This window comes from Xenopus laevis, chromosome 4S (genome assembly GCF_017654675.1).
Source record: "Xenopus laevis strain J_2021 chromosome 4S, Xenopus_laevis_v10.1, whole genome shotgun sequence".
NCBI lineage: Eukaryota > Metazoa > Chordata > Amphibia > Anura > Pipidae > Xenopus > Xenopus laevis.
Window position 1 is genome coordinate 122,865,087 of NC_054378.1, and position 60,884 is coordinate 122,925,970.

The 60,884-nt window shown below is 40.8% G+C and overlaps 1 protein-coding gene across 1 annotated transcript; it reads right to left on the minus strand.

Moving 5' to 3' along the window:
• Positions 1 to 19,320: 19,320 nt before the first annotated feature.
• LOC108715924 (monocarboxylate transporter 2) lies at positions 19,321 to 42,124 on the minus strand. Its single transcript, XM_041561774.1, has 5 exons — positions 41,958 to 42,124; positions 36,744 to 36,988; positions 28,276 to 28,419; positions 23,203 to 24,063; positions 19,321 to 20,536 (listed from the first exon to the last, which is right to left on the minus strand). The coding sequence occupies exons 2-5, from the start codon at positions 36,958 to 36,960 to the stop codon at positions 20,262 to 20,264; spliced, it is 1,497 nt and encodes a 498-aa protein (XP_041417708.1). The 5' UTR covers positions 36,961 to 36,988; positions 41,958 to 42,124; the 3' UTR covers positions 19,321 to 20,261.
• Positions 42,125 to 60,884: the final 18,760 nt, after the last annotated feature.

Consider the following 60,884-nt stretch of genomic DNA (forward strand, 5'->3'; position numbering starts at 1 on the left):
GAGAGAAAAGAACAAATACTATTACTACCTATTATCACATATAAAAGTCACTTCACAAATCTTTCTCCTCTACTCATCAATAATAGCCAGTGATGGGTGAATTTGTCCATTTCGCTTCGCCGAAAAATGTGCAAATTTCCTGGGAAATTCGCAAAACGGCGAAAATTGACGAAACACGGACTTTGACATCCGCGTCAATTTGGACGCTCGCATTAAAGTCGATGGGCGTCTGAATAATGCTGCAGTTTTGACGCAAGCGACTATTCCGATGTGTGTCCAAACTATTTTGATGCTGGCGAATTTCTGCCACAGTTTCGTGAATTTATTCGCCGGCGGCGAAACGCGGAAATTCGCCATGAATTTGCGCCTGGTGAATTTATTCGCCCACCGCTAATAATAGCTTTAAAATTGGGAAATCGATTATTTCAAATGACACTAATTAGTCCACCTCATTGATAAGTGCTTACAATTACATTCTATAACTAAAGCTGTTCACACTGCTGACTAATGACTGTGGGGCAAGTCATGGATCCAATCACATCATCAAGTTCGCGGATGATACAACCGTAGTGGGTCTCATCAGCAAGAACAACGAGTCAGCGTACAGACAAGAGGTGAAATGGCTAATGGACTGATGCAAAGTCAACAATCTGTCTATGAATACAAACAAAACAAAGGAAATAGTTGTTGACTTCAGGAGAACACGCGTGGATCGTTCTCCAACTGAACATTGACGGATCTCCGGTGGAAATTGTCAAGAGCACCGAATTCCTTGGGGTAAATCTGGCGGAGAACCTCTCCTGGTCCCTTAACACCAGCTCTATAGTGAAGAAAACACAGCAGCGTCTCTACTTTCTGTGGAAACTAAAAAAAGCCCACCTTCCACCACCCATTCTCACTATCTTCTACACAGGCCCGGATTTGTGGAAAGGCCACCTAGGCCCGGGCCTAGGGCGGCAGGATTTTAGGGGGGCGGCATGCTGCCCGACCACACCCACATTGGTTCAAAAACACTGGGGATGCACTGGAGATATAGTCATTTTTTAAATTTCCCATGCGCCAATCCCCATTGTTCCTGTCCCCCTGGAGGGGAGAGGGGCGACAAACAGCAGTGTGCCTAGGGGTGCCCACTATGTAAATCCGGCCCTGCTTCTACAGAGGGTCTATTGAAAGCATTTTATGGAGCTGTATCACTACCTGGTATGGCAACTGCTCTGTATCAGATCACAAGATCCTGCAGAAGGGGGTGAGGACAGCGGAAAAGATCATTGGGGTCTCGCTTCCCGCCATTATGGATATTTATATATATGTCTCCAGAAGGCTACCAGCATTGTCAGGGATCTCACCCACCCTGCACATGATCTCTTTACCCTCCGGTAAAAGATACCGCAGTATTCGAGCGCTGACTTCCAGAATGCGAAACAGTTTATTTCCACAAGCCGTCAGGCATCTCAACTCCCAAGGACTGAACTGAATATATTCATACGGAACTGAAATGTCCACTTTGCCCAGCATGACCCTGTACTAGAGTTGTTGTATAACACCGGGGGGTTCTGGAGGAACATCATTTCAATTCTACTATGTACTGTATTTACTGTATATGGCTGAAATGACAATAAAATCCACTTGACTTGACTAAAGTGCAGCGCAATGATACAGATTCATTCCTTGAGGTAATTAATAATTCTAATTAAAAACAATCACTTGATTCAATTTCTTCCAGGATATGATTGGTACATATTCATATACAGTGAATCTAAAGTACAAAACAGCCAATTCATTTAAGAATTCATCAATTGAATAAACAGTACAAAAATGATCTACGGTGCTGTGCAGTAAATAGTGATTCAAATGGATTCCCAAATGAATTCTAATAAAGAGGTAAAAGAGGAGTTGATAAACCAGGAATTCTTGGAATGAATTATAAAGCCACTTGTTCAGGTTCATGAAGGAGAACAGAGAAAATGATTTAAAGAACGGCGGAGTTGTCCCAAAACTGCTGCCTAATGGTTTGTATCTTTCATCTGCTCAATAAACATGTAGTAGTAGTAGGTAGTAGTAGTAGTAGTGGTAGAAGTAGTAGTAGTGGTACAATATATTCTGGTTCACTAATTCATAGGAACAAGTTCAGTAATTGCTGTTGTTCTTAAAGCGGCCATGCATGCCGAATGGTCACGTACAATGCAGTTGGGGATATAGACACCCAAGTGCCCCAAGCGCGTCTTTCGAGTTTTTGCAAATGGCTCGCAAATGAGATGGGTGTTTGCGTGAGTGCGCTCATTGGGGGTAATTTATAAAGTTCGCGCAGCGCATATTTATTTGCAAATGGTTGTATCGCCCATGTTTTTCCTGAATGCTAAAAAAAAAAAAATTGTACTGCTGTGTCCGTCTTTCTGTTTTTTGCGAATTCGCATTGAGAATATATTTTCACAAATGAGACGGGTGTTTGCGTGAGTGCGCCCACTGTGCGAAGTTGCTTTGACAGTAACATAAATTCGCAATTTGTTAAAGTCTTTTGAGCATATTTTCTCCACCACCGTTGTGATTTTTGACATATTTAAAAAGCTCTTTTTGATATTCGCATTGTGAAAAAAAAATTGCAATTCTGTTTGCACACTCAGCTTTATAAATATAACCATGCGCAGGGCAAATATATTCACTTTGCAAACCAATCTGCCCAAAACTGTTTTGCGAATATTTTTTCGGCCACCAAAGTTGTGGCGTAACTCAGACGCAGAGTATTCGCAATTTGTATTTTTCGCCATATTTAAAAAGCTCTTGTGGACATTTGCAGTGCGAAAAAAAAATTGCAATTCTGTTTGCACATTAAGTACACCACTCTTATCCAGCTTTATTAATATAACCATGTGCAGGGCAAATATTTTGGCTGTGGGAATCATTCTGCCCTGCACGAAGTTTATAAATGAGCCCCTCAGTTTCCCCAAGAGACCTGCTTATCTTAAATTGTTACAAATGTATTTAAGTGCGCATGCCGCGTATTCTGGTTTCTTTGCCAAAAGCCAATTAGGCTAGAAACTTTGTATCTTTTTCTGGCTGTTCAGTGCAGGAGATCAAAGAGAAAGTCGGGACATTTCAGTAACAATCCGGGACTGCGGGTTGAGCTGTCAAAATTGGGACTGTCCCGTGAAAAACGGCAAAGTTGGGAGGTATGTATAAAGTATAACAGGCCCTTTTGCGGATTCAGAGGTGCCATGGTGACACCGAGCCTTAATAAAGCCCTAGGGCAGCAGCTTAAGGGCCGTATTTACCATATAGGCACTCGAGGGTCTGTGTCTAGAGCAGCAGCTTTAAGGGGGTGGCCCAGTGGCTGGACTACTGCCCGGATGCACGTTCCGACAGTAATCTAATGTGAAAATTGTGTCCAGAGGGTGGGGGTCCAGCTGGCCAGCCCGCACCCAGGAGTGCTTGTTACAATATTGGGGTGGTCCTCGTGTGCCTATATGGTAAATAAATGTTGCCAAAAAATCTTGCTGCAAATAAATATAGTGACAGGTTGGGGTGCTGGGTATCTGCAAGCTCACACTCAGCTGGAATTGACATAATGTGCGTGTATATCACTTCTGCACATAAACAGTATTCTACACTTCTATGGGGTGCACTGAGGTGCCTAGAGAGGCTCCAGATCAAAATACAACACTGGCCTTCTGGCCCCCTGGATACTTGTGGCTAAATCTGGCAGTGGTTCTGAGAGGGAGGGTGGGGTTATTTAGTTCCTCTGAAATTGGTGCATGTGCAATACAGCAAGTGTGAGCAAGCACTGATCACCATGGGAATATAGCAGGCTAATGCCAAATGGAGGCCTAAATAAACCCTTGATTTTTATTGAGGATTTTAACACAATAGGGGGGCTATGGGAGATGGTCAGCAAGTGAGTCACTGCAACTCAAAGTCTGACTGCATCCTAAGCCAGTGTTAAGCTCCCCATAGACGCAACGATTCTTCTTGCTGAACGACCAATTTTAGCGAAGTCCGAACAATCCGAAATTATCGCGCGGTTAGTGAGATTCGAACGATCGACCATCTTACGATTTTTCGCCCGACATTGATCGGCCAGGTTAAAAAATCTTTGTCGGTCCCAGTGCAAATTATCTATGTTTGCAGGGCCAAGCAGGCAGCTCCCCTTTGTTTTCCTGGCAAATTGGTCTTTTTAGTTGATGGTCAATTCGTACGATCGTTCTGAGAAGATCGTGGTCTCACGATGAGGATCTGATCTTTTAAAAATCTCAACATCTATGGCCAGCTTTACTTTCAGAAAAGCAGGGTGATGTGGGGGAGAACGTATATAAGGCTAATTCCCAATACACCACATGGTTTGAAAAATGGGAAAAGAGGTTGCAACTGGAGCACAAAGACCTGCAGCTCATTTCACCAATACAGTGCTGTGATGTATTAACGAGGGGCAGGGAGGGGGAGGCATGTAGGGTTCTTGAGGGCGCTCTGTGCACTATGTGCCGTTTTTTTGCTTTGATATTCAATGCAGAGAGCTGCAACCCAAGTGTGCCCCCATATATGATCCCTTATATTTACCTTTTCTGGCCTAAACGGGGCTCAAATCAAATCTATGGTTCTTTAAAAACCTATAGACTCAAGCCCATTCTAAAACCCAAATCCATTATAAACATAAAAATGATTTGCAAATGGATATAGAGCATTGGTGCTGGCCCTTTAACAGTTCTGCTGTAATATGGTGCATTTTCTCATTGAAGGTATTTTCTCTTTTATTCAGAATGCGGATGGTATTCTCCACGAATGGAAACCTGGGTCCCAGTGTGATTTATAAAATAGTTATTTAAGCTGTTTCAATCAATGCCTCCCATTGGCCACAGCTGCTTACGGAAGGCAAGAAAATCAGTATATTGACCCAGAAAAAAACAGCTTTTTGAGGCTGCAAGGGCTTCATTTTTTTACTTGGCGCAGCAGTTTTATCTGGGGTCACTGTATGGAGTCCTGCGGTGTGTTACACACAATGTGTGCCTTGAATCAGTGCTGTCACCGCGGGAGGTGGGTTATAGCAAGGCAGATATTTCTCGTTAATATTATAAGTATGTTCTGATTTCTGCTTTAACTCCTACAAGTAATGTTGTTCCCAGAGCTGCACTTAACATGCACAATTCTATTAGAAGTGTCTAAAGCATCACTCACCCAGTATCAGCCAATGAAGACGTCTTGTTCTCTCTCATATTATGTAGCCTCCAAAAGTTGGGTGGGGTGGTGTCATGATGAGGATGACAATATTTAGGTGACAGGGTTATAGTAGATTATAGGGCTCATTCAGAAACACAAGTGCGGTGTGCAAGGTGCAATTTTGGACCCATTTTGGATGGACAGATCCACCAGCACAACCACAGCAGTGTCCTCAGATCCAAGTATGTTTAATGAATGTTGTTAATATGCGCAACCACTGCGTCCATTTTTGCAAGATCACAACTGCAGCTGTGGTGGTAAAGGAGCCCTTATGTCCTCAGTATAATATGCCCTAGGAATGTTAGAAGAAGCAGAAGACAGGGTACCTTCATTTTTTTCAAAAGTGCAGAGCGATTAATGAATCACCTTTAATTATACCTTTCACGGACCAATTGCACTGCATAGCCAATGATTAAGTGTCCTTGGGGGGCACAAAACTGTCAGGCTTTTATCCTTTATACATAATGTAAATAAAGACTTTTTTGTACTACTTCAAAAAAGACTCCTGGATTCTACTGACTCATTGACTTTTGGTGTTCTAGAGTGGTGCCTGCCCGCTATTCAAGTTTTCTGTGTGTTGCTCCCCTTTTCTGAAAGTCTGGGGCATGAGCACCCGGACCCAGTGTCGGACTGGCCCACAGGGATACCAGGAAAACTCCCGGTGGGCCCAGGTGTCAGTGGGCCTCATGCTGCTAAACTTTTGGCCAATTTCATGGTCATTCCCTATTTCTATGAGAACAAAGAGGCTAAATAGATGGAATAATAGATTATAGTATGTAAAGAAAAGAGACTAGGAGAATAGAGGTTGATTGAGGAGATGAAGAATATTAGTACTGAGAGTGGCCCCTGGTCTAAGATTTTTGGGTGGGCCCCTGATGTCCCAGTCAGACACTGCCCATCGTGGAAAGCTGTAAGCTTGTCCTTTTACTCATAATATCCAGGTTTCCAATGGTTTTCATTCAATTGCACTGCATACTCAAGGTTAGTGATGAGCAAAATTTTTCGCAGAGTTTTGCCGCAAAAATGCTGCGCCCATAGACTCCAAGGGGTGAAAAAGGGTAAAAAAAAATTGTGGTGCAACAAAAAAAAACCAAAAAGCAAAACAGGTCAGATTCGCCCATCACTACTCAAGGTGAAGCTTTATCAGGGTCTGTGAAACACCAGAAATGTTCTCATCCCTCTAGTTCATGCCCCTTTTTAAACAGAACATAGTTGACTTTATTAGCTACTGAATGACACTGCCTAAAGTTACACAGTCTGTTATCCCCAAACTCCCCCAAATCGTTCTCAATTAAGAAGGCCCCAAAATAATTGGTTTAAGTGTGTGACTAGCATTTATTTTGTTATATTTAGCACTTCTTCATCTTTATTTGTGGTGGGGCCCAGACCATAACAGACACCATTATTTCTATAAGGGTCAGGGCACAAACAGTGTCGGACTGGGACACCAGGGGCCCACCCAAAAACCTTAGACCAGGGACCCACTCTCAGTAGTAATATTCTTCATCTCCTCAATCAACCTCTATTCTCCTAGTCTGTTCTCTTTATACTATAATCAATTATTCCATCTATTTAGCCTCTTTGTTCTCACAGAAATAGGGAATGGCCCTGAAATAGGCCAAAAGTTTAGCAGCATGAGGGGCCACTGATACCTGGGCCCACCGGGAGTTTTCCTGGTATCCCAGTGGGTCAGTCCGACACTGGGCACAAAGGGAGATTCGGGGAGATTCATCGGAGTGATTCGTTTTCCGAAGTCGCCCAAAGTTTCCTCGTCCGGCAACTTCGGGAAAACAAATCGCTCCGAGTGCCATCCCACCGGTGATTTCGATTTTAGCCGTCAGGGAGGCAGTTTGGGAAGATTAGTCGCCCCAAAGAATCTGCCTGTGTGCCCTGACCATAAACAGGACTGGCAATCCAATTATCCTTAAGCTGTTGTTGAACTACAATCCCCAACTTCAATACTTCAAGGACAGTTGAACGGCCTCTAGTTGGGCAGCAGTGAATCAAAATGTAACTTTCTCCATCTTGTCTCTTGAGTTTCTAGGTTAAAATATTACATGTAGGGTTGATATTTCTATTGATGAACAGATGGAACTGGATATAGAACTTGCTGTTTATTGCGGTTACAGAACTATCCTATTAAAAAGGTGCCTGCCCTACTGTTTCTTTATAAGCTGCTCATAGTGTTTTCACCCACTCCCCCATAAGCTTCATTCAGACTTAATATTGCCCACCGTTTAAATGCATTAAAAGGGGTAGTTTACTATGTGAAAGGCTGAGTGCAAAAAAGGGTGCAACCTACCACCTTTTTGCACTTTGCACCCTGCCCTGCATGCTGCCTCTGTACTCAAAACCCAAAAGACTTGAGTCTATCCCCTTATGAATATTGGCCGGCTGCTTCTGCCTGCATTTTAGCCCTCACTTTGTACCAGGTCTAGTAAATAGTGATGGGTGAATCTGTGGCGTTTCGCCCAAAAATTCGCAAATTTACCGAAAAATTTGCGAAACGCATTGAAGTCAATGGGTGTCAAAATAATGTTGACGCGCAACAATTTTGTCCAAATGCAGTAAAGTCAACGGGCGTCCAAATAATTTTGACGTGCGACAATTTTTATGCGCGACTATTCTGAGACGCAACAATTTTGTCGCAGTGGATTTTTTGCTGTGAATTTTCTCCGCAGATTTATTTGCTGGCGGCGAAATGTAGAAATGTGTCGCAAATCCATGCCTGCCGAATTTATTCACCCACAATCACTACTAACTATAGCAACTTTCAAACAGATGACCTGTAAATGCTACGATTTCATTGGTTGTTATGAATCACTAGACATGGTGCGCACTGCGCCTTTTTCAGGACGTTACCCTAAACATTACTTTGCTGCAGCCAATAATCATTGGCTTATTGATTTTCTAGAGACTTAGCAAAGATAATTTGCAAATTGAACTACTGAACTAAGTCCCCAGATATTGTGGTTATTATATCATGCAGTATTAGAGGGTTCTGTTTTTAATTGGAATGTTAATTTAAATCTGTACGGCACGCATCTGTTTAATATAGACAACGGATTCTACATGACGGATGAAATAGATTTTATAGGAAACGGCACAAACCGTACTGGGCTCTCAAGGCCCTTGAGTTATTGTTGGATGATTACATTCTTGCCCTGCTTGTGAAACCACATGATGATAATCAAATTGTTGGCACAAAATTAAAAGCCGAACACTGAAAGACTGTCATTATTCTTCATCTTGAGCTCTGACTGTTCCTCTGAGGATCTTCTGTGGTTAAATTCAATATGCTTTCGCACTGATTCCTTCCCCCCCCCCAACCCTAGTCCTCAGCAACTGCTAAAGAGCCAGTTTATACAAAACTGAATTACAATGAGTGTCGCACGTTTCTGAGTATCTGAGCACGAGACGATGAGTATTGACATATTGATCAAGAATACATCTGAAACACATGTAGAAGTGGTCCCTTTAGGATTCCACTGGTCATTCTTTAATAAATCTAGTGGAGAGTGAGGACCAGTAGGGTCTGTGCCCAACATCTGCAAGCCTACCAGTTTTCTGCATCTGGGCCAACAATATGCCAAATATGAGATACAGGTCTTAAAGGGCATGTAAAGTCTAAAATAGAATAAGGCTAGAAATGCTGTATTTTGTATACTAAACATAAACTTACTGCACCACAAGCCTAATCAAACAAATAATTTATTCTTTCAAAGTTGGCTACAGGAGGTCTCCATCTTGTAACTTTGTTATACATCTTTGCAAGACTAAGACTGTGCACATGCTCAGTGTGATCTGGGCTGCTTAGGGATCATCATCAACAAAGCTGCTTGAGTTCTGCATGGCTGGGAAGTAAGACGGGGCTCCCCCTGCTGTTCATAAGTATGATTGTTTCCCTGCAGAGCAGTTAGGGACCGTCTGACAATTCCTATCCACAGCAGTAAATGAAGGGAGAATTTCACTGCATACAGTCAGGTTTCTTATAAAAACGGTACACATTTTTTAATTAAAGTATATTGGAGATAGGTTTCTTTTTCATTAAAGAAAGTATGGGATTTTATTTTTGACTTTAAATGCCCTTTAAAGCTCATGTGGTTGGAGATGTAAATAAGCTACACAAGTGGTGGAAATAAAAACTAGGACAGTCAACAGTAAGAGATTTGGGGCTGTTGGGAGCTTTAAACAAACGTTATAAAGCAGTATGGCATGGACAGTTTTTTAGTCTATAGTCAATAGCCTGCAACAAATCTCCTCTTTCCTTTTGAGACAACTTCTGGTGACTTCGGAAGACCAAAGAGACACATGGGTTTTACCACTGGCGATTTAGTGTCGGTGCCTCTTAGAGTCCACCAATCACAATCAATTAAATTGATAGCTCTATTGGAGAAGAACCAGGGGCGTAACTATAGAGGAAGCAGACCCTGTGGCTGTAGGGGGGCCCAGGAGGTATAGGAGCCCCACGTGGCCCTAATTCATATACAATTTCAATAAATATTGGTAAAATAGGTCAACCTCTAAACATTTTGGGGGCCTGAAAAATAAGTTGCTGTGGGGCCCAGTAATTTCTAGTTACACTACTGGGAAGAACCTTCATCCTCGTCTATTTAGAAATCAAGCTTGAAAGTAATTACTGTATATACAGTATCATATATTAGGAATTTATATTTGTATTGTTCTGTCTTAGTTTTGTTTAAGGCATCAATGTACATATAAAAACAGGGTTGGACTGGGCTGGCGGGACACCAGGAAAAAACCCGGTGGGCCAAAGCCCTCATGGGCCCTGCTGGCCCAGACCCGACCTCCACAGCCAGCATCTCCTGTGTTTCCTGACCTCCCCCGCTGGTGATCGCATGAAGAAATGATGTGTAGGTTCATGGCTGGGGAAGGTAGGGGAAAGAGGGAGATTTGTGGCGGGGGGATTTGCAATGGTGGCGGGGTCCAATGGGATTTTCAGGTGGTCTGGGGGTCTGTGGAGGGGGCCCTGATGTGGCAGCCTCGGTGGGCCCAGACCCCTGCAATCTGATGCTGAGTAAAAAAGTTCTACCTCGACAGCTGTTAGGACCCAGCTACCCCAGATATGTTACCAGGCCAGGTTCCTATATTGCCTGCAAAGATGAAAGGCATCTGGATTATGACTTCAGGTTTTGTATCTACTGGTAGAAGATATGAGACAGGAAGGCTTCTTCTAAGAAAGCTTCAAATGTTACTGGAAAGTCTGAGACTTTTAGTTGTTGCAAAACTGTACGTATTACCCTAGTAGGGGACCCCAATGCACTGAAAGGAAGACCCAGGCCACAATAATTATTTACTTTCTTGTATATCCCTATTTATGCAATAGGGCAGGTCGGTATAAATTGTGGACTACAAAGGTGCTGCTGGAATCAAAAAAGTCCGAAGACCTCTGCTGTAAAGTGTTGGAGTTGGAGAAACTACACAAAGACCTACAAACAAGTCCCGACTAATGTGTTTCAACTATCAAAGTACCATAGGAAGAACAAGGTCCCTCTTGTAGCTGTTCAAGCAGAGTAACGTTAAAGTGCACATAAGGAATAATATACTAAATTGAGGACTGTTATTAAGTTCCCCCTATTTAATTATTGCAACTGGACTGTTGCGTTCCTAACAAAAAGGTCTCATGATGACTATAAAACAATAAAAAAATTGTATCAAATTCCTTACAGCACTACTCTGCTTTACTCTTAATTGGAAAGAATGCAGGGCCCCATCATTTTATCCTAAAATACATTCATATGAAAAAGTTTGGGAACCCCTCTGAGCCTACATAATAATTTATTCCACTTTCAACAAAAAAGATAACAGTGGTATGTCTGTCATTACCCATGAACATCTGAGTACTGGGGTGTTTTCTGAACAAAGATTTTTAGTGAAGCAGAATTCAATTGTATGAAATTGAATCAAATTTGTAATTTTGCCAATTTGAATGCATATAACTGCTCAGTACTGATTACTGACAACACCAAATTGGTTGGATTAGCTCGTTAAGCCTTGAACTTCCAATTATGAGAAAAGGTATTTAAGGTGACCAATTGCAAGTTGTGCTTCTGTTTGACTCTCCTCTGAAGAGTGACAGCATGGGATCCTCAAAGCAACTCTCAAAAGATATAGATTGTTCAGTATCATGGTTTAGGGGAAGGCTACAAAAAGCTATCTCAGAGGTTTAAACTGTCAGTTTCAACTGTAAAGAATGTAGTCAGCAAATGGAAGGTCACAGGCACAGTTGCTGTAAAACCCAGGTCTGGCAGGCCAAGAAAAATACAAGAGCGGCATATGCGGAGGATTGTGAGAATGTTACAGACAACCCAAAGATCAACTCCAAAGACCTGCAAGAACATCTTGCTGCAGATGGTGTATCTGTACATCGTTCTACAATTCAGCACAATTTGCACAAAGAACATGTGTATGGCAGGGGGATGAGAAAGAAGCCCTTTCTGCACTCACACAAACACAAACACAGTCGCTTGTTGTATGGAAAAGCTCATTTAGACAAGTCACAGTCATTTTGGAACAAAGTGCTTTGGACTGATGAGACAAAAATTGAGTTATTTGGTCATAACAAAAAGCGCTTTGCATGGTGGAAGAAGAACACCGCATTCCAAGAAAAACACCTGCTACCGACTGTCACATTTGGTGGAGGTCCCATCATGCTGTGGGGCTGTGTGGCTAGTTCAGGGACTACTGGGGCCCTTGTTAAAGTTGAGGGTCGGATGAATTCAACCCAATATCAACAAATTCTTCAGGATAATGTTCAAGCATCAGTCACAAAGTTGAAGTTCCGCTGCAGGGGTTGGATATCCCATCAAGACAATGACCCTAAACACACTTGGAAATCTACAAAGACATTTATACAGAGGGACAAGTACAATATTCTAGAGTCCCCCGACTAGAATATCATGGAAAATCTATGGGATGATTTGAAGCAGACTGTCCATGCTCGGCAGCCATCAAATGTAACTGAACTGGAGAGATTTTGTATGGACCAATGGTCAGAAATAGTCACATCCAGAATCCAGACACTCATCAAAGGCTATAGGAGGCGTCTAGAGGCTGTTACATTTGCAAAAGGATCTCAACTAAGTATTGATGTAATATCTCTGTTGGGGTGCCCAAATTTATGCACCTGTCTAATTTTGTTATGATGTATATTGCATATTTTCTATTAATCCAATAAACTTTATGTCACTGCTGAAATACTACTGTTTCCATTAGGCATGTTATATATTAAAAGGAAGTTGCTACTTTGAAAGCTCAGCCAATGATAAACAAAACTCCAAAGAATTAAGAGGGGTTCCTAAACTTTTCCATATGACTGTAACGTTACTCTTGGATTTCTTAATTGCAGACAATGAGCACACAAGATGCCTCGGACTAAAATGTAATGATTATTTATCATATTTGGCTGGTTCCTTGTGAGCCCTAGTAACACAGATGCAGAGAAAACCCCCGACTGGCAGAATAGGATTATGTTGACAAATGACGTCTTCTAATCACTATAAATAACAGGTCTCTACAGAGGAAAAAGAGATAACATGAATCTTAATGGGAAAGGTTAATGACTAAGATAAGTACCTTGCCCTAAGGTAGGTATGAGTAATAGAACCGAGGATTGCTTTCTGTCAGTATCCATCAAGGGCCATTCAATCTGTGCTGAAAAGCTACTTTTGTTTGTATGTATAAAATATATTGCATGAGAAAACCAAATAAATTACATTCCTGTTTTAAAATTAACAAATTAGCAAAATAAAAAGTAACTGAGTCCTTGTTAGTAGCATTGTATTTTTACTCTAAAAAAAAGTGTGTGTGTGTATATATATATATATATATATATATATATATCTCAAAAGTACAAAAACGAACGGCTCGCTGATGAATTAAAGCTTTATTTTACCAAATAATTCAGTGCGTAATGTCCATTACTACTGACGCGTTTCGTGCCCTTTGGCACTTCCTCAGAGTATTATATATATATATATATATATATATATATCGATATATATATAGATAGACTGACATCGCCTTTAAGTTAAATGCAGTTTTGCTGACTTTTATTTGGCACAATCACAAATCTTCAGCCCACTGGCTTCACATTGGGGATAACATACGCTTCACATAAGCCTTAACAGTCCCAATTCACACCCTCACTGGTGTTAACTTTAACTCACAGTTTCCTTAGCCCTCACTGGCTTTTGGTGGACTGCAAATCCCAGAATCCTCTCTGGGCACACTCAAGACACACTTGTCTCCTGGGAGGGGTTTCTCTTTTCCTCTCCCATCCTGTAGAGCTCTCTGTCTCTCTAACTCAGGTCAGCAGGGAATCACTCTCCTTCCCAGCTACACACAGGCACCTTCCTTAACTCAAGAAGGTCCTCACATGGCCCCCTCACCCTCCTCCAGCTCCAGGAGATATCCAGGTGAAGAAGCCCTGAGCTGTTGCTCCACACCTCCTTTTACCTACCGCTCACCTGAAAACCCTTACTGAAGCACGGAATGGAAGCCCACCCTGCTCTCTTCCATTCACTCCAGGGACCCACTATCCAGCTTTTCCCAAGCCCGAATAGAATTAAAGGACCCAGTCTCCCCTCTTGCTGGCTGCCCGGGAACAACTGCCGGCGAATTGCTTTGTTTGAATTCCATTTCCGACACATTCCATTTCCCTGCGCACCGGAACACGCATTGAGTTGTGCACAGATAGTGTATACAGACGGTGGAAGACACGGTGCCGGTGCGCAGGGAAATGGAATGCGTCGGAAATGGAATTCAAACAAAGCAATTCGCCAGCAGTTGTTCCCGGGCAGCCAGCAAGAGGGGAGACTGGGCCAGGAAGATATGGTGCCGGTGCGCAGGGGCAGCAGTAAGAGATCAACCGGCTCAAGAGGCGAAGAGCAGCAGCAGCATCCAGAGCCTTCCCATCCTGTACCCATAGATCTGGGATAATTAGCGAATGCAGAAGGCACCTCGGGGATGTTGGTAATTGCACCGCGGCTGGAACCGATGAGCAAGTCAACGCAGATCTGCAGAAAGTTCATGCTGGAAGCGCTGCTGTACTACAGAAAGCACAGAATGTGGCAGCTAAAAGATCCAGCAGCAGAGAGCCAGGGAGGAGAAATCAAGTGCCACTCAATGGATGGTCGCCCTTTCGCCATTTCTGTACAAGACAGGAAGCAGAGTTTCTGTAAGTTATTTCTTAATAAAGACTTTGCTATTTTAAAGTATAATTTGTGTTGGTGTTTTTTTTTCGTTGTGTACTAACGAATTTTTAAAAAATTTTTTTTGATGTTACTGGTCCTTTAAACAGCATTACTTGCTGCAGCCACACAGACTTTTCACTGGAGTTTATACTTCACCAGCCTAATGCTGGTAAAATACACACAATATTGGGCCCTTTTGACACACATATCCTACAATATATTAAGGTCAGGATTCTGTTCGGGATTCGGACAGCATTTTGCCTTTTTTTAGCAGGATTCGGACTTGGCCGAATCCTTGTGCCTGGCCGAACCTAATTTGCATATGTAAATTAGGAGCAGGAAGGGAAATCAGTAATACATGTTTTTCCTACTTTCTCCTTTCCCACCCCTAATTTGCATATGCAAATTAGGATTCTAATTTGGTTTTCGGCCGAATCCTAGTTTCCAATGGCGCAAACATGCTTTAATTACATTTGGATTTTTTTATGGTCTTGGACCTTTGGTTATTTTGCAAATGTAAGTAGAACCCCCACCCAAGGAAAGGCTGTCTCCCATAGACTCCATTATAATAAAAATAGAAATTTGTAAAACTGATTTCCTTTTTTCTGCATAATAAAAAAACAGTAGCTTGTTCTTGATCCCAACTAAGATATAATTAATCCCCATTGGAGGCAAAACCAGCTTATTGGGTTTATTTAATCTTTACATGATTTTCTACTAGACTTAAGGTATAAAGATCCAAATTATGGAAAGATCTGTTATCCAGAAAACCCCAGGTCCCGAGCATTCTGGATAACAGGTCCCATATCTGTACTTGATCCCAACTAAATTATAATTAATCCTTATTGGAAGCAAAACCAGCCTATTGGGTTTATTTAATGTTTACATGGTTTTCTAATGGACAAGATAAATATACAGAAAGATCTGGAAACCCCCAGGTCCAGAGCATTCCAGAATTATCTGGAAACCCCCAGGTCCTGAGCATTCTGAATAACAGGTCTCATACCTGTACCACAAGTGGGATGGAAGGGAACAGAAATATTGCTATCCTTGTCTTTTGTGCCAAAGCTTCTTGGCCTGGGTCTGTGTTTACTGGCTAACCCATATCCAGTGGACTGCTGGTATTGGTAATACTGGTATTTGTAACATTAACCATCTATATTTATGATATTCTCCATGAACTGAGACCTTCCGAATCCCTATAGCAGTAGGCTTGTGCAAAGTGCAAATTTTCCGTTACGTTACTCCTTTCGCCAAAGTTTCCTTTACCACATTAGACCTGCCGAACTGATAAGTTTTGAACATTTTCTTTAACCAGGGCATGAGGGGCACGCCACATTTGTTTTAGGGTGGGCTCATGTCTAGGGCATTAGAGGATCTTTTGTCTTTATTTTGCTTCGTTGGAAATGTGTAATAATAAGTGGCCACTTCAAAAATTTCCCCAACATCACTATTAAAGACATAAATATGACCTATATGTACCCGCCCTATTAGAATTGACCTAAGTATAAGTGTACTTATGAAGTTCCACTAGGCAGAAATTAATGTTAGCAAAAGTTCGTTATGAAATGCTCGAGCTGATGAATTAACCCGGGGTTATTCCAGTGAGCACCATGGAGCAATCGTCTTCTGGCTTCTTGTTTCTTCAATTTTCCCGGGGCAGACGCATGTGCCGTAGAATAAAATAGACAGCTTTTTTGTTAAAATTCGGCTATTCGCACTTCTGTGCATGCACAGCCACGAGAAAAAAGAAGAAACCAGAAGTTGATCGTTCCGTGGTGCTCGTTGGAAGAATCCCGGGTAGGTGCAGTTTTCTTCTGATAAGAGCACTGGTCCGGGGTTTCCGGTAAGTACATGCAATAACTTGGGGGTACCTAACTTTTGGCACCCCACGTTAAAAGACCTTTCATTCTCCTTTAATGTGGCTTTTACTGGGAAATGCAGTTTCTAAATGTTTTGTTGCGTGCTACTCATGCGTGGGAGCGTTAGCATACATCAAGGATGTAGAGTATCACCACCGCCTTATCAGCACAGAGCAAATGTCAGGTTTATCTTACAATTAACAGTATTTATTTATGCCGCTAATGGCTCTTTCGTAGTCACAAGCACATCATGTCCATATATATTGTACTCAATGTATTTGTGCTACATCACTGATTTCTGATGTTTGAAATGATTTAATGCACTGAATTCGCCGTTGAGCTTGGTGTTGCCAACTCCCCCAACTGCAAATGTGTCTCAAGGCAGAGTAATGTGATCTGTTCTACTATCACCGGGTTTATTTTCCAACTATTTGGATATGTCACGCGGGTTTATGACATCGGTAATAAAGACGATGTAAAAGAGTCAGTGGTATTTGGGGAAAGGTTTTTATAGCTTTATGGAATGTATGGCATGGTCCTGTAACACCTCAATAAAACCTGTCAAGTAGTAGATCAAAAGTAACACAAAAATGTAGGGATAAGAATATAAAAGATTAAGAACAGGTGAGAGTTAAGGTTTATCATTCAATGGTTGACTAAATTTGTCTGTTCAAACCTCTCCTTACCCCCTGCCCGCCCACCATTTCTCCAGGTCCTACAAGGGATGTCACCCCCAAAGCTTGAGAACCAACTGACATTATTGTTACAACTAAATGTCATTAGGTTTCTACATTTTGAGCTCATTGTTCTTCTCACTATGATACAACTGAGAGGTTTCTGGCTCCTCCTACACTTAATACAAGGAGTAGCCCTACCACATTCCACCTCGAACTGGATGAAGTGTTTTCAGACCAGCTTTAACCAGCATTCTTACCCTGATCTATTCCGCCTGACATTTTATGAGGAACAATGTAAAAAGTTATAGCATTGTAAGATTTTATTGATAAAGCCAGCATGTAAAGAAAAAAAGTCAAAACTTGGTTAAACACAAAATAAGGACTTTTGAAGACTGGTGATAAACACGGACGTTGAGTTCTGGTTTAAATTTTTTCCCTTATAAGGGCACACATAAACTGATATATAATCCAAGCCTTCAAGCAGGGTGTTCATTTTAATCTACGGTATAGTCTAGGGGGCAGATTTATCAAAGTTCGAATGTCAGATTTTTTTTAATTCGATTGAACTTGAACAACATCAAAATTCAAATAGTTTTAATTTAAGAAAAAACGTGAATAGCTAAAACTCAACTGAATATTACCAATGCGAAAATCATAATTGAATTAGACTAAACTCAAATCGAGTCTTTTGTCCAAAAAAAACCTTGAAAGTCAGGAAGGCTATTAGCATCTTCAAATGGGTCACTGGACTTCTGCCATTGACTTCTACATGTTCTACTTCTATTTGTTCCCAGGGTCCAGGTATGATAAATCTCGAATTCAAATTTGGATTATTCCCAACTCGAATTTCTGAGTTTTGACCAAAAATCTAACTAAAAAATTCAAATTTCTAATTAGAACCTTGATAAATCTGCCCCTAGGTAAAGCCTAGGCTAACTCATTTTTTCCTTATTCAATGCAGTAGTGGCTGCTACTTCTTTACACTGCGACAACATTGCATTCCAGTTGGGTTGTCTATGACATCTATGACTGTAATTGCAAAAGCAATTTTTCAAATTGATACAGCCCAGGTATTGACTATGATAAGTGAGGACTGGATGGGAAAAAAGGTGAAGTATCTCCAGGCTTGGGTTTTTTTATTTAGGAAAGGTAGACGTGTACCTGGTGGCGTTTGTCACCTTCAAGGCGTTTGTTTCTCCTTGAATCTGGGTTTACAAGGCGTAAAGGAGAACTAAAACCACCTCCCCAATAAGAAAAGCCCCATCTACTAAATTAGATAGTCCCCCTTCCTACCTGCATAGTGCATTATTCCAGAAAGTGTATCTGGACAGCCTAAATGCAGAGTAGCAGAGCGGAGCTCATGGGCGTCATCTTCCGGGTCTTCTTCGGATAATCTTCCTTCCCTTTCGCAATTCACAAAACTTTTCAGCGCATGTGCCGTTGGTACGAATACCGGATTGCTCCAACTGCACATGCACCAAATACGGTGTTCCCTTACAGAAGAAGACCGAGGTCCCGGAAGATGGCGAACATGAGCTCCCCTACCCTACTCTGCATGAATAAGTGAGCATGCTGTCTAGAGACACTTTCTAAAATAATGAACTATGCGGCTAGGAAGCAGGGAGTGGGGACTATCTAGGGTAGCAGATGGAGCTTTTCTTATTGAGGGGTTAGTTCTCCTTTAAAGGAGTTGTTCGCCTTTAAATTAACTGTTAGTATGATGTAGAGAGTGATATTCTGAAACAATTTGCAATTGTTTTTTTTTTTTTATTATTTGTGGTTTTTGAGTTATTTAGCTTTTTATTCAACAGCTCTCCAGTTTGCATTTTCTGCAATCTGGTTGCTAGGATCCAAATCACCCTAGCAACCATGCACCGATTTGAAAAAGAGACTGGAATATGATGCTGGGGGCTACACCCCTATATCACAGTCATCCGCTACACCTCCTTGGGGAGTGCATAGGGGCCCAGGGCTCATGGCCGGTTGTTGTTGAGGGCACAGTAAGATAAATGGGACGATATAAGCAATACATCATTTCAGAAACAATTCCTGTTATGATGGTATAGATCCAGATCTTCCCACTTGACCCACAGCTAGTTCCACTTGTTTTAGTTTGGCTCTGCAACAGTTGATAGAGTGGCCACCTCCAAAACTGTACCATGTGTTGAACAGACAACCGGAGAGCCTTAAATCTTAATGTCGTTTATTAGAGCACTAGCTGTTTCAAGACCTTCCTCGGGTGCATTTATGGAAAATTCCATATTTGCTAGCGCCATCTCATTTCAGCCACCGTGTTCAATTTCCTTGATTTCCCTGTAATAACAATATACTGTTTCGCTATGAAAAATGAAAACAAGACCCTTTTAAAAATATTTTATAAACTTAAGAAAATAAAATATTCAAACAAGGGAAACAATATATTTACAAAGAATTCCTTTAGTTTCTAAGCACCGTTTAGCCTTATGATGCCTGTAAATGTCCTTAGCGAATACAATTAGGTTCATCTTCAACCTTGTTAGAATAGTTATTTCCCGGTTCTACTTTTGGCACAGAAAATGCTGATTCTAGCAGCACATAATCATTTTGGCTCATGGTGATATAAAAGTCTATAGGTGAGATACGACCTTATTTCAATTTTTTTCCACTTCTGCTTGTAGATGTACTAACCACTGAAGTCACGGAGGAGAACTATGTTTTACAGGGATCTCTTGGGAGTTTTGATTAGCAGACCAAGACCAATCCCTAAAAGAGGCAGTTTAAATCTATGGGACAAATGGTGGGATACTGTCCAATTTGGCTATTCATATTGATTACAAATTAGTATCCATCCGAAATGAAGTAAAGGTTGCTCTGGTCCACCTTTCTTCTTGATCAGAAGATCAAAAAGAGGTTTCCATGGAAGAAACTAGGACAGAATGATTGTGATATATATAGATAGTTATATATTTATATACTAAAAAATAACGCTACGTTAGACCAGAAACGAGTGATGCTACAAGTAGTGCACAATATCTCATGGGGATGTCCAAGCTGTGTCTCTTTGGCGGATGTTGAGCTACAAATGGAGACATCTGCATTCTAGACAATTATTCGGGATCCCCCACCCCCATCACTCCATTGAAATTGATTATCACACCACTTTAATATGAAATTAATTATGGAACATAATGATGTACATGTTGGACATCCCTTATAATATAAATTCAACCATTTTGTCAATTTTTGTAAGCAATCCAACAATATGCAGAAGATTTTGATGGGGTTTGGCTTAAGTGCATTGCTATATGATATTTTCAACCACGTTAGTCGTCTTTCCAAGGCTTTTCTGTATCGGGCTTTGCCGATGTGGATTCTGCACCATTTTCTATTTTGTCATCATTGACCGATGTCTCGTTTTTCTTACAACCTGAGTTTTCTTTCATTTCCATCTCTTTTGCTTGTCTTTCTTTTTCCTCTTTCTCAAGCATGCGGTAATTATAGTAGTTCATGACAAAAAGAAAAAGTCCCGCCAATACCATGATTACTCCACATTCATAATACATGTACCTGTAGTCTCCAAAGGCATCAACAATGGCACCTGTGGGTAAAACCAACAAGAAGAAACTCTTTATTAAAACCAAACAAGCAACTCACCAAGAAGTATAGAAGGCTACAATGACCACTACAAGGATGACCCCTTTTTGACATTACTGAACCTGAACACAAAGAACAGTGTAGTTCTAAATTATAATTAAAAATAGTACCAATGAATTGTAAGACCCTAATGTATTGGACAAGAAGTCAGAGAAAGACCTGAGTAACCCTAATGCTGGTCATACATGTACCAATATTATCCATGTATGATGCCTTGTCAAACCAACTGATATTCGTGTATTTAGGTATCGGTCTGTTATAGAATCGGGTAGGTAAGAGCATTTAATTTGCAGATGTACAATGTGGGCTTTTTCCAATCATTCAAGTACTCTACATGAACAATCAGAACAATCTTCTACATGAACAATCGGAAGGTCGCCCATCAAACACGTACGCTTGGCCGCTGGGGTGATAGGGTGCTACGAAGAGCATTTCCTTTACTTCAAGGAAATATTTTCATAGGCCCAATGTTAACGTCACAATGAACACAATGGACGTCACAATGGACACTGTCACCCCACCTGCAACAAAGATGTAGGTCATTCCAAAAATATGTTTAACCATAGTTTTAATATCCCTCAGCCAATAAGAATTTTTCTTAACTTTGTGGCCAATGACAGAAGACACCGACTCTCTTACGTTTGTGTTGCATTTATCTCTCAGGTCTTTGTTTGTTTATCTACTAGGCAAACCCTTTCTATGATGCTGCATGACTGAATCGCAATATCCTGATGTCATATACGCAACTGTCATACTTACAAGTCTTTGTCTTCGCAAGAAAAACAAGGTGTGTGTGGTTTCGTGAAAGAGAACGGCATTGGGAAAAAATGGTGTTTACTTTCACTTTAAAACAAGTTGAAGCCACTTTGCATATTTCCTGTATACAAGGACCTGACTACCTTTTCCCAGGCATGTGATTTTACCTCAGTTTCATCTAAAAGAGCCTAGGGGCAGATTTATTAGAGATCAAGCTTTACTTCCGAAGCAAATTCAAGTAAAAACAGGCTTCCCCCCCAAGTTTGAATGTTTTTTGTGGAGTTGCATGAAAACATTTGTTCTCATATTTATTCAAGTGCAACAAATCTCTAATGAGCCACTGACTAAAGGCCCCCCCATACACCGGCCAATAAAAACTGCCGACAGACCAAATCAGCAGCTTATCGGCCCGTGTGTAGGGCCCTCCGAAGGGCTTTCCCGATCAATATCTGGCCGAAAGTCGGGCAGATGTCGGTCGGGCATGGTTAAAAAATCCCGTTGGATCACACCACATCTGTTCGTCGGTGCGGTCCCGCGATCTGACCGCTCGTATTGCCTCTACTCTGATCCGATCATTGGGCCCTAAGGCCAAACGAGCGGATCTCCCTGTGTATGGCTACCTTAAGGCATTTTTTTCTTAGGAAACCCAAACCATTTGGCTAAAAGTGCTTTATTCTATGTATTGAACTTACTGCACCAACCGAAATGTTTAGTATCTCTGTAATAATAATGATTCAGGCCTGGGCCAGGCCAAGCCGACCGGGCGCCCTAAGCAACCCGTTTGGCTAACCCCGACCCCCCCCACGTACATGTGCAGGAGGGTGGGACTGGCAGGGGAGGGAGGGACAAACACAGGAGGGACAGACAAAGGAGGGAGGGACAGAAGAGCAAGCAACAGAGGGGGTAGGCGAGACCTACAGAGGGGAGTGAATCTGGACTAGAGGTAGGCAGAAGAATGTCGAACTGCCAGCGTTCCACTCTTCTGCCTACCCCTAGTTCCGGCCCTGATTCAGGCCTTCAGAGTTATACACAGGAGCTTGCCATCTTGGATTTGTTTGGCCATTTCGTGAGTGTCAATGACACTGCACATGCTCAGTGTGCACTGGGAACAAAGCTTAGGGGTTATTGCTAATCATCTAGCAGAAAACTATCATACCTGCCAACTGTCCCGTTTTCAGAGGGACATTCCCTCCTTTGACAGCTCAACCACAGTCCCTCGTCTGCCTATCATGGAAGCTGATGCTACAGGGCTTATGTAAATTGCCCTGGTTTCTAAGCTGCCATGTAATGAGAATATTAAACAGCCTTGTATCATGACTTTCTTATTAGGGAGCAGCAAATACTGATAAGGGGGCCAAAATAACTGTAAGGAGTGGAGAGCATGATATTGGTGTGATATGAATCAAAGAGACATTTTACTGATTTTTAAATTAAAGTTTTTTCCCCCAAACACAATTGAGAAAAAAAATCTTGAACAAACTCAAGGAGTTTTTGTCTAGCTTGACTGGAAGAATATTTATGAAAAGACTTGTAATGTGACAACTTTATCTGTGGTAATCCTTGAAATTTAACTGCCACAAAACACATTTTTCCATTCATTTTTAAAGTTTTGACTTTTTAAAAATAGCTTGAATGTTGATAATACACCTCTCACTAAGCTTGCCAGGTTTTAGCTGCTGAGTCTTTTCATTTGAAATTTTTTTCTGATTGCTAAATCTCAAAAATTGCCAATTCTCAAATTGCGGCAAAACTTGTTTAATTTTAATACAACGCAAGAACTATGAAAAGCTCTGGCACAGTGCTACTATCCCAGGAGGAATGTTTATTTTAAGACATTAGAATAGTGGTTCTTACCTCCAATTGGGGGTCCTAGGAGAAGAGGAACACACTCCACAATTGTAACAAGTCCCACAGCACTTGAAAATTTCTGGACACCAACAAGATCCATAAGAGTTTCAAAAAGTAAAGCGCAAACCATTCCAAAAGCCAAACCAAAAAATACAGAGTAGACAACCAAACCAAAGTAGTCTGTGGCAAATGGGCACATGAGATGGCAAAATCCATTAAAAATAACTGAAAAACTAAGGAAATATTGGATTCTAGGGCGTATCCACTTAGTGTTGGCAATAAAACCCGTGCCTGGCCGAGCAAACATATCTACAATGGCAAGAATTGATAAGAGGAACGCAGCCGAGTACTCATCAACTCCAAGATGTTTGGCATAAGGAGTTAAAAATACAATAGGGGCATAAAATGCAAAAAACATTACCACATTGCCAACTAGGTAAATCATGAAACCTCTGTGCTTAAAAAGTGTTAGGTCGAGGACTTTGTTAAATTTTTGCATGCAGGTTTCTTCCTTGTTCTCCTCCATTTTGGTCCCATAGGAAGGCTGAAGCTTGTTGGCAGACAGTAAGGTTTCATTTGTGCCTTTTTCAGCAAGATCTTGTGATGGCTTTTTCTTAGAAGTTGTTGTCTGTCCTATTGGTCGAAAGAGAGCACCTGCCACACAGCAGTTTAGCAACAATCCACCCAATATCAAAAAACTGCCCCTCCAGCCAAACTTATCAAACAAGAACTGGTTGAGCGGTGCAAGCGTGGAAAGTACAACTGGACTTCCAGCCATGGCAAGGCCATTGGCAATCGGCCTTCTTTTGAGAAAATACTTCCCAACCACGATGACAGATGGCTGAAGATTTAAAGAAAAACCAAAACCTGAAAAGAAAGGGAAAAAAAAAAAACAGGTATTATTTTTACATTGATCACTTCTGGTTACAATCTCAGCTGAATTCCACCCAGTGGAACATTTTAAAGCACAAACTAAATTGAGAAGGTGAAGTAAAATGACTTGAAACAAGAAAGACGATTTCTGTGAATTCAATTTGTAAGCGAAGTCTTCTAGTGAGGTGGGAGAATGTCCAAATTAGTCGACTAATATAAAGTTTAATTTTGGGAGTTTATAGAGAGTGCCTCTGCTAATAAATGACAGAGCACCTCATACCCACATATAATAATGGTATTTTGATCTCCTTTTTTAATTTACCCTTCATTTGAAATCTCTAATTTACCTCCAAGAGGCCTCGATGGAATATAGAGGAGTAAATTAAACCAAATGGACATGGCAGACTTGCTGGTCATTGGGTAGTAGCAGTACTGTGTTACTATTCAAGCAAAACCAGTCCCTACCTATTTGTTGACCGTCATTTCCAGTGTGTATCCTGCCCTCTGTTATGTCCCAAACAATGAGGACTTGGGACAGAGTTTACTGGGTCCTTTAAGACTCTTTCATTCTGAGATGTTCTTTTATGAACATACTTCTTCATAGAGGCAGAACCAGACCTAGATGTTTTGTCGCCTTTACTGTATCAAGCACAAAGCAGCCTCCTACCGGGTAACTGTACACAGACCAATTTTGGAATCTTCTCCCCACTTTGCCCTGGTGCCAATCTCTCCCTATTTCCAAAACTCTGGAACATGAATTGGAGAGAAGGAGAAGAGACTACTATATGGGAAGAACAGTGTTTTCTTCCCCTACTTAATGTTACCCTGGTATTTGTCTTGGCTATTCCCACAACATGGCAAAAGAGTACTCCTGCACTGAAATTATTAAATTCTCTTCTGGCTTATACCAATACTATCCACACATCTAGTACAGAAAAAAGAGCAGGGTGAGCTTAATAAGAGGGAGGAGTCGCACAATGGGGCATAGATGGTGGGTCTACACAAGTACTCACCTATGTTTGAGTAGGGAGCAGAGTCCTCATATATTATGGTGCATAAATGGAATGTCCCATTAGTAACACTGTTCTTTGCCTTGTTTGTCTCACCCTAGTTCCAGCATCGCACAGAGGCCTCAAGGGTGTAATCTGGGACACTGGGTCTATTTGGTTTTGCTCTGAGCATGTGCATTTGAAAGAAAACTAAACAAATCCACAGTCTTCTGTTTCTCTTTTCACACTTTGCATCAAGTTGCAGCTCTTCAACTGTTACGGAACGTTGGAGAAAACTTCATACTAAACGCCTGCACCTAAACACAGTCATGTACAGTAGTTGTGAGGCTCTACATGGCCAGGGATTTCAACCTTCTATCAGCTCATGGTTCGGAATTCTGCTGATTTATACCAAATTATTGTATTTTACCAGCTGAAATATTAAGCAAACAATCTAGAATGCTCGGGACCTGTTTTTTCTGGATATGGGGCCTTTCCATACTTTAAGCCTACTAAAAAACATTAATTAAACCCAATAGGATTGTTTTATCTCCACTAATGATTAGGGATGCACCGAATCCAGGATTCGGTTCGGGATTCGGCCTTTTTCAGCAGGATTCGGATTCGGCCGAATCCTTCTGCCCAGCCGAACCGAATCCGAATTAAATTAAAGTAAATTAGGGGCGGGAGGGAAATCACGTGACTTTTTGTCACAAAACAAGGAAGTAAAACATTTTTTCCCCTTACCATCCCTAATTTGCATATGCAAATTAGGGTTCGGCCAAATCTTTCACAAAGGATTCGGGGCTTCGGCCAAATCCAAAAAAGTGGATTCGGTGCATCCCTACTAATGATTAATTATATCTTAGTTAGAATTAAGTATTATCAGTGAAAAAGGAAATATTTTTAAAAAATATTAATTATTTGTTTAAAATAGACTACATGGGAAATGGCCTTCCCCTATGGCTGAGCTTCGTGGATAACAGGTTTACGGATGACAGATCCCATACCTGTATAGGAAGATTAAAGAGGCCTATTTCTACCCACTGGAACAGGCAATTGATATGACAGTTTTGAATTTTGTAATCCTCTGTGTAATATACTATAGACAGTGTTTCATAAGTATTCTTAGAGTTATCATGTCACTAAAATCTGATTAATTGAAAAACCCTTATGCATAAATATTAAAAAAAAAAAGTTCTTTATTTAATTGACTATTTTTGGGAAGCTCGTTCATGAGAAGCAGCGGGCGACACTTTTTCTGGAATACACAGTCGTTAATAAGAAAGGCAATTAGTTTGAATGTCAACTAGCCATTTAGGTAATAATCAATTAAAACTCCCAATTACCTCATCATTCATTTTTTTCGGTGACACAAATCTAATTTATTATAATCTCATTTTACAGGCGTTAATTAGTATGCAACAGCTTCCTACTCAGAACTTCTCTCTCTGACTTGTCATTAGGAGGCGTTTAAGACACCCGCTAAAATTTATGCACCAAGTTTAACTCTTCTGTTTAACAAAAGTAGATCCCCAAAAAAATCAAAGTGTAACCAACTGAGCAAGGAAAATGCGAAAAAGAAAAGAAACAGGAGCAAACAAAAAAAATTGGCATGCGAATAGAAATAAACTGCAAACCGAGAATACTGGTGATAAACTGGGTCAAAAGAAAGAGTGATTAATGTTTAAAAGTTACATTTTATACATAACTGGCAGTTGGAACCAATGGATATAATAATTCCATGAGTTTTTGTACCCAGAATGCCACAATACTTCTGATGTGTGCTTAGTACACCTGGGATCTCTCTGTACAAGTTAAGCATATGGGCAAAAGTATCTACACACATGATTTAAAGTAACAGGTCCTCAGCTGGAAACCCCACTACTGAGTTACAAACGGTTTCCAGGGGCAATGTCAGCACAAGAGTGTAGGGTTTTTCATCAGTGGTCAAACATCACCATGTCCAATGCAAAGGATGAGCTGGAACGATGGCATTTCACCATTTGGGCTTGGCAGATACTAGGAGAATGCTACGTGCCATAGTGCATAATACATTTGTTAGGAATAATGGTTTGGGGCTGTTTTTCATACTTTGAGCTCCTGGTTCCAGTGAAAGCCAACCTTAAGGCTACAACATACATGGACATTCTTGACAATTCTATGCTTCATACTTTGTGGAAGAGTTTGGGGAATGCTCCTGTTTCAGCACAATAATGTCGCCATCCACAAAGTCAAGTCCATACAGAATGGTTTATGGTAGTGGAAGAACCTGACTGAACAGAGCCCTGACCACCACCCAAATGAATCCCTGTGGGATGAATTAGAACCCTGACTGTAAGCCAGGCCTGATCACCAACATCAGTGCCCAACCTCACGAATGTTCTTGTGGCAGATTTGAAGCGAATCCCACCAACAATTTCCCAACATCTAATGCAGAGGTCCCCAACCTTTTTCATCCATGAGTAACATTCTAAAAAGTTGCGGAGCAATACAAGCATGAAATATGTTCCAGGGGTTGCCAAATAAGGGCTGTGATTGGCCAGTTGGTAGCCCCTATGTGGACTGGCAGCCTAAAGGAGACTCTGGCAGTACACCTGTTTTTTATGCAACAAATCTTGCCTCCAAGCCAGGAATTGGAAAATAAGCTCCTGCTTTGAGGCCACTGGGAGCAACATTCAAGGGGTTGGAGATCAACATGTTGCTCACAAAAGCTACTTCTTGGGGACCACTGATCTAGTAAAATCCTTCCGAGAAGAATAGAGGCTGTTACGGCAGCAAAGAGAGGGGCAACTTCATGTTAATACACTTTGTTTTTGGAAGTAGATGTTGGACAGGCAGGTGATGGGATACTTTTAGCCATATAAGGTAGTAGCTAGTCCTGCAAAATTGTACTTAGTTGGAGAATACTTCTTCTGGCAAAGTAGTTGCTCATAGAATGCTTGTATTTTTCCACTGGTGGATGTTTTTAAATCTATATATAAGGGCTAGGGATACCTTGACCTGGATTTATGGTAGTTTAATGTTTATGTGCTCAACAACACCTCTACACATGTCCTAAGAAATAGACTTGTTAAAGAATTTAGAGACAGGTGTTTTGGATTGTGGGATCAGGAGCAGAGAGCGGCGTATGGAAGTCCAGTGAGTCATTCCAAAAAAACTCAAATATACAATTTTTTTTCCTATGTTAGTTAAAATGAGGAAATAATGATCTTACCTGCAATGACGCCGATGAAGATATACAGCTGCATAATACTTGAACTGAACGTTGCTATGATCATACCCGCTCCACTCAACAGTCCTCCAAATATAACCACTGGCCTGCTGCCATAGCGATTAACCAAGATACTGCTTACCGGACCTAAGAGTTAAAAAGAAACAAAACATATTCAAACATTTGGCTCTCTAACTGCATACAGTCATTTCTGCATTGACTAGTCCAGAAAGAATGGATCTTGGCCTGGCAGTGTATAGTTAGGTGATCAGTGTTTTACATAGGACTGTCCAGTCAGTGGACAAAGCAACCACATAACAGTTAAAAAAAAAGTTCAAACAAATATAAACCCCAAACCAGAACAAAAAATTTAAAATGAAGTCAACTGCAAACTACATCTGAGCAGTGCTAGCCACCATATATTATGACCTTCTGGACATGCAGCGTAACATAGAGTTGTGTTTAGAATAATAGCAGTCCGACATCACTTACCTGATCAACCACTGTTTTTGGTTGGAATTATGTTTCTACATGTCAAATAATTTTCTAGTAGGTGTAGTAGAGTAATAGAAACCCAACAGACCCATAGAATTTAACATCTGTATATTTATAACTGTTTATGATATTTTCTCTCTGTGTGTACGTTTATACAGCGGGGAGTATCCTAGTAGCACTACATAAATAAACCTAAAGAGGCCCGGTTCCTGAACACCACCACTTAGGACCCCCCATACACAGCGATTTTCTCTGGGGGGTTAACTACAGAGGAAACAGACCCAGCGGCTGCAGGGGAGCCCAGGCAGTATAGGGGCCCCATGAGGCCCCAACTCGTGTACAATTTCAATAAATATCGGTAATCAGGTCAACCTCTAGAAATTTTGGGGGCCTGAGAAGTAATTTGCTGTGGGGCCCAGTAAGACGCTACGGTCTATAAAGCAAAGTAGCACAGAGGGTTGGCAAGCGACATCTCACTTTGTTTCAAGCCCTTTTACGGCAACTGCCAACACTGAGCAGGAGTAGTTGAAGCAATGTCTGCATTGGTTTCCCTATTAGAAGACTGAGAAGGGGAGCTGGAATTGGTATGACATGGTCATGCGCTATACTGCTTTACACAATGAGGTAGAGGAAAAAAGCGCATTTAGGGGTTCCTACATAGTTTGGTTCATGTGGGGGGTCCAAGGAAGTGTGTTTAACCATGGGATAGATGGGGGAGCTCTTTTCCCACCATAAAGCTCTTAGTTTTGTTTGAAATACATATAACGGATGCCCTTTAGAAGCTCTGCAGATCTTAGGTGTCATAGCCAATAGGCACTAAAACACAGGGAAAGGCTGTACGTGATTCAAATAAAAATATAAGGTACAGGTCAATGACACCAGCTATGAGCACTGCCCTTTTATTACCCTCTGTATCAACTGTCACCTTTCCTTTTAATTGAACTTCAATAAAATGACAAAGTTCAAAGAAACCTTTGTAAATCAAGGTTTATGGTGAACGATCATGTGCTGATATAGGCCATATTTTCCAAATAAACTTTTAAAGTACTTTGTTTTGGAGGAGAAGGTGTTGGGTTATGATTCCGCCATCACACCCAAAACAAAAAGAACTTGGTTCAGGGTTTTCTGTAAAATGTTTTATCAGACTCACAATGAGATAACGTGTGTAGGGCAATTTGCTGACAATCTGTGGTTGCTTGGACCAATAAAGAGCCATAAACATTTTTTTAATCTGGAGGTTCCATTTAAAATATGACTATACACCACATGAGCCCAACATGCCATTTCCAAGCCTAGGGTATCACTGTGGAGTTTCTTCAGCCATTACTGCCACAAGAGCCTCTGTTCCTATGGGAAAGCTTTGCACTAGATGTTGAAACATTGTTGATGGGATTTGCTTCCATTCAGCTACAAGAACATGAGTGAGGCTGATGTTGGAGATCAGGCCAGGCAATTTTTGGAGGTTGAGGTTATGACCTTGCAAAGCCAGTTAGGTTCTACATTAAGCGCATTATTGAAGAAACAAGAATGAGCCTAATTAGCCCAAATTATGGAATGATGTCCAAGACCATTGCTACTTCTCCACTAAAAACTACTGTTGGATTCAACTGGCATCTGCCAAACCTTTTCCACTTCTCCAGAGTCCAACGGCAGTGCCCTTTACCACCACCCCAGCAGACAATTGGCATTGTTCATGGTGATGTTAGGTCTCTTAGCCTCTAATCACCAACAGAAACCCTAAACGCCCTATGAATACAGAATAGTGCTTCAGCTGACATTGCTTCCAGAGACCAACTGGAAATACGCAGGGAGTTTTCTAACAGAGGACATGCCATTTTAGAAAGCTCCTAATTATGGGAAGGCAGTCTCCCATAGAAGTCATTTTGATCAAGTAATTCAGATTTTCCTTGGGGGTAAAAATAAGAATAAAAAAGGAACAAAACTAATTTAGCAGGAAGAATCCCTTTGGTTTTCTTATAGCCCACAGACAAAATTAACTATATCACCACCAGTATTTGTCTGAACTATACAACTAGTAGATCGCATTCCTCTCACCAGTCCCCACTAAAACTTTAAGGCAGTCTTGTGCACAATCCCATTCAACCCCTGCTACACCATTACCTGCCCCTAGACCTATCCTGATCTACTTTAACCCAATCCCAATGCTGGTATTTATCCCAGCTAACTACTGTATATTGTCTAGGGACCTCTAACACAGATTATATCAAGAATTCTGCCGTTAGGGTTATATGGATGATAAAAGGAGCAGGGTTACTTTTATTATATTAAACCAAGGTGACATAAACCAATAAAATGAACTAAAAGCTGATGACCTTTCCAAGGTGACAAGTTATGACATGGCTTCTAACTTCTACCTGTAACTTTATGTGTAACCTTAGTGACAAAGACTACGTTGGCATCAGACCAACATGACACATGGCATGGATTGATTCCAAGACAAAAAAATGCAACTTTTACTAGCAAACGCCTTAGCTGGCAGCATGTGCTCAAAGTCCTAGAAAGTACAATCACATTTGTTTTATTGTATTCAATAACAAAGATGAAAAAAATTTGCCAGACTGTTTGCAGAAGAAGCGGCTTTTATAGAAAGAGTGTAGGGCACATTAGAAAAAGAAAACCGATCCAAACTCTCCCCCTTCGACAATGGCCGCTCTCACCAAACGTTGTGCCGATATTTATCCGACACACATTTGGGTGCTTACCACGGGGATCCTTGCCACCATAAATACAAAGGAAGCAAGGAGGGCTCCACAACGAAGAACTGCCACTTTATTCAACGAGCTTTCACAAACTCTATGCCTAAGAATAAAGTGCCAATTCTTCATCGGAGTGCTCTCCTTGCATCCATTCATAACACTGCATTGTCAAACTTCCATTACACCTATCAGGTTTTTGGTGGGTGCAATTGTGCACCTGTGATGGAAAAAAAAAAGCAATAAACACTGGATTTAATAATATTTCTACTGAGGATGTGCGATACTGAAGCACACAATGGAACCAGCAAGAGGAGAACAAAAACTGATGACCACAAGTTAGTAAAGAAGGTCAATCATTAGTGACAGCAGTGGCTAATTTTTAATGAAGCTGTACAAGTATGGGATCTGTTATCCATAAAACCGTTATCCAGAAAGCTCCTAATTACAGGAAGGCCGTCTCCCATAGACTCCATTTTAATCAAATAATTTAGATTTTTATAGTGGATTTCCTTTTCTCTGTAATAATAAAACAGTAGCTTGTACTTGATCCAAACTATAATTAATCCTTATTGAAGGCAAAACAAGCCTACTGGGTTTATTTAATGTTTAAAACATTTTTAGTAGCCTTAAGGTATGAAGATCCAAATAAGGGAAAGATCCCTTATCTGGAAAACCCCAGGTCCAGAGCATTCTGGATAAAAGATCCTATACCTGTGCCTTGTACTTGATCCCAACTAAGACATAATAAATCCTTACTGGAAACAAAACAAGTCTATTGGGTTTATTTAATGTTTATATGATTTTCTAGTAGACTTAAGGTATGAAGACAGATCCATTATCTGGAAAACCCCAGGCCCCGAGCATTCTGGATAGCAGGCCCCATATCTGTATTAAACTTCTTGGGAAAGTTCTCAGATTTGGACACCTAGTACCTGGATGGCAACATACAATATAATATAATAGTGCTATAATTTTGATCAGCGTTATCCAACTTCAAATCAAACACCAACATGTGATATCGCCCCCTACAGAGACTTACCACCCAGCAGTGAGTAGCAAGACTTATGGCCCCAGAAAGATAGGCTCAAGTCTCAGCCAAGCTTGGCACCGTATAGAGAGCTCAAGTAGACAGTTGCACGTTCTAATGAAGGCTTCTACGCTGCATGAATATTTTAAGGTCTGTGGATTCTGTCAAGATTTAGAGGGTGATAATATGGAATACAATCAATTTTCTGGCTTGGACTGCAAGGCAAGATGGAAGAAAATAGTAGGAAATAATAGTAGAACACATATCACAAACCATTTGGAGGTGTTCCATCGAGACTTCATAGCAATCGTTGCCTGGCCGCTAGACAACAAGATAAGGTTCCAGATAGTTTTGTTTATTCCTACCTTTACTTACATTAGATACAGTACAATCAGGCTTTTGTTAAAGTATCTACTTCATATCTCATTTTGTGTAAGTGGGAGTTCATTTAAGTTCAGGAAAGCAGAGTAGATGCAATTGTGCCAACTGCCAACCCAACAAATCAGGGGCGTAACTAGAGAGCAAGCAGATCCTGCGGCTGCAGGGGGGCCCAGGAGATATAGGGGCCCATGAGGCCCAAATACTGTAAAGAGCAATTTCAATATATATTAGTAAAACAGAACAAACTCGGGATATGTTTGGGGCCCTAAAATTAATTTGCTTTGGGGCCCAGTAATTACGCCAATGCAACAAATACCAATATGCTGAAGTGTAATTAGACAAAAGGCAAACTGTAGACATCTTCAGCTGCCAGTGGGGTTATCCTACATTAAAGTGGACCCGTGACCCAAAAAAATTATTCAGAATCCTATTTTATAACATTAGGCAAGCAAAATGAACTTTAATTACATGATATAAATTATTTAAATCCTTTTACCATCAGTCTGGGAATTCATAATTATAACAAGTAGGCAGGAGCCATTTTGTGGACACTGTTATTAAGACAAGTCTTGTATCATCTCAGAATCTTGTTTGTGCACCAGAATGAGGGACCTGATGTCCATCCCTATGTCCTGGTTACACAATTAAATGGTGAAGAGAACGGGGGAATGTGGGGAGAGCAGTGACTGTAGGAAGTGCTGAATGGAAAGTGAAAGTAATTGCCTAAGGCATAGAGGAGGGGCAGACAATATTTGATTGACAGCTGAGGTGTTTATATGAGTTTACAACAGCTATGAATGCTCTAATAAAAAATAGAAATTGGATTTCATGTTTAATTTGAAAATATACAGATTTTTGTGTCTGGGTGACAGGTCCACTTTAAGGCTGGACTTCCGACAGTGCCGAGTAGGGATTTGCTATGGATACAAACTGACGGGTGAGTGTATTCGGCACAACTCTCTGTAGTAGACGGCCCCTTATCAGCGCAGCATATCAATGACACCAGCACAATACAGGGTGGTGATTAAAGAAAACACCCAAAATTCCAATGTCAAGGTTATGCTATCTAGTGCCATGGCGGTTACCTCTTGGTTAAATACTGTGCCTCGGGGTGGGGGGGGGATGCCTTCCTGACAAGGAACCTACTGGGTTATGTCAATGTTATTATCATGACAATGTTATATGAAACAGATTGTTTCATGAGATTACAGAAGGCTAAGGGCTAAACTCCAGCAGCCAGTGGCGTAACTAGATATTACTGGGCCCCACAGCAAATTATATTTCAGGCCCCCAAAATGTTTAGAGGTTGATTTGTTTCTCCAATATTTATTGAAGTTGTATATGAATTAGGGCCTCATGGGGCCCCTATACCTCCTGGGCCCCCCTGCAGCCGCAGGGTCTGCTTCCTCTATAGTTACGCCCCTGCCAGCAGCGCTTTTGTAGGATGGTGTCGGAACGACAAAACGCATGGGTCAAAATATAATGGGACTGATGGGAAAATCTGATGCATAAACTACATGTAACATTTTCCATCCAACACGACAGTTGGATGAAAACGCTGCATCTTCATCCGACAATATAAAAACGGATGGTGTAGGAAAGACTTATTGAAATACATTTATGGGACCCGGCGCTCGGGACCAGGTGTTTTCCGGATAACAGATCTTTCCATAACTGGATCTTCATACCTTAAGTCTACTATAAAATCATCTAAACATTAAATAAACCCAATAGGCTGGTTTTGCTTCCAATAAGGATTAATTATATCTTAGTTGGGATCAAGTACAAGTTACTGTTTTATTTTTATACAGAAAAAGGAAATCATTTTTAAAAATTTGGATTAATTGATTAAAATAGAGTCTATGGGAGACGGCCTTTCTGTAATTCTGAACTGTCTGGATAAAGGGATTCCAGATAATGGATCACATACCTGTATATTGACTGTCGGATGTAAATGAAGAAAAGACTCCATTTGACTTTAACTGATCCGACTTTACATTCTAGCCTGGGGGGGGTAATCAGATTTTGGAGTGTCCTACAAAATCTTGTGCTGTTGCACGGCATTGCATGGAGGATCAGATAAAATCGGACCCATAAAATTTTAATAGAAACGCTTGTGTAAAAAAACCTTTCATCTCTCCCTCAACCACATTAAAGGGGTTGCTCACATTCCAATTAACTGTTAGTATGATATAGAAAGTCATATTCTGAGAACATTTGCCATTGGTTTTCTGTTTTGTGGTTTTTGAGTTATTTAGCTTTTTATTCTCCAGTTTGCAATTTTAGCTGTCTGGTTGCTAGAGTACAAATTCCCCTAGCAACAAGACACTGATTTGAATAAGAGACTGGGATATGAATAGGAGAGGCCTGAATATAAAGTAATGAGTAATAAAAATTAGCAATAACAATAAGGGGCAGATTTACATAGGGTTGAATATCGAGGGTTAATTAACCCTCGATATTCGACTGCCGAATGTAAATCCTTCGAAGTCAAAGGATTTACCGCAAATAGTTCGATCGAACTATTAAATCCTTCGATTCAAAGGATTTTAATCCATCGATCGAACGATTTTTCTTCGACCTAAAAATTGTTACAAAGCCTATGGGGACCTTCCCCATAGGCTAACATGGCACCTCGGTAGGTTTTAGGTGGCGAACTAGGTGGTCAAAGTTTTTTTAAAGAGACAGTACTTCGACTATCGAATGGTCGAATAGTCGAACGATTTTTAGTTCGAATCGTTCGAAGTCGTAATCGAAGTAGCCAATTAGATGGTCGAAGTAGCCAAAAAAAACATTCGAAATTCAAAGTTTTTTTTCTTCTATTCCTTCACTCGAGCTAAGTAAATGGGCCCCTAAATGTGTATCCTTATAGATCCTTTGTTTTTTTTTGTCAGTGACCCCCATTTGAAAGCTGGAAAGAAAAAATGAAGGCCAATTGAAAAGTTGCTTAGAATTAGCCATTCCATAACATGCTAAAAGGGATAAAGCACCTCTTTAACTTTAAGATAACCCATTACAATCAGATCCATATAAAAGCCACTTGGTGCATTACATGTATACATTTAAAGCACCAATTAGCAGTCCAAAATATATATCCAACACCAATTTTGAAATTACAATTGGTATAAATAATTTCTATCCGCTTGATCCCCTATATCATCAAAAATTTCAGCGGTTTAAGATCCGCTCACCGTTGGTAGTAATTGACCCGGGTGCACCTGCCCCGAGCCCTGCGTTTAATACACAGTCTATCCCACGTTCCTTCCAACAGTTGTTTGTATTCATAGATAAATATGTATAAGGATCAGCTTACCCTCTCCTTGGGGTGACCCGGGTGCTGCCGCCCCGAGTCTGTCGCTAAGGGAGACGTTTTCAACTATTCACATCCAAGTCGTCGCGGCGCACTCCAAAGTCAAAGGATCGCTCATAGGTTGTTGGTTAAAAAAATTTTTTTAACCAACAACCTATGAGCGATCCTTTGACTTTGGAGTGCGCCGCGACGACTTGGATGTGAATACATTTAAAGCACCGCCAGCTCTTCCCTTTATTCATGATAGGGTTTATTCATGGGGTTTATTCATGTGGTTTAGTCATAGGGTTAATTCACAGAGTTTATTCATGGGGTTTATTTATAGGGTTTATTCATGAGGTTTGGGAAATGTAACTAACACAAGGCTGCCGGGTGTTTCTGGGTTCATGGGTAGCATTCAGCAAACTGAAGTAATATAGCAGTTCCTCCTTTATGCAGAACAGCCGATACCCAAGGCAGAGGTTTACCGATAGGACATTGCATTATAACACTGACATTAACATTTTTTTATATTGTGAAAATAAAATGTTGTTTTTCTCACCCCCGGCATACATAGCAGCCAGTAATATTGAGGATATCCATGCAATTTCACTGTACGAAGCCCCAAAATGCTCCTGGATTTCTTTGAAGAATACGGTGATCGCTTTTGAAAAGGCGTAGGAGAATCCCATTGAGATAAAAGCTCCGAAAACAACCACCCAACCCCAGCCTCCATCTGGCGGAGTGTACCCCATCACGTTGTTAGCCAATGGTGCCATGTCTTCTAACTATGATCCACTCATAGGCCTGCAAGACAAACAGAGACAGGTCACTGCTTTATACATAGTATCCCCCTTTGTTTCAAAATATTAGAAGTCACTGAGGGGTTCTACAACCATATAAAGGTACAAGGCTGCAGGCTGAGTTATACAGGGAACTCTGAGTATCACTCATGTATTATAAGGGATAATGTACCCCCTACTGTAAATGATAAGGATATTAGAAGTCACTGAGGGGTTGTTCTGTGACCATATAAAGACACAAGGCTGCAGGCTGAGTTATACAGGGAACTCTGAGTATCACTCATGTATTATAAGGGATAATGTACCCCCTACTGTAAATTATAAGGATATTAGAAGTCACTGAGGGGTTGTTCTGTGACCATATAAAGACACAAGGCTGCAGGCTGAGTTATACAGGGAACTCTGAGTATCACTCATGTATTATAAGGGATAATGTACCCCCTACTGTAAATTATAAGGATATTAGAAGTCACTGAGGGGTTGTTCTGTGACCATATAAAGGCACAAGGCTGCAGGCTGAGTTATACAGGGAACTCTGAGTATCACTCATGTATTATAAGGGATAATGTACCCCCTACTGTAAATGATAAGGATATTAGAAGTCACTGAGGGGTTGTTCTGTGACCATATAAAGACACAAGGCTGCAGGCTGAGTTATACAGGGAACTCTGAGTATCACTCATGTATTATAAGGGATAATGTACCCCCTACTGTAAATTATAAGGATATTAGAAGTCACTGAGGGGTTGTTCTGTGACCATATAAAGGCACAAGGCTGCAGGCTGAGTTATACAGGGAACTCTGGGTATCACTCATGTATTATAAGGGATAATGTACCCCCTACTGTAAATGATAAGGATATTAGAAGTCACTGAGGGGTTGTTCTGTGACCATATAAAGACACAAGGCTGCAGGCTGAGTTATACAGGGAACTCTGAGTATCACTCATGTATTATAAGGGATAATGTACCCCCTACTGTAAATTATAAGGATATTAGAAGTCACTGAGGGGTTGTTCTGTGACCATATAAAGACACAAGGCTGCAGGCTGAGTTATACAGGGAACTCTGAGTATCACTCATGTATTATAAGGGATAATGTACCCCCTACTGTAAATGATAAGGATATTAGAAGTCACTGAGGGGTTGTTCTGTGACCATATAAAGGCACAAGGCTGCAGGCTGAGTTATACAGGGAACTCTGAGTATCACTCATGTATTATAAGGGATAATGTACCCCCTACTGTAAATGATAAGGATATTAGAAGTCACTGAGGGGTTGTTCTGTGACCATATAAAGACACAAGGCTGCAGGCTGGTGATCTTTTGGCTTAGGAGTGGGAAAGAAGGGGCCGAATAGTTAAAAAGGCATGTACAGGGAGGGTTAGTGTTCCCAAAAATAACCCTATAGTGAATGATAATGGGGAGGTATTGGAGGGATCCTCTGAATGTCCAGTGTGACCCTTTGGCAGCATCTGGCACCACATGAGTGACTGCTCTGCGGAGATAATATCCAATTAAAACCCACAGGATTCTGTTTATTTGCATTATGGGATAAGGAAATAACTCCCTTAGAAGCATATGCAGGGTTGAACTGGGACGTCGGGGGCGCGGTGGGGGACAATGAAAAGTTGGAGTGATATCACCCCCCTCCCCCCCAGCAGCCTAGCAACAGAACAATGGGAAGGTAACCAGATAGCAGCTCCCTAACACAAGATAACAGCTGCCTGGTAGATCTAAGAACAACACTCAATAGTAAAAATCCAGGTCCTACTGTGACACATTCAGTTACATTGAGTAGGAGAAACAGCAGCCTGCCAGAAAGCAGTTCCATCCCAAAGTGTTGGCTCTTTCTGAAAGCACATGACCAGGCAAAATGACCTGAGATGCCCCTACACACCAATATTACAACTAAAAAAATACACTTGCTGGTTCAGGAATTAAATTTTATATTGTAGAGTGAATTATTTGCGGTGTAAAAAGTGTCATTAAAAAATAAAAACAACATCATAAAAATCATGACAGAATCCCTTTAAGAACTTTAGCAGAGCATTTAGGTCCTTAGGTCTCTACTGACACCCCTACACCAGGAAAGGATAATCAATTCTCCCACATTCCTAACTTGCTGAACTTCATGCCGGTCCCCCAATCCACTTCTTTGGGTCCCTGAAGGGGGTAACCCTGGCGTCCAACCCCAGCTTTTATTTGCTCTTTAAACACCTTCCCTTACCCTTCTGATCTGTCAGTGGCACAGCAACTAAATGGAACAGAACCTTCATGCTCATACTCATTATTTGCTTTACTGTAGCAGAACAAAAGTGCTGCAAACAAAGCCACATCCAAGATCTCTCAAATGCTTGTGTGTTTAAACAAGAGCAGTGGCGGAATGAGATTTTACTGAGAACCAAAGAACAATGGCTGAAACCTAGGGGAAGAGGGGGCTCATTTACAAATGCAGAACATAAATATTCGCACGACTTACACTACTACTGTACATGCCCATTGCAACCGCATTTCATTAGTGATGGGTCAATTTCAGATTTTCACAATTTTTTCGTTATAACGTCCAAATGTCCCGATTTTTTTTTTGTGAAAACGTTAACATCTCACAATTTGTAAGTGAAAACGTTTGAAATTCACAATTTTTTGTGAAAACGGGCAAATGTCAAGATTTTTTCGTGAAAACGTTTGAATTTCACAATTTTTTTGTGAACCTTGCAATTTCATGATTTTTCACAAATTTTTCGCCGTTTCGTGAATTTTGCAGGAAATTCGCAAATTTTTTGGCGAATCGAAACTGGGCAAATTCGCCCATCACTACATTTCAAGTAATATACAGGGTGCTCGGGAGCCCTGGGAATAACTCCTGCCTGCTGAGCTCAGTCATATATGATAAAATGATGCTCAGCACTTTAACACACTCCACTGGTACACAGGAGCTTACAATTCATGGTCCCTATCACATTCGGTTTCTATTAGGGCCTGTATGTTTTATGTGCACATGGGGAAAACTTACAAATGCCTTGGAGGAAGAAAACGCTGAACTCCAACTGTCCAGGTGAATATCCAGGAATGTGCGATTATAAGCCCCACCCACTGCGCTGGAAATCTGACAGTTGCCAAAAACACTGGAAATCGGGGGTTTACCGGGGCCTTTAAATTCAACAGCTGCAAGTTACACACCCCTTAACCCCATCTTACAACTGTGCTACTCTTTCTTTAACTTTATTCCTCCCTATGGAATAAAAAATGTGCTTGAAAACAAAATTAGATTGCAAGCACTGCGGCCAGGATGTTACTTTTCGAAAAGTGCTGGGCACTTTGACATTGCTGAAGCCAAGCCGCATCTGCCATAGTCCCGAAGTTGAAGTCCCGAAGCTGCAAAAAGACCCAAAGTCACAAAAGAAGCCGAAATTGAAGTCCTGAAGCCACGAAAAGGAGCCACAGCTAAAGACCCAAAGCCACGAGTTCAGTTCTACGGAACACCAATGTGTGTTTTTATTTATTTTTTCAAACCCCTGGCCACCAATGTATTATTTTAATACTCTATAGGCTATATGTTTTTTTTAAAAAATATTCTCTGGGGCCCGAATGTTTCATTTTAACTTGTAAGGGGGGCCCTGGTGTCAATGTTTTTTTTCTTATGTTGGGCCCTGACCACCAATGATTTTTAAAATACTTTTATGGGGGGCCCTGGCACCAATGTTTTAAGAAAAAAAAACTTATGGGGGGCAACAGCGCCAATGTTTTTTTTTAACCCAGGTCACCAATTATTTTTTATTTATTATACCTTGTAGGGGGGCCCTGACCACCAATTTTTTAAAAAAAACTTAAAAAAGGGGGCCCTGACCATGAATTACTTTTTTTAACTTGTGTTTATAACTAGTTGGGTACTGATGTCTGTGTGATATTTTAATTGTGGTGTGGGGTGGGCGGGATCTAGGGTGGGGCATGGGGGCTGGGGTGGGCAGGCCCAGGGAGCCCCAAATATTTTGTTGTACGGGGCCCCGTGATTTCTTATGGCGGCTCTGATTGTAGCACTGAAGTAAAGTATTTTCTGCCCTGGACACCAATTGAGAGTTGTAAAGTGTATAACCATTACTTAGAGGTAAATCTGGAAACAAGAATAAATGACGCTACAATGGGCATTCATCTCACAGGGCAGGTTGTTAATATTTCAAACAATATTTTGAGGGCAATGGCCCAGTGCCAAGCATTTTGCCACCAGTTTATAGGTACCTCCATGGGCCGGGAGGGGGCAAATGCTTAGTCGCTCACAATACAGGTGTAGTGTCGGACTGGCCCACTGGGATACCAGGAAAAGTCCCGCTGGGCCCAGGTGTCAGTGGTCCCTCCTGCTGCTAAACGTTTGGTCTATTTCATGGCCATTCCCTATTTCTATGAGAATAATGAGGTTAACTAGATGGAATAATAGATTATAGTATGTAATGAAAAGAGACTAGGGGAATAGAGAGAGTGAGGAAGGGAAACTTTTAATCACCCAGGGAGACAAGACGCGGCAGTGAGTGTTTACAACTGTCATCTGACCCCAAAATGCAAAAACATGTCCAGATGAATATCAAGGAAGGTGCACTTCTGAGCCCCACCCACTGCGCTGGAAATCTGACAGTTGCCAAAACGCTGGAAATCGCGACTTTACTGAGGCCTTAAAATTCAACAGCTGCAAGTTACACACCCCTTAACCTCATCTTACAACTGTGCTGCACCTTATTTAACTTTATTCCTCCCTATGGAATAAAAAATGTGCTTGAAAACGAAATTAGATTGCAAGCGCTGCGGCAAGGAAGACTGGTGTAGGTTGGGTGAGACAGAGAAGCAGAAGTTTAGCAGTGAGTGGGTGAGAGCTGAGACTGAGAGAGGGGGAACCGATGGCTCCACGTGGGCACAGAGTTCGGAGGAGCGAGTGCAGCGCAGTCAGAGAGCGATTAATCGCGCAGAGCGGAGGAGACTTACCGGGAGCTGATGCTGCGGAGCTGATTGGGTTCCCTGGGTCGGAGCCTTGTGATGCGGATGGGAGGGAATCAAACAGATCACATACCTGCTCCTCTGAGCCTAGGGGCGGGCTAGGGGGAGGAGTCTACCCACGGGACCGGGGGTGGGGCTGACATGTGCTTCATTACTAATAAAGAACTTTACTTTATTATAATTTACTAACTCACTCCCAGCTCCACCTCCTCCCTATTGTGTCAGTCTGGTGCTTCCCAAGTAAGAACATTCTGCAAGTGTCAAACACAGCCTATAACTAAGCACACCCCTATATTTAACTCAGCACCCCCTTATATTTATCCAAGCACACCCCTTTATTTAACTAAGCACACCCCTATATTTATCCAAGCACACCCCTATATTTAACTAAGGACACCCCAATATTTAACTAAGCACACCCCTATATTTATCTTAGCACACCCCTATATTTATCTAAGAACACCCCTGTATTTATCTTAGCACACCCCTATATTTATCTAAGCACACCCCTATATTTAACTAAGGACACCCCTATATTTATCTTAGCACACCCCATATTTAACTAAGCACACCCCTATAATTATCTTAGCACACCCCTATATTTATCTTAATACACTCCTATATTTATCTAAGCACACCCCTATATTTAACTAAGCACAGCCCTATAGTTATCTAAGGACGCCCCTATATTTATCTTAGCACGCCCCTATATTTATCTAAGCACACCCCTATATTTAACTAAGGACACCCCTATATTTATCCAAGCACACCCCTATATTTAACTAAGCACACCCCTATATTTAACTAAGCACACCCCTTTATTTAACTAAGCACACCCCTATATTTAACTAATCACACTCCTATATTTAACTCAGCACACCCCTATATTTATCCCAGCACACCCCTATATTTATCCAAGCACACCCATTTATTTAACTAAGCACACCCCTATATTTATCCAAGCACACCCCTTTATTTAACTAAGCACACCCCTATATTTAACTAAGCACACCCCTTTATTTAACTAAGCACACCCCTTTTTTTTAACTAAGCACACCCCTATTTTTAACTAAGGACACCCCTATATTTATCCCAGCACACCCCTATATTTATCCCAGCACACCCCTATATTTATCCAAGCACACCCATTTATTTAACTAAGCACACCCCTATATTTATCCAAGCACACCCCTTTATTTAACTAAGCACACCCCAATATTTAACTAAGCACACCCCTATATTTATCTTAGCACACCCCTATATTTATCTAAGGACACCCCTATATTTATCTTAGCACACCCCATATTTAACTAAGCACACCCCTATAATTATCTTAGCACACCCCTATATTTATCTTAATACACTCCTATATTTATCTAAGCACACCCCTATATTTAACTAAGCACAGCCCTATATTTATCTAAGGACGCCCCTATATTTATCTTAGCACACCCCATATTTAACTAAGCACACCCCTATAATTATCTTAGCACACCCCTATATTTATCTTAATACACTCCTATATTTATCTAAGCACACCCCTATATTTAACTAAGCACAGCCCTATATTTATCTAAGGACACCCCTATATTTATCTTAGCACGCCCCTATATTTATCTAAGCACACCCCTATATTTAACTAAGGACACCCCTATATTTATCCAAGCACACCCCTATATTTATCCCAGCACACCCCTATATTTATCCAAGCACACCCATTTATTTAACTAAGCACACCCCTATATTTATCCAAGCACACCCCTTTATTTAACTAAGCACACCCCTTTATTTAACTAAGCACACCCCTTTATTTAACTAAGCACACCCCTATTTTTAACTAAGGACACCCCTATATTTATCTTAGCACACCCCTATATTTATCTAAGGACACCCCTATATTTATCTTAGCACACCCCTATATTTAACTAAGGACACCCCAATATTTAACTAAGCACACCCCTATATTTATCTTAGCACACCCCTATATTTATCTAAGCACATCCCTATATTTATCTTAGCACACCCCATATTTAACTAAGCACACCCCTATATTTATCTTAGCACAACCCTATATTTATCTATGCACACCCCTATATTTATCTATGCACACCCCTATATTTATCTAAGGACACCCCTATATTTATCTTAGCACACCCCTATATTTATCTAAGCACACCCCCTATATTTAACTAAGGACACCCCTATATTTATCTTAGCACACCCCAATATTTAACTAAGTACACCCCAATATTTAACTAAGTACACCCCAATATTTATCTTAGCACACCCCTATATTTAACTAAGCAAACAGTTCACTTTGTCATGACTCAGCAGTCGGACTTGTCCATCATCCTCATGAGAAGCCAGAAGTTACACAAGGTGTGTGTTCACCCAGTAGTAGTGGGAAAACATTTGAATGAACTTGTGTGTTTGCTTTAAAAGGGCAGCACTCCTACCTTTGGAGCCAAAAAGATCAATTATTATTACAGATGGGCGAATAAATTCAACAGGCGCGAATTTGCGGCAAATTTACACGTTTCACCACTGAGAAAATTCGCATGGGTCGAAAAAATTTGGGCGCACGTCAGAATAGTCGAGTGCATAAACATTGTTGCAAAATCGCAAAGTCTTTATTAAGAAATAACTTACCGAATCTCCGCTCCTCTTCAGAAAGCGATCAGGCGATCCATCGTGCGGCGTGCGATTTCTTGTCCCTGCCTTCCTTATAGGAGATAGCCAGGGAGGAGAAATCAAGCGCTGCACGATGGAACCTCGCAGTGTCGCCTTTTCTGAAGAGGAGCACAAGTGGAGTTTCGGTAATTTATTTCTCAATAAAGACTTTGCGATTTTAAAGTTTAATTTGTGTTGGTGGTTTTTTTTTGATCTATACAAACAAATTCTTTTTTTTAAAAAAATTGATGTTTTACTGGTCCTTTAATGCATTTGGCAAAAATAGGCGCATGTAGAACAATTATCACTGGCGTTGAAATTGAAACACGTCAAAATAATTTTGATGCTTATTGACTTCAATGCTCTACAGGGAAACAAACAAAGCTGCTTGAGTTCTGCATGGCTGGGAAGTAAGGCGGGGGCTCCCCCTGCTGTTCATAAGTATGATTGTTTCCCTGCAGAGCAGTTAGGGACTGTCTGACAATTCCTATCCACAGCAGTAAATGAAGGGAGAATTTCACTGCATACAGTGAGGTTTCTTATAAAAACGGTGCACATTTTTTAATTAAAGTATGTTGGAGATAGGTTTCTTTTTCATTAAAGAAAGTAAAAATGGGATTTAATTTTTTTGCCTTTACATGCCCTTTAAGCACAAAGTAGGAGATGCACAAAATCCAGGATTCCGTTCGGGATTCAGCCTTTTCAGCAAGATTCAGATTTGTCTCAAGTTTCCGGCCAAACTGAATTCTTAAAACGATGTGACTTTTTGTCGCACAAACAGGGAAATTGCGTTTTTATTATCTTTTTAACCCTTCCTTGACCTCATTTGCACAGGGTAATGTGTAAAGATTTCACAATATGCCTCCAAAAGGGGAACAAATACAATTTCTTTTCCATATGCTGCTGGTTTGCTTCCAGGTGGGCACTGGCCCACAGAGATGACTAGTAGCAACACATGCAATTCCCTGCGGCGTTAAATTGTCCGACTGCAGCTCATTTAGGGTATGCCATCTGGCTAAGCCCCAAAAAAGATAGAGCTCCATACAGGGGACAATAAACTGCCAACTCAGTCAGGAGTGGCCTAACTAGCCACCAGCATCAGTCTGTGTTTGTCCAGCTTTACAGATAAGGGACATTTTCCCTTTAGGGCAGAGACACACGCTGCAATTCGGGGAGATTAGTCACCCGGCAACAAATCTCCTCTTCTTCGGGGGACGACTAATCCCCCGAATTGCCTTCCCGCCAGGTAGAATGAAAATTGCCGGCGGAATGGCACTCGGAGCGATTCATTTTCCGAAGTTGCTTTACAAGGAAACTTCAGGCAACTTTGTAAAACGAAGAGCTCCGAATGCCATCACGCCGGCAATTTAGATTCTAGCCGACGGGAAGGCATTGCAGGGAGATTAGTCACCCAAAGAAGAGCCGATTAAATCTCCCCAAATGTCCATGTGTGTCTCTGCCCTAAACCAATTTGCAATTTAAACTTTCCACTCGGCTAAATTGCTCAGCTGAACGGCTTCTCTTTCAACTGCAACAAAAACATTGAAATGACGATGTGCTCCCCATACGGCTCCACTGACTGGTCTGATCAGGATGGAAACCTGTACCGGGGAGATCTCAATTAGACTCACAACGGAAAGACTGAGCGGAATGTTACAGTTCTGTGAGGAGGATTTATTCGCCATAAGCAGAAAATATCCGTTTCTATCACCAGTGAGGAGTAAAGGCTCAGAACTCTCCCTTTCAGTAACAAGGAGCAAAGGTGCGAGTGCCATACACACACTGACTTGCTGGGCATCGCAACTACAGAAGTGCCACATTTAACTGGAGTACAAAAAAAAGACAGAGGCATCCAGAATTTTTATTGGGCCAGTTAAATCCCTGCTCCATTTATTAACAGCAGTCATAGAGGCCCCATAGTCCCAAATGCACCATACATTCAATGTTATTGCACAAAGTAGTTGCACAACCACCAGTGCACTATATACTGTATCCGGAATTCTGGTGGGCAACTAACTATAGATAAAACAGACTCGGAGGCTGCTGGGAGGCCAAGGATGGTATAGGGGCCCAGTGGGGCATGGACGGGTCAAATCCAGACAGGTGGCAACCCTAACTTAATATGGCACAAGTACTGTATATACTCGAGTATAAGCCGAGTTTTTCAGCCACCAAAATATGCTGAAAAACTCTACTTCGGCTTATATTCGGGTCAAGCGCATAAACAGTCGCCGGTGCCTAAGAATAGTCACCGGTGTCCAAGAATAGTCTCCAAGAATATTCGCCGGCACCTCCAATGGGAGCAGAAACCCTCAATTTTTTGATTGAAACTTACCAGAAGCTGCTGCATTTCTCACCCTAGGCTTATACTCGAGTCAATGAGCTTTCCCAGTTTTTGGAGGTAAAATTAGGTACCTCGGCTTATACAGTAAGCACAATGATTAAACAACATTAAATACAAAAGGAGGGAGGCACAATTATATACAACCAGGGTTCTCACCTATCACCGACCTTCCCCAACGTGCATTTCACCAGGTAGGCTTCCACATAGCGGACAAACGAACTTACAAGGCTGGTGCGTATAAATCCATTTGAAATTGGCGCCAAAGACTTGTCTAATCCAATGGCCTGCAGTTACATCACATGCTTCAAAAACATTATTGCATCAAAAAAAACGTAACTGTGTCGAAAAAACATAAAATGTCACCGCGTCAAAAGTAACCACCTCTGTTTCAGTGATGCTGGACTGTGGGCGGAGTGATCCTTCCATAGACTGAAGTCCTGTTTTTATTTGTAATTAGCGACGGAAAGATCACGCCGCTACCAGCCCAGCATCACTGAAACAACACAGAAGATCATTAAGCAGTGTCAGGTTAACGAAGGTCGTCCAAAACTGCCCCCATACTCCAGATGAGGCATCACCAGGGACCTATAAAGAGGCAAAATTATGTTTTCATCCCTTGAGTTAATGCCCTTTCCTTAATAACCTGATGAACTGAGATGGGTTTAAAGCTGACCCAATAGGGATGTTGTACAGATCAGTTGCAGGGTTTGTTGGTCCTAGTCTGCTACTATTAGGTGGAATGGGGGTGTTATTGGGGCTCAACCTTTAGTAGTGGGGCTTTACCTTTTGTTTTTCTGTTATATTGGGGTGCTCACCATGATCCATGTGATGCTCACTATTGAAGAGGTAGTTGATCTTTACAAAGCGTATCTTTAGCCCCTACTGGATCATAGGACCTAAAGTCTTTCAGCTTTCCATACTCGGTGGTATACAGATTCTCAGGATCCATCACTTGACCATGGAAAAAGTTAAGGGAGGGGTTGCATGACCCTGTGAGTCTAGGAGGGGCAAGGAACTGGTCCTAGCGAGCACAGACACAGACAATGGTGGGTTCCTTTCCCTGGGGGAACAAGTGGTTGCTAAGTGAACACTAAGGGGTGCCTTAGAGAACTGTAAATGACCAGCAAACAACAGATGAGTAGAATACAATGGTTTTTAGTTGTTAACCAGGGAGATAAACAGGGGCTGCCAATCATAATCAATGATCGACAATGCAGTGATAATTATAGGACGTTTGTTTCCAAAATGGTTGATTTGTAGGAGCGAGTTGGACAGATTAAAAAAAATGATGTTCTAGTCAGCCAGTCGTATCACCCTCCCCTGTCGCATGCGCAAAGGAGCCCTAAACAGGAGCACATCCAATCAGCTTTGCCCTTGGAGAATGAAACTCACTCAGCCGGATCCCTAGTTACTGGTCCTTTAACACAAACACTGTACAACTGTAAACTGTTTAAAGGAGCAGGAAAGCTACCGGGCAGTTTATTGCCAATAGATTAGCTACAACAGTGCAAGCTATAACGCTATATTTATTCTGTACAATGCTTTACCATACCTGAGTAAACAGCTCTAGAAAAATATAGTGTTTGTTTAGGATAGAAGCTGCCATATTAGCTTGGTGTGACATCACTTCCTGCCTGAGTCTCTCCCCGCTCACTAATAGCTCTGGGTTCAGATTACAGCAGGGAGGGGAGGAGGGTGGAAGGTGAAGGGAGCAAACCTTAAAACAACGAACAGGCATCAATTTCAGATGTACTTCCCATTCTATGATGTGTGTGATCATCTGACGCGTTTCATGCCTCATTCTGGCACTTCATCATGACCTCTAACGAAGTGCCAGAATGGGAAGTACATCTGAAACTGATGCCTGTTCATTGTTTTAAATACTCTCAGTATAACCCACAATTTGGTAGAACTAACGCGTTTCGTGCCTACAAAACCGGCACTTCCTCAGAGTTAAATGTGGATCACGTGCTATCGACTTAAAATACACTCTCCAATGTGCATCAATTAAGAACATGTGGGTGCCAAAAGCACTGGAACTGGCATATATATGTGACATACAATAAAAACCTGTCAATCTATTAGAGAGTGTAAAAAATGTAGACTAAGTGTTCAATACTTATAGTGAATATTAAGATTGAATTACGAATATACGAATCTATGAGTCTATGAATTAATCATCCTCATCCATTAAATATAATTCATTAATTTTCTCAGGATAATAAAAACATCATTTAATTAAATCGTTATTTAAAATACACCATCATAAATGCATTGACAGGTTTTTATTGTTTGTCACACATATATATGCCAGTTCCAGCGCTTTTGGCACACACATGTTCTTAATTGATGCACATTAGAGTGTGTATTTTAAGTTGATATAACGTGATCGACATTTAACTCTGAGGAAGTGCCGGTTTTGTAGGCACGAAACGCGTTAGTTCTACCACTCACCTACTGCCAGTGTCACTGTGATCACTGAGTGTTGTTTAATAAAAGCCATTTAACTAATACAGTAGCTGCCTTTGTCAGCACTGAATTGCGGGTTATTCTGAGAGTGCAGTAAGTCCCGGACCAAAGTTCCCACCAGATTCCCGCGAGAGTAGCGACAGGCAGAGAGACGCTACGCTACATGAAGGTGAGCTCCGCTTAGTTTGCCACACATCCCAGGACCTTAAAGGAACAGTTCAGTGTGAAAATAAAAACTAGGTAAATAGGCTGTGCAAAATAAAAAAAAATTCTAATATAGTTAGTTAGCCAAAAATGTAATGTATAAAGGCTGGAGTGACTGGATGTGTAACATAATAGCCAGAACACTACTTCCTGCTTTTCAGCTCTCTAACTCTGAGTTAGTCAGTGACTATAAGGGGGGCCAAATGGGACATAAATGTTCAGTGAGTTTGTAATTGATCCTCAGTATTCAGCTCAGATTCAAAAGCAACAGTTATGACCCATGTGGCCCCCCTCAAGTCTCTGATTGGTTACTGCCTGGTAACCAATCAGTGGAAAGCAAGAGAGCTGAAAAGCAGGAAGTAGTGTTCTGGCTATTATGTTACACATCCAGTCACTCCAGCCTTTATACATTACATTTTTAGCTAACTAACTATATTAGACACATTTTTTATTTTGCACAGCCTATTTATTTACCCAGTTTTTATTTTCACACTGAACAATTCCTTTAATCCAATAGAAAAATTGTGGGGTGACATCACAAATGGTTTTTGTGAGGCAAAAGCAAGAAATGCAGAAGAATTGTGGAACAGGTTGTTGGAAGTTGGTGAACTCCATGTAACACAGATGTGCAGCACAGAAACACTGATTATACGACTCAATATTAGTTCAGCCATTCAAAGGATAAAGGACAAGTAAAATCTTGAAACATGTTTCAGTTTATTAGGGATGCACCGAATCCAATATTTTGGATTCGGCGAACACCTGAATCCTTCGCGAAGGATTCGGCCGAATAACGAAACAAATACGAATCCTAATTTGCATATGCAAATTAGGGGTGGGAAGGGGAAAACTTTTTTTACTTCCTTGTTTGTGACAAAAAGTCACGTGATTTCCCTCTCCGCCCCTAATTTGCATATGCAAATTAGGGTTTGGATTCAGTTCAGCCGGGCAGAAGGATTCGGCCGAATCCAAATCCTGCTGAAAAAGGCCGAATCCTGGCCGAATCCCGAACCGAATCCTGGATTCAGTGCATCCCTACAGTTTATACAGTGAAGGAGTTTGTAAAGAAGAATGTAGGGACTGATATTTTTTGGAACAGCTTAATATTCCCTTTTCTTTACTTTCTATAAAGGAACAACACACACGTGATACATTTTTCTTCATGTTTTGATTTGGAATAGAATGTGCAGTGTTCCCAATGCAGCTGCGTGTATGGAAATAAAAACTATTATAAGGATTTTGAGCTTTATACACACACACAGTATATATATATATATATATAGTCCATCGCATTTGAATTTTGATACTGCACCCAGGCAAGTTATTTCTATTTTTCGAGAGTGCCGACTTTTGGATGGATTATATATATATATATATATATATATATATATATATATATAGAATTAATATACAATTTAGATTGTTGTTCCCTGGGAGCATAGAATTCTACAAAACGATTAATAATCTGCCCTGTAGCCTCAGCTTCTGTGACAGACAAACTACATTTTCTGCTAGAGGATTTCCCATAATCCCCAAATTTACCCGCAGCCCAGAGCCCACTGAGCATGTGCAGTGCCGCTGACACACTAAAGATGCCTAACAAGATCCAAAATGGGGGAACATCTGAGAGACATGTTTGAAGGCCTGGATCATTACAGTCTTAACTGATGCGTGTTCTGGCCGTGCCATTTATAGTTTACCTGTTTGATTTTCCCAACCTGTAATTGCTAGCTCAGTTGTTGCATGTGACAGGAAGTCAATGTGACAGGAAGTGAAGCTTAATCTACAGACCTTTAGTCTTGAGGCTTCCTACATAAACCCATTAAGGGCATTCCCTGTAAGTTTTCTGTTCGTAATTAAATATCATTAAAGGGGTGGTTCTTCTTTTAGAATGTTATAGAATGGCTGATTCTAAGGAACTTTTCAATTGGTCTTCATTATTTCTTATAGTTTTTGAATGATTTGCCATCCTCTTCTGACCCTCTCCACATTTCAAATGGGGGTCACTGACCCCATCAAAAAAACCAAATGCTCTGTACAGCTGCAAATGTATCATTATTGCTACTTCTCATAACTCTGTTTTCTATAACTCTGCTATTCATATTCCAGTCTCTTATTCAAATCAGTGTGTGGTTGCTAGGGGAATTAGGACCCTATAACCAGATTGCTGAAATTGCAAACTGATGAACTGCTGAATAAAAAGCTAAATAACTCGAATTTACAAACCACAAATAAAATAAGTAAACCAATTGCAAATGATCTCAGAATATCACTTTCTACATCATACCAACAGTTAATTTAAAGGTGAACAACCCAATTAAAGGGATTCTGCCATGATTTTTATGGTGTAGTTTTTATTTCTAAATTACACTGCAAATAATTCACTCTACAATATAAAATTTCATTCCTGAACCAACAAGTTTTTTTTTTTTTTTTTTTGTAATATTGGTGTGTAGGTGCATCTCAGGTCATTTTGCCTGGTCATGTGCTTTCAGAAAGAGCCAGCACTTTAGGATGGATCTGCTTTCTGGCAGGCTGTTGTTTCTCCTACTCAATGTAGCTGAATGTATCTCAGTGGGACCTGGATTTTACTATTGAGTGCTGTTCTTAGATCTACCAGGCAGTTGTTCTCTCGTGTAAGGGCTCTTACAGACTAGCGTTTTTACCTGTGCTTCCCTGCATTCCAGTTTCATGCGTTCAGCCTCAGTTAGCGCAGGAGTAGATGCACTGAATTCTTTTCAATGTGGCTGTACTCACACAGACAGGTTGGGACGCAGCTTGTTGCATTTTACCTGCGTTCAGGCCTTACATGCGTCTGTGGGAGTACAGCCACATTGAAAAGAATTCAGTGCGTCTACTCCTGCGCTCCCCTGCGGCTGAACGCATGAAACCGGAACACAGGGGTGCACAGGTAAAAATGCTAGTCTGTAAGAGCCCTTAGGGAGCTGCTATGTGGTTACCTTCCCATTGTTCTGCTGATGGGCTGCAGTACAGCAGTAAAGAGTGACTGAAGTTTATCAGAGCACAAGTCACATGGCTGGGGGCAGCTGGGAAACCGACAATGACTAGCACCAGTTCAGATTTCAAAATTAAATATAAAAAAAAATCAGTTTGCTCTTTTGAAAAACAGATTTCAGTGCAGAATACTGCTGGAGCAGCACTATTAACTGATGCATTAAAAAAAAAAATTTCCCATGACAGTAAATCCTTGACTAAAGATGTTGAGATTTTTAAAAGATCCGATCCTCATCGTGAGATCACGATTTTCGCGGTACGATCGTACAAATTGACCATCTACTAAAAAGACCAATTTGCCAGGAAAACAAAGGGGAGCTGCCTGCTTGGCCCTGCAGACATAGATACATTGCACTGGGACCGACAAAGATTTTTTGACCTGGCCGATCAATTTCCTGACAGATGTCGGCCGAAAAATCGTAAGATGTACGATCGTTCGAATCCCACTAACCGCACGATAATTTTGAAGGATTGGTCGGACTTCCCTAAAAATCGGTCGTTCGGCACGAAGAATCGTCGCGTCTATGGGGAGCTTTAGGAATAATATTGTTATCCTATCCTTGTTAGATTTAAAAAAAAAAAAAAAAAGGTTTATTGTGTATCTAGCTAGTAAGATGCTGCTGCTTATAGTCTCTAGCAATGTCTCCAGCTTGCTGAATAATTGAATGGGACATTCATGGAGCCCAGTGCAAACCAACCACAAAAATCCATGTCAAAACATTTTTTTTTTTATTATTACATGAAAAGTAATGACATCAAGTTAAATGCAAAATGTGTGCAATAATGGCAAACGGAAATAAAAGGAGGAAAGAAAAAAAAAAATGCAAATTTGCCCTCACTGCACTACAGTACTTGCTAGCATACCTGAGCACCAAACAGCACACACCATGTTACACAACTTTCAATTAAAAAAAAAAGTACATTTTTTTTTTACTTTTTAATTTTGAAAAGGGAAGAAAAAAAAACCTGGCCACTTATGAGATTTTTTTTTTTTTTTTACAAAATGATGACAGAGTTGGGGAACAACTAAAGGGTCCGCTTTAAATTGTGGGACAGTAAGATGCCAATAGGATTATGAGTCTTACCCAACTTATTGAACTACAACTCCCAATTTGTGTTGGCAGTTGCCGTTCAACAACAGCTGAAAGACTACAGGTTGGAATAAGGAGCTCCTACGAAATCTGTTTTCCCCCAGGACCCACTACTACTAAAAAAGGCAGCCCCCCGTGCAACGATGTCTTGACCAACAGCAGGCTCTAATCCTGTGCTTTTAATTGGTTCCTAAAACAACCACAAAGCGGCAACTAGGAAATAAACACGCAAAATGGATGTTGCAATGGGGATGCTGGGAGCTGTAGTCCGACAACATGCAAAGGGCCACCGATTCTAAAATGTGTTATTTATGGTTATCAGCGTTTTAAAGCCCTGCTGAGCAAACCAAATATAGTCGGGTTTCAAACACTGAAATTCAGAACTGGTAATGCAGCTCCATTTAGTCACATGGTAGAAAGACACATTGCTGTATTCCGGGAGGATGGGGGGGTCATTCACCATGGTAACCCATTTTGGGGTCCCAAGACATATGTTAAGAATATACTTTATTATTTGTGCAATAGATGGTAAGGTAAAACAAGAAATGCAGCTTTTTACAAGGAGGAGCTGCCACACTGCTTGCCTTATTTGCCGTACAGCGGAGCCCAACTGTCACCTGCCAGCACTACAGACAGTTTTCAGTTTGGATGATGCACTGATGAAGCAGAACAAGAGTAGGGCAATTACTGTACCTTCCAAACCAGCCTCCTTTAAATGTGAATGTTATACAAATATAAATATCACTACGTTGACCAATCACGTACTGTATTCCAACCAAGGAATGGTGGGCCCCTGTGAGCTGTAGTTCAGAATGTAGGGCCACAAGTGGCATTTAGAGCTCGTTTTACATAATCCTTAGGCTAAATAATACTGTAAGACCTAAAATGCTTGAACAGCCGATCAATATCTATAAACAGAATCAAGATTAAATTGGGAAGATATGAATTTTGTTAACAAAATATGTATGTGAGCTTTGCGACCCCCCCCCCAATTGATCCAACTGTTGCTTGTTGAAGGAACAGTAACGCCAAAAACGGAATGTGTCTTAAAGGAATGACAATATAATGTCGGGTTGTCCTGTCCCCATGGGGGCAGCCATTCAAGCACAGGATACACAGTAGATAACAGATAAGTACTACTATAGTTTATATAAACAAGCTGCTGTGTAGCCATGGGGGCAGCCATTCAAGCACAGGATACACAGTAGATAACAGATAAGTACTACTATAGTTTATATAAACAAGCTGCTGTGTAGCCATGGGGGCAGCCATTCAAGCACAGGATACACAGTAGATAACAGATAAGCTCTGAGGTATACAATGGGATTCTTCAGAGTTTATCTGCTGTGTATCCTGTGCCTTTTCTTTTTTAGCTTTGAATGGCTGCCCCCATGGCTACACAGCAGCTTGTTTATATAAACTATAGTAGTACTTATCTGTTATCTACTGTGTATCCTGTGCTTGAATGGCACAGGATACACAGTAGATAACAGATAAGTACTACTATAGTTTATATAAACAAGCTGATGTGTAACCGTGGGGGCAGCCATTCAAGCACAGGATACACAGTAGATAACAAATAAGTACTACTATAGTTTATATAAAGAAGCTGCTGTGTAACCATGGGGCAGTCATTCAAGCACAGGATACACAGTAGATAACAGATAAGTACTACTATAGTTTATATAAACAAGCGGCTGTGTAGCCATGGGGGCAGCCATTCAAGCACAGGATACACAGTAGATAACAAATAAGTACTACTATAGTTTATATAAAGAAGCTGCTGTGTAACCATGGGGCAGTCATTCAAGCACAGGATACACAGTAGATAACAGATAAGTACTACTATAGTTTATATAAACAAGCGGCTGTGTAGCCATGGGGGCAGCCATTCAAGCACAGGATACACAGTAGATAACAGATAAGTACTACTATAGTTTATATAAACAAGCTGTTGTGTAGCCATGGGGATTTGGTTAGGCCGGGCCAGAAGGATTCGGCCAAATCCTGAACTGAATCCTGGATTCTGTGCATCCCTATTAATTACTTTAAAATACAAATTTTTTTGGGGTTACTGTTACTTTAATGGGGACTGATCAGAAAAGAGCACATCCTTGCCCAAAATTTTGAAGCTGCTCAATAGATTTCTGGCCAGTTTTCAGCTAGATATTGGTCATAAATCCCATCATGAACCCCCCCAGCATTCACGCCCCACATCTCCCTGAAAAATGGCCAATAATCGGCTGCATTTGGTCTTGAAGCTTTTATCAGCCCATGTCCAGCTTTACTCACTGGGATTTACTCTGGGCTGTGGTTGAACTCTCACAGAGGATTAACGAAACTTCCATATTTAAGAAAAACGAGTTGTGCAAAACAAAAAAAAACCCACAAGTCTCAAGTTAGTGAATATAAAGACATCACATGGGTAAAAGTAGTATCATCAGAGATAGTATCATCACAAATTCAAGTAATATTGGTGGTAGTTTGTTGCCAAGGAGAAATGCTCACGAATAAATAAGAGATTGTCAAAAAGCGAGAAACCTTAAAAAGAAAAAAAATATATATAGATATATATATATATATATATATATATAATGTTAAAACACAAAACGGAAACATTTGGTCTACTAAAAAGCAACACAGCAAATAGCCGGGGGAAGGGTGCGTTTCGAAGCTTTCCAATCACACGCGCCCGGGAGGAGATTGGAATAGAAGCAGATCGTACGACGCTATAAATGAGAATAACGCATAACTCGAACGTACAATATCGACTGCATGAGGTATGTGATGTATCAAGGCTTTTTCTTTCATTTGTTTTCACAGTATAGTTGTGCAAGAACCGGGCATAAATACAAATCAAACTTAAAACTTTCCATAGTAGCAACACAAGCTTTATAATAAATCAAAAACCTCTATATTTCCATTCACAGTCAGTCTCCCTTCTGGTAACAGCAAAGGCTTTTATTAAACATGTTCTACATCAACTCACGGCTCTCCAGCTGCATTTTGGAGGGTCACAGGGGATGCTGGGAGTTGTAGTAGAACTGAAACAGGAGAAGAATCACAAACCTAATTGTATATCTATGACTTTGACACCCAGTATAGTACATATATATATATATATATATATATATATATATATATATATATATATATATATATATATATATATATATATATATATATATATATATATATATATATATATATATATATATATATAGCATCAGAAGTAGATATCCATAAAGAAGGCGAGCACTCACAGGGCTTATAACAAAATTAAGAAAAAATGTATTAAAACAAAAAGGAGTTGCGGAAGTTCCGGCTAGCATTCTATCCAGGCTGGAGTAACTGGATGGTTAACATAATAGCCAGAACACTACTTCCTGCTTTTATTACTTCCTGGTTTCCACTGATTGGTAACCAGGCAGTAACCAATCAGAGACTTGAGGGAAGGGCACCCGCTCAGATTCAGGGAGATTAGTCGCCCGGCAACAAATCTGCTCCTCTTCGGGGCGACTAATCTCCCCGATGTGCCTCCCGCCGGCTAGAATGTAAATCGCCGGTGGGATGGCACTCAGATCGCTTTGTTTTCCAAAGTCGCCCGAAGTTTCCTCGTGAGGCAACTTTGGAAAACAAAGCGATTTACAGTTCGGGAAGATTATTTGCCCAGAAGAAGAGGAGATTTGTCCCCGGGCCACTAATCCCCCCTGAATCTGAGCGTGTGCCCCGACCCTAACTGTTTAGTGAGTTTGTAATTGATCCTCTGCATTCAGAAAAGCAACCGTTATGTCCCATGTGACCCACCTCAAGTCACTGATTGGTTACAGCCTGGTAACCAATCAGTGGAAACCAAGAGAGCTGAAAAGCAGAAAGTAGTGTTCTGGCTATTATGTTACACATCCAGTCACTCCAGCCTTTATACATTACATTTTTGCCTAACTAACTATATTAGAAACATTTTTTATTTTGCACAGCTTATTTACCTAGTTTTTATTTTACATTGAACAATTCCTTTAAAGGGACATTGGCACCTTATACAAAAAAAAAAAAAACGAAAAGGAGTGTGTTTTTTTTTATTTAATCCTTGTGCAACGTATTGAAGGGAAAATTAGTGTTCAGTCGGCAGATGGGTCAGATAACTAAAATAATACAATATCGCACTCAGGTGTATCTGAACCTCGTATAGATTTGGGATGTATTATCCGGAATAATTGGTAGCCAGCATTTTGTGGCTAGAGAGTGTTTATGTGCATTGCTTGCATGGCCACGGAATAATTGGTAGCCAGCATTTTGTGGCTAGAGAGTGTTTATGTGCATTGCTTGCATGGCCACGGAACGTTTGCATCCATAGACTTGGAATTCTGGATAAAGGATCCCATACTTGTACTAGAAATATGGCAGGCAAAGCTAATTTATCTGTAGAAGAGATGGGTAGCCTGCAGCCCTCCAGCTGTGCCCAGGGAGGATATATGGAGAGCTGGAGGGCTGTATACCATTCATTCCAGTGCTGGATCTCAGCAGCACTGCCTGGATCTCGTAGCAATGATGTAGACAGATGTGACCTGCAGGGGTTACCAGCAATGAGGACAATGGCTTTCACTTATATAAATTTTCTATCAATTATCTCTACACTGGGATCCAGTTTTTCTTATGGGAGAAGCCACTGGTGTTCCCGTGAGACACAAATGCAGCACTGGACACTGGACCTATGACAACAGCACAAGGATTTGCATCCCGCAGGCTTTCCACAATTGGCGAAATAAAACTCCCAGCACACCCAGTAGCCTGCAGCTGCTGAGAAGTGTCGTTTTTTGTATAACTGGGATTATTGGAGAGGCCCGTTACAGAGTAACACGAGTAAACGCCAGCAGGAGTTCACTACACATAACTAAAGTGTATGGCATTTTGGATAGTTACTATTAAAGGATAAGTAAACCTTAAAAACAAGTGAATGCAAAGTCGACGAGGCGGCAATTCTAAGAACTTTTGCAATGTACATTCATTATTATTTTTAAATTCCTAGATATTAAAAGATTCATGTACTGTTAAAGGACCAGTAACAATTTTTTTTTTAATTTGTTAGTATACAACGAAAAAAAACCACAAAGACAAATTAAACTTTGAAATCGCTACGTTTTTATTAAGAAATAAACTTACCGAAACTCGGCTTGCGCTGCTCTGCAGAAAAGGTGACGATCCATCATGCGGCTAACGATTTCTCCTCCCTGGCTATCTCCTATAAGGAAAGCAGGGAGGAGAAATCAAGCGTCGCACGATGGATCGCCCGATCGTTTTCTGAAGAGGAGCACAAGTACAGTTTCGGTCAGTTATTCCATAATAAAAACTTAGAGATTTCAAAGTTTAAAAGTTGTGGTTTTTTTTTTTCAAAAAAAAAAAAAATTGATGTTACTGGTCCTTTAACATCAGTGTATTTTGTTACAACAGCGCCACCTGCTGGTCAGTTTCTGACCAGTCTGACCACCAAGTAGTCAAGGAAGTTGTCAGGAGAAAGAAAGAGGCTGCTCTGATGTTCTTCTGCTTAGGAAAACAATTAGAAACATTTCTCAAATCTTTCCTAAGCAGAAGAACATTAGAGCAGCCTCTTTATCTCTCCTGACAACTTCCTTGACTACTTGCTGGTCAGACTGGTGGGAAACTGACCAGCAGGTGGCGCTGTTGTAACAAAATTCATTCATATTAACAGTACATATATCCCTGAATATCTTGGAATTAAAAATAAATAAAAAAAATAATGAATGGACATTGCAAAAGTTCTTAGAATAGCCCCCTAATCAATTTTACACTTATTTTTAAAGGTTTACTTATCCTTCAACCTAAAAACAATGAAAAGGAGAACAAAGATTTAGGCTGGACATTTTACACCATGTGTTTGGGACTTCTGTGCCAACCCAAAGGCAATCACAACCACTGAGCAGTGATCTGTGTCTCAGAAGATACCCCAGTAGCTCCCCATCTTCCTTTCTGCTTCTCAGCAAAGGCGTTGGGCTCCTGCTTTCACGACTGACTCACAAGAAACAGTATATATACAATATAAAATGCACAATATAGATATAGTTATTAAGATTCACATAACACGGCAGCATGGAAACCAGTGTAGTCATCACTAATGATCAATCTTGTAGCATTAGCTTCTATGACAGATGCAACCCCACTTTTCGATGATTTCCAATGACCCGTAAGCTTTATCTTCTCAACAAGAGATGGGGAGTTCCAGTGGATCATTACTGTTATAAGGCTGCTGAATCTCTGGGCTGGTACAGTAAGTTTAGTATATAAAATTGAGGCTTTAGTTCTCCTTTAAATGTTAAAGCAGAAATTACATTAGATTTAATCTCAACAGAGTATAGTAAGTATTTTGGAGACCCACGTTTCAGAAGCTTGACTGTTTCCTAAAAACAAAAGCAGAATCAAAATCCGAACAACCTGAACTGTGAATCGTTTTGGGTTTCTTTCCAAGTTTAAAGGCCATCGATATAGAACGGGATAGGCTTCTGGCCCCGGAGATTCAATCAAAGCCTGGCATCTATTCGAGCAAATAACCAACACATGAGCTTAGATGTGTATTTTTAAAAAGGAAAGTATATATTCGTATGAAGGATTTATCTTGCATTAATTTTCCCTTAAAGGAACAGTAACACCAACAAATTTAAGTGTTTTAATTGATTGACAATATAATGTACTGTTGCCCTGCTTTGGTATTTGCTTCAGATACTTCACAATAGTTCATAAAAACAAGCTGCTGTGTAACCATGGGGGCAGCCATTCAAGCACAGGATACACAGTAGATAACAGATAAGTACTACTATAGTTTATATAAACAAGCTGCTGTGTAGCCATGGGGGAAGCCATTCAAGCACAGGATACACAGTAGATAACCGATAAGTACTACTATAGTTTATATAAACAAGCTGCTGTGTAGCCATGGGGGAAGCCATTCAAGCACAGGATACACAGTAGATAACAGATAAGTACTACTATAGTTTATATAAACAAGCTTCTGTGTAGCCATGGGGGCAGCCATTCAAGCACAGGATACACAGTAGATAACAGATAAGTACTACTATAGTTTATATAAACAAGCTGCTGTGTAGCCATGGG

Excerpts from the sequence above, each read along its gene's own strand:
- LOC108715924 (XM_041561774.1), bottom strand. The coding sequence starts at position 36,960 with ATGGCACCATTGGCTAACAACGTGATGGGGTACACTCCGCCAGATGGA. Across the intron at positions 24,064-28,275 it reads CTTCATCGGCGTCATTGCAG|GTTTTGGTTTTTCTTTAAAT; the intron begins GTAAGATCATTA and ends CTTTCTTTTCAG. Across the intron at positions 20,537-23,202 it reads CCTAGGACCCCCAATTGGAG|GTGCCATTGTTGATGCCTTT; the intron begins GTAAGAACCACT and ends TTTTACCCACAG.